General features: G+C 43.3%; 2 protein-coding genes and 1 pseudogene across 4 annotated transcripts in view; all 3 read right to left on the reverse strand.

Annotated features, from left to right (window-relative positions):
- LOC143639751 (uncharacterized) overlaps positions 1 to 3,168 on the reverse strand; it is a 16,417-nt gene extending 13,249 nt beyond the window's left edge. Inside the window, 1 exon segment of the mRNA XM_077107798.1 lies at positions 3,118 to 3,168. Within this exon segment, the coding sequence (XP_076963913.1) occupies positions 3,118 to 3,120 (3 nt within the window). The 5' untranslated portion in view covers positions 3,121 to 3,168.
- A 16,647-nt stretch (positions 3,169 to 19,815) lies between these two features.
- LOC143639724 (olfactory receptor 2W3-like) lies at positions 19,816 to 23,957 on the reverse strand (annotated as a pseudogene).
- Positions 23,958 to 36,529: 12,572 nt separating this feature from the next.
- LOC143639750 (uncharacterized) lies at positions 36,530 to 54,331 on the reverse strand. Of its 3 annotated transcripts, none has more exons than XM_077107797.1 (3): positions 54,262 to 54,331; positions 40,474 to 40,637; positions 36,530 to 39,126 (listed from the first exon to the last, which is right to left on the reverse strand). In XM_077107797.1, the coding sequence occupies exons 1-3, from the start codon at positions 54,262 to 54,264 to the stop codon at positions 36,675 to 36,677; spliced, it is 2,619 nt and encodes an 872-aa protein (XP_076963912.1). In that variant the 5' UTR covers positions 54,265 to 54,331; the 3' UTR covers positions 36,530 to 36,674. The 3 variants fall into 3 exon arrangements, with proteins under 3 accessions (XP_076963912.1, XP_076963911.1, XP_076963910.1); XM_077107796.1 differs by lacking the exons at positions 40,474 to 40,637; positions 54,262 to 54,331 and having other exon boundaries at positions 36,530 to 37,623; positions 37,702 to 38,208; positions 38,293 to 39,557; XM_077107795.1 differs by lacking the exons at positions 40,474 to 40,637; positions 54,262 to 54,331 and having other exon boundaries at positions 36,530 to 38,208; positions 38,293 to 39,557.
- Between the last annotated feature and the right edge of the window lie 17,758 nt (positions 54,332 to 72,089).

A 72,089-nucleotide genomic window follows, 5' to 3' on the forward strand; every position in this document is an offset into this window, starting at 1 on the left:
TGTTCCAGGAGATTCCTCAGCCCAGGGCCCCCAGCAGCTTCCCTGAGAGGCTGCACCCCACACCTCAGGCTGTCCCCTAGGAGGAACTGACCCAGGGCCTGAAGTTCTGTTCACCCTGCAGGGACCAGGGCAGCTGTGGGCACCTTGTGGCAGCTTCAGGAGAGGACAGTGGCTGAGGACATGGGACCCTGTGAGGCGTCCAAAGGGAACCTCTGCCAAGAAATCTGACATGGTGTCTACACCTAAGGAAGATAAAAGGAGAAGCACAAGATTTTTACAGCTGTGAACTCAACTTCTCTATGAGTTCTTTGATGTAGTTGCATCTACATCAAGGAACCTTCAGAGTACTTGACTTTGGCTAACCAGACCACCATGAGGGTGGAAAGGCAGGGTTCTGTATGGAAAGCAAAAATTATGTTGGGCTATCTTAAGCCCTTTAATAGCCAATTATCTTAATTTCTGTATCAGACCACAATTCTCAAAACTATTAAATTTCTCAGAATATATCCCTACCCTTACCAGACAGTCAGAAGATATTTCTATTTTCTTCCTTCCTTCCTTTCTTTCTGTAGTCCACCAATCTGATGATCCTACCAATGCAATTGGTTAATGTAGTGATACACAGTTTCTTTCATAAGCGTTCATGTTGGCCAGGCACAGTGCCACACAACTGTAATCGCAGTAGCTTTAGAGGATAAGGTAGGAGGATTGCTACATTCAAAGTCAGTCTCAGCAATTTAGTGAGGCCAGAAGGAAATTGATGAGATCATGTCTCAAAATACAATCTAAAAAGGACTGATTGTGGCTCAGTGATTAAGTGCCCCTGGGTTTAATCCTTGTCTTTCAGGGTGGGACACATACATCATTTAGGGTCACTTGAATCCATGTTCCTGAGTATGGTCAATAATATTTAAATCAAAATGAACTATTCTCCATAGCTGGGATTGCCAATGACTTTAATGTCAACAGCTTGAGAAACTGAAGCAGGAGGGTCAGGACTTACAGGCCAGGCTGGGCAACATAGCCAGACCCCATCTGAAAATCAAATTTGAACAGTTGAGGATGAAGAACAGAAGAATGAATCAAACACTATTATCCTATGTGCATATGTGACTACAGGACTGGTGTGAATCCACATCAAGTACAACCAGAAAAAGGAGCACTTACACTCTATTTATGTGTACTGTGTAAAATGCATTATAATGTCATGTATAACTAATAAAAACAAATTTAAGTAAATAAATGATTTATGTCAAATTGGGGCAGGGGGGCCTCGAACATAACCCAAGATTCAATATCCCTAGGTCGTATGTACAAATGCCTTTTTCCTTTTAAAGTAATTATTTTGACCAAACACAGGGAACTGTTAAGTGATTATTCTTTCCCCTCAAGTATAATAATCAGAAATAGAAAACAAATACTTTCAAAAGTGTACTTCTTACCAGGGACACAGGCCTTGTTAGAATGGCCTTAGGCCTGAGCCTAAGCAACTCCATTTTAAAAGACCTGCAGTTTCACCAGGCACATCCACAGATCCCTCCAGTAAGGCCTCAAACAAGTTCCTTCCCCTCACCCTGATAAAGAGAGTAAAGCCTCTGGCAGTCTGTCCTTGCCTGATAAGAGGGAAAGGCAAGAAGGTCAGGGTGGAGATGACCCCAGGGTAAATGATGTCACTGAGAAATAGGGTGGGGCTGGGGATGTGGCTCAAGTGGTGGCGAGCTCCCCTGGCATGTGAGCAGCCGGGTTGGATTCTCAGCACCACATACGAAGATGTTGTGTCCGCTGATAACTAAAAAATAAATATTAAAATTAAAAAAAAAAAAGAGAAATAGGGTGGTAGCTGATAAGGATTGAAAGTGTGATCAAAAGCACCCAAATTTCGTATACATGATAGAGCTGATGAGCAGGAATTCAGCCAACAGAAACAAGGATGCACTGGAGCTGGAGAGTCTGATGAGGACCTGACATCCCATCACTTGGCATCTTTCCTGAGCCTCTGCAAGATCCTCACCATTCTCAAACTCTACTGCCTCATCTGGACCTTGGTGAGAGCTGCACCTCCTCCTTAGGACCCCCTCCTCAACTGGTCCTCTGCTCCACACCAGGAAATGCTTGCCTTAGTTCCAGACCTGGTCACCGAAGTCTGAGTGAGTGTGCATCTGCTGGACTCACAGCCTAAGACATAAGATCTTTGAACTTAGCATGCAGAGGGAATGTCATTAGCTTATCATAATTAAATGTGTTGTCCAGTGCTTAGAATGAATCTAGAATTGTTTGCTGTGAATTAATTAACCTAGAATTGTTTGCAGTTAGGGTGATAAACAAGTCAAGATGGCACCTGGCTTTCAGCCAGAGGAAGTAGTGGTTGAGAAGTAAGGCCAGCAAGCATTAAGATAGAGATTCCTTAATGAGTGACTGCTGTGCCTAGATTATGTCAATTAAGTTAAGCTGTGTGTAATCATTAAGATGATGATTCCTTATTCGTTGACTGTTATACCTAGTTTATGTTAACTGAATACACAGCTTGTTCTTAATTATGTGTATATACCCCCAGTGTCCTCCAATAAACGACTCCCACTCCTGCTGTATCCACCTTCACAAGTTGATCTTCACCCCCTGGTTAGTTTGTTGCTTCCAGGCTGTGGCACAGTTTCCTGTGAATTGATTATGTCTATTGCAGTGCCTAGCATTAAGGATTGTTGTTTTCTTGATTAAGAACCTATAGAGTTAAACTGTATTGAGTAATTTGAGTGAATAGAGCATTGAAAGGGGCACAAGTGTGTGGACATTCTTTATTTCTCCCCTTGACTGCATAAGTCACAGTTTTGCCTCCTCCACACAGCCCTGTAAACCCAGGAACTTTGGAGGCTGAAGCAGAAGTGAAGCCAGATTTACAGATAGGTAGTTAGGTAAATTGGGTCTAATATTGTGTAAGATAAATAAAACAGAGGCCCTTATAGAGAATGGAGTCTCACCTCAAAAACCCAAAACCCAGCTCACCCCACGAGACAAAGAATAGGGCCACGACTCTGCCTCTGCCGCGCTCCCCAGCTCACCCAGGCACCTGGCCCCAAGGCAGGTGGTGACGTGTACCTTCAGCCCTGGTCGCAAATTCACCATTTTTGTCTTCTGTGGTGACCCGGCATCCTCTCGAGGAACCTCCAGGCACCCGAGACAAGGGTGGGGGGAAACAGGCAGAGCAGAGTCACCTTAGTCCCTGGAGCAGAGAACTCTGGGGTTTAAGGTTGAGGAGGGGAGTCGCTGATGAAGAAATGCTGGTAAGATTGCGGAAGCCCGCCCTTCCTCTCCCTCTGCGCACTGATTGGGCAGTTCTCCCAGCATCCTGGATGGATGGCCTCCAGGCCCGCCTCTGAATCGTGACTGAGAGGCAGCATCATCCAATCACTGACTGAAATTGGGTAGAGTGACAGATGCTTGGCCCAGGCCCTTTCCAGGCGGAGCTTTTCAGCTGTGCTGGGAACTAATCCAGGTGGGAAGCCTTGGCTTAGCCTCTGGTACAGAGGTGACACCTGGCGCTGAGCTAGGCTTCAGCCATAGAGTGCTTTCTGAGCTGGCGAGGCCCTGGGTTTAACCTCAACACAAAAACAAAGCACAGCTTCTCAGGGAGGCTGAGGCTGGAGGAGCCAAAGGTCAGGTCAGCGTCTGCAAACAATGAGACCATCTGTTTTTATTTTTATAAGTTGTAGATAATACAATTTTTATTTATTTCATTTTATGTGGTGCTAAGGATCGAACCCAGTGCCTCATGTTTGTGAGGCAGGCATTGTACCACTGAGGTACAACTCCAGCCCTGAGAGACCCTCTCTTAAAATAAAATGAAAAGGGTGGGGATGTAGCTCAGTGGTCCAGGTAAAGCCCCTCTGAATTTATATATATATATATATATATATATATATATATATATATATATATATATATATAATAATGGGACCTCAGGAAAATTAGAAAGACACGGTCTCCATATTTTTGAAACACTCTTTAAAGCTATCATATATATCCCACATATATATGATATCTACTAATGAAAACACTTTGAAAATTATATTAGTAATTCTCATTACCTCCTGGCCTCTGATCTTTGAGGAGGCAGCCTGAGCTATAAAAGGAAACATTTGGGGTTGGGGCTGTGGCTCAGTGTTCCATCCCCAGCAGAGAAAGGGGTGGGGTGGGGGGAGGCAGGCAACCCTCTAAAACAGCAATGGGCAGCAAAAATAAAATGGGTGCCTTGTGCTCAATGTAGATAGTCTCCATTCTACTATTATCAATTCTTATGTACAGACCTGACTCTGCTGATCCCACAAGTCTGCTCAGCTGTTTGCCCTAAATGCAAACAGAAAAGGTGTTGATTAAAAGCAGGAAAGGAACTTTGACCAGTGCACCTACGCCAGGGAGACAAGGAAACCCTGTCCTTACCCTGTGTTTAGGTGCTGACAAGGGCTGTGAGATTTTCTAGAAAGGGAAATCATTGTCATGAATGCATAGCGGAAATTGTATGTAGGAGTCAGTATTTATTGTAAAAGAATAATCTTGTATTATTACTGCAATAGGTGATATGCAAATAATATCATAATATGTAGAATTGTATTAGGTTAGGCTTCAGACATCTGTAGTCTCATAACATGTCTGTGAGCTCAAGCTCATTTGCCTCCTTGAAACATGTCATTCCATTGCACAGACTGACCTCATTATTTTCTCTCACTATAAAGTCCCCCTCTGTGAACTCTTTCTATGTCAAGGTTTCAGATGCACCAATATTTTCAAGAAAATCCACAAACCCATCTGCATCCTGCCTAGGAAGCAATGTGCCCCCAGAAACTGACCCAGGGCTCTCAGCTTCCTGGGTTTAACTATCAGAAAGAAATAAGAACCCTGCTCAGCTCTGCCAGAAAGCCTGCATATAAAACATAAAAATTTGCCACTTGGGGCCAATACACCCTGTCATATTAACCCCAATAATGGAAAGTATATACCATTTTATTCTCTTCTCTTAAGTTGGACTTTGTGAAGTCTTTCACATCCTGCACAGTGTCTCACATTCATTCTACCTAACAATATTGCCCATGGACCAGGAGGGGCTCTTGTGTCCTTAGCATCACAGAAAAATTAACAAAATGAAGGTATTCCGTCCATCTACAACTATACAAAATAAAAATTAAAAAGTACATAATAAATAGCAAGGGCTGAGGATGTGCTCAGTGGTCAAGTGCCTGTAGGTTTATTCCCCAGTTAAACACCTGCCCACCTCCAAAATGCTGCTCATACATTGAAATTCATTTTTGGAGGACAACATAAGCATGAACAAGTCCCTGGCTTCAATCCCAGCACTCAATACATCAGCAAATAAGTAAACAACAGTCTACAATACTAATTATCTCAGGCCAGAGAGTAGCTCAGTAGTAAAGAACTTGGTAGCCCTCAGTTCAATCCTCAGCAGTACACACACACACACACACACACACACACACACACATTAAAAAAATTACAAAGAAAAACTGAAAATATATGTAATGAGTGATAAAAAAGATTACAATACAAAAGATACACAATGAGAGGCAACAAAATCAATGGAAAGACAACACACTTTCTTACAAAGGAGACTGAACTTTTCCATGATTCACACTCTTTGAAAAAACAAAGAGCATTTCAGAAAATTATGTGAAAGTCAGGGCATGGATAATAGTACACTGTATCTAAGACCAGTGAAAATATTGTACAGAACAGAGAGAGCAGAGAGAGCATTTATGTTACTCCCAAGTTTCATAAGCTAAAAGGCCAGCTCCCAAATGGGTAGCCCTAAGAGGAGGTAATTAGGAGGGAACAGGAATCAGGTAACATGGTGGGAATGCTCATTTATTATTTGACTTTAAATTATTCAGTGATTAAATGATCACAGTTGGGTATTTCAGATATCGCCAAAGTTGTCCTTAAAATTTGCAATGAAGATGGGTATGATAGTGCACATCTGTAACCCCAGCTGTTCAGGGGTCAGAGGCCTGAGGCAATGTAGCAAGACCCTGACTAAAAAGGAAGAATCTAAAAGGGGCCAGGGATGTGGCTCAGTGGTTAAGCACCTATGGATTCCATTCCTGATACCAAAAAAGCTCACAGTTAACATGAACCTGTGAAGTCCAGACAACAACCACCACAAACTGTTATTCCCTGTCAAATTCATGACCGTGTAAAGGAGAGAAACTAGTTTTTATGAAGTTGCATTCATGAATTTATCCACAACTATTTTTGTAAAATGGATTCATTTTCAGCAGCAAAATGGAAGACAGAATTTCTCTGTATGTTAAGTGGCATTCTGGAATCTACCACAGGGCTTTCAACTGGAAATCACTGAAAACACAAGATTGACTCTCAAATTTTCTATACATATGCAGGGGTAGCAAAAGGTAAATTAGGTGGGTTTTATTTGTTTGTTTGTTTGTTTGGTACCAGAGATTGAACTCAAAGGAACTTTACCACATCCTGAGCCATTTTTATATTTTATTTGAGATGCAATCTCACCAGGTTGCATAAGGCCTGGCTAAGTCGCTAAGTCTATCTTCAAGTTTGCAATCCTACTGTCTCAGCCTCTGGAACAGCAAGGATCACAGGTGTGCACCACTGTACCTGGCTGTAAATTAGAATTTTTAACAATGGAAATATAACTAGACTTTAAAATCCACTTCTGTCTTGCCTATTTAATAATAGTCCATCCCATTTGGCTCTGAATAAATAAACCTGGTCCTCAGATAAGTGAGCACATCATTTCAAAGTGATGCACAGAAAGCTTTGGTGCTGAGGGAGCACATATGTGTCGGGCTCAAGGGGCAGGGAAGGGCCCTGACAGCTGGGACATGCCCCCTCCAGGTCTTGCTCACTGAAAGCCTCTGGGATCACCCTTTCAGGGACCTGGACCATGACTCCAGTCTATGAGGCTTTTCAGGTTTGCACAGCTGTGCACTGGGGTGGGTGGTCCTTATGCTCTGGGAGAGGTTGCGCTCCTTCACACTGTGAGAGACTGAAAGGGCAGGAGTCACTGCTGACCTGGCCCCGCAGCACCAGCATCCACAGGCTGACTGGCCACCTGTCTCCAAGGAATGGGAACAGGGCTTGGGGAAAACAAGGTCCCAAGGAAGTAGCTGTCAAGATGAGGCCTGTTCCAGGAGATTCCTCAGCCCAGGGCCCCCAGCAGCTTCCCTGAGAGGCTGCACCCCACACCTCAGGCTGTCCCCTAGGGGGAGCTGACCCAGGGCTTGAAGTTCTGTTCACCCTGCAGGGCACAGGGCAGCTGTGGGCACTTTGTAGCAGCTCCAGGAGAGGACAGTGGCTGAGGACATGGGACCCTGTGAGGCGTCCAAAAGGAACCTCTGCCCAAGAAATCTGACATGGTGTCTACACCTAAGGAAGATGCCGTTTAATAGTCAATCATCTTAATTTCTGTATCAGACCACAATTTTCAAAACTTCTCAGAATATATCACTACCCTTACCAGACATCTAGTCCCTACCATCTACCAAAGAAAGAATGTAATAACGACAGAAGAAATTTCATTTTATTTTTTCTGTAGTCCACCAGTCTAATGATTCTACTAATGCAATTGGTTCCACAACTTTCTTTTATAAAAGTTCATGTAGGCCAGGCACAGTGGCACACAACTATAATCCCAGCAGCTTGAGAGGCTAAGGTAGGAGGATTGCTAAATTCAAAGCCAGCCCCAGCAACTTAGTGAGGCCCTAAGGAACTTTGTGAGATCATTTCTGAAAATAAAATATACAAAGGGATGGGGATGTGGCTCAGTGATTAAGTGCCCCTGGGTTCAATATCTGTCCTCCAGGGTGGGACACATACACCATTTACAGTACTTGAATCCATGTTCCTGAGTATGGTCATTAACATTTGGGTTAAAATGCACTATTTTCCATAGCTGGGGTTGTCAAAGCCTTTAATCCCAACAGCTTGGGAAGCTGAGGCAGGAGGATCATGACTTTCAGGCCAGGCTGGGCAACACAGCCAGACCCTGTCTGAAAATCAAATTAAAGGGCTGGGGATGAAGGAGAGCAGAATGAATCAGACACTATTACCCTTTGTGCATATATGACTACAGGACTGGTGTGAATCGACATCAACTGCAATCCGAAAAAGGAGCAGTTATACTCTATTTATGTCTGCTGTGTCCAAAGGCATTCGACTACCATGTATAACTGAAAAAAAAAAAAAAAAACAAAAACAAATTTAAATAAATAATTTATGTCAAAAAGGGAAGGGGGTGGGTACATAGCCCAGGATTCAATATCCCTAGGTTCTATAAACAAATGCCTTATTCCCTTTAAAGCAATTATTTTGACCAAACACAGGAAAATGTTAAGTGATTACTGTTTCCACTCAAGTGTAATATTCACAAATAGAAAACAAAAGCTTTCAAAAGTGTTCTTCTTGCCAGGGACAGTGGCACAGGCCTGTCATCCCAGGGACTTGGGAAGCTGAAGCAGGAGGATCACAAGTTGGAGACGCAGCTTCAAAACAAGCGGGAGCCCATCTCAAAATTCAGTATAAGGGGAGGCTGGGGATGTGGCTGATAAAGCTCCCCGGGTTTGGCTCCCCAATTAAAAGAAAAGAACTATTCTCTCCAATATTTCACTAGATGAAAAGTGACAATTAGCGGACGGTGTCCATTTGGACCGAGTGGGAAGAACGAACGTCTGGCCGAGCTGTGAGGTGGAGGGAAGGGGGGTTTTAGAAGGCAGGAGGCGCCTGCAATTTGGAGGACCTACAGCAGCCTCCGGAGGAGCTCCCCTGGGAGGAGGAAGGTGCATTGTGGCCCTGCTTCCTCCACGTTGGGAAGAGTGGGTCGGGGCACCAGTAGGGAGCAAAGAGAACACCAGGGACCTGAGCCGCCCTTCCAAACCCAGGGAAACAGGGGACAGGGCCCAGGGCCACCCTCCAGCGGGGACTCTGCCACAGTCAGAAGCTCACCTCAAAATCCGAAAACCCAGCTCACCCCAGGAGACCAAGGGACAGGGCCACGCGTCAGTGGAGGACTCCTCCGCGCTCCCCAGCTCACCAGGACACCGGGCCCCAAGGCAGATGGTGACCGGAACCTTCAGTCCTGGTCGCAAACTCACCATTTTTGTCTTCTGTGGTGACCCCGCGTCCTCTTGAGGAACCTCCATGCACCCAAGATGGGGGTGGGGAAACAGGCTGCGCAAAGTCACCTGAGTCCCTGGAGCAGAGAACTTTCGGCTTGAAGGATCAGGAGCAGAGTCCCGAAAGAAAAAAAGCCCGCGAGATTGCCGAAGCCCGCCCTTCCTTTCCCTCTGCACACTGATTGGACAGTTCCTCTCGCATCCCGGATGGACGGCCTCCAGGCCCGCCTCTGCATCGTGACTGACAGCCAACGTCATCCAATCACTGTCTGAAATTGGGTAGAGTGACAGATGCTAGGCCCCAGCCTTTTCCAGGCGGAGCTTCCCCGCTGTGCTGGGAACTAATCCACGTGGGAAGCCTTGGCTTAGCCTCTGGTACAGAGATGACACCTGGCGCTGAGCTAGGCTTCAGCCATAGAAGGCTTTCCGAGCGCCCTGGGTTTAACCTCAACACAAATACAAAGCACAGCTTCTCAGGGAGGCTGAGACTGGAGGAGCCCAAGGTCAGTGAGACCCTCTCTTAAAATAAAAGGAAAAGAGTGGGGGTGTAGCTCAGAGGTCCAGGTCAAGCCCCACTGGGTTTATTTTATATGTATATATATATATCTCAGGCAAATTACAAAGACAATGTCTACAAATTTTGAAACACTCTTTGAAGCTATCATATATATCCCACATATATATGATATCCACTAATGAAAACAGTTTGAAAATTATTTTAGTAATTCTCATTACCTCCTGGCCTCTGATCTTTGAGGAGGCAGCCTGAGCTATAAAAGGAGACATTTGGGGTTGGGGCTGTGGCTCAGTGTTCCATCCCCAGCAGAGAAAGGGGTGGGGTGGGGGGAGGCAGGCAGCCCTCTAAAACAGCAATGTGCAGTGGAAATAAAATGGGCACCTTGTGCTCAATGTAGATAGTCTACATTGTACTATTATCAGTTCTTATGTACAGACCTGACTCTGCTGATCCCACAAGTCTGCTCAGCTTTTTGCCCTAAAAGCAAACAGAAAAGGTGTTGATTGAAAGCAGGAAACAAACTTTGACCAGTGCAGCTACACCAGGGAGACAAGGAAACCCTGTCCTTACCCTGTGTTCAGGTGCTGACAAGGGCTGTGAGATTTTCTAGAAAGAGAAATCATTGTCATGAATGTATAGGGGAAATTGTATGTAGGATTCAGTATTTATTGTAAAAGAATAATATTGTATTTTTCTTGCAATAGGTGATAAGCAAATAATATCATAATATGTAGAATTGTATTAGGTTTCAGGCATCTGTAGTCTCATAACATGTCTCTGAGCTCAAGCTCATTTGCCTCCTTGAAACATGTCATTCCATTGCACAGACTGACTTTATTATTTTCTCTCAGTATAAAGTCCCCCTCTTGTCTACTCTTTCCATGTCAAGGTTCAGATGCACCAACATTTTCAGGAAAAGCCACAAGTCCATCTGCATCCTGTCTAGGAAAAAATGTGTCCCCAGAAGCTGACCCAGCGCTCTCAGTTCCTGGGTTTCAACTGATCATTAAACCAGAAAGAAATAGTAACCCTGCTCAGCTCTGCCAGAAAGCCTGCATATAAAACATAAAAATTTGCCACTTGGGGCCAATACAGCCTGTCATATTAACCCGAATAATGGAAAGTATATACCATTTTGTTCTTTTCTCTTCAGTTGGACTTTGTAAAGTCTTTCACATGCTGCACAGTGTCTCACATTCATTCTACCTAACAATATTGCCCATAGACAAGGGGGGCTCTTGTGTAAAAAGTGTGGAAACATGGGCACATAGCTTTCCAAAGCTGTGAATTGAATACCAGGTGTTTTTATTGTCCCCCATGTAGAGATTGAATTGAGGGCGGGGGCACTTTAGCACTGAGCTACATCCCCAGCCCCCCTTTTCATTGTTGTTCAAAGAATGTGGGTGGGAGCATAACTGTGATGGATCTGAGAAAATAACCCCAGATGGTGACTCCAACCTGTTATCCAACCAGTGAGGAAATACAAAGTACAAGCATGGTGGTGCAGGACGGTAATCCCAGCCTCTCAGGAGGCTGAGACAGGAGGATTGCTTGCTCAAGCCAGCATCAGCAAAAATAGGGTGCTAAGCATCTCAGTGAGATCTTGAGTCTAAATAAAATACAAAACAGGGCTAGGGATGTGGTGAAGTGGCCAATTGCCCCTGGATGAATGGAAGGATGGGTGAATGGGTGGGAGGATGCATGGACTGATGGGAAGATGTATGTATGTCTGAATGGATGGCTGGATGAATGGGTAGATGGGTGGGCAAATAGACAAATCCATGATGCATGGGAGAGAAAATGGGCAGATGGGTGGAAGCAGGGATGGCTGGTACATAGACAGATGGATAGATATATACACAGATGCATGCTGATGGATTTGAGTAATGATAGTGATTTGCTAATCCTGAGAATAAAGGGCTCAGAACAGAGTACAGTTCTACAAGCCTGTATGACATCATGTACACAGTTTAGCAAAAATAAAAAAATTCACTGCACTCTCTAAAATCCTTAGGCCTTCAAAGTCCCCCACTCAGACCATCTCTTTTGCCCCCATTTTGGCCCTGTCTCCCCCACACCCTACTAAGACATAATTTTTTTCCAAGTCCCCAGTCATGCTGGGGATCAGGGTTTCTGTGAACTCAGGATATGCAAGTGTCTTTTGGACCCATAGCTTTCAAATCCTTTGGGTCCAAACCCAGCAGTGGCATTGCTGGGTCATATTGTGATTCAATCCTAAGCTTTTGAGAGGCCACCACATTGTTCTGCCAAGGGCCACCTGGAGCCCCAGGAGCTGGGAGAGGCAGGAAGGAGCTTCCGTGGAGCCTGTGGAGGGAGCTGGACACCATTGTTAGAGGTAGTTCCTGTCCACATCTGGCCCTTAGAATCCCTGAGTGGGACCTGGTGTGGAATCTGGGTCTCTGCAGAGGTAGTTAGTGAAAGGTCCTGAGATGGGTTCCTTCTAGGTCAGGGTGGCCTTATGCAATGCAGTGTCCACACAAGAGACAGAAGAGAGGACACAGACACAGAGATGGAGCCACATGGAGACAGAGGCAGAGACTGGAATCATGGGGCCACCTGGAGCCCCAGGAGCTGGGAGAGGTAGGCAGGAGCCTCCCTGGATCCTGTGGAGGGAGCTCATCCTTGTGACCAGTGGTCTCAGCTCTTTGCCCTCCAAGGCTGGGGGAGGGGTGGTAGCTTTTTGTTTCAGTCTCTTTGTTTTGGGTTATTAATTATAACAGCCCCAGGAAAACCCTCACAGACTCAGTATCATCTCAAGTTATTTGAGAGGGCTAAGACCTTAGCTTTATAGTTGGGAAATGATTATTTCTGGTGCTGAGTTCTGCAATTTTAAGCAATTTAATTACACTGGTCAATTTTCAATAAATTTTTCCAATAATTAAACACACAACACCACCCCATCAACAAAACTGCACTGTATTTCAGTATATTCTTCCCATAGCAACCAACATCCCCAATGCTCAGTTCATCAGCCAAGATTATCCTACATTAGTAGCCCAGTAGGATGTTTGGATTGTTTTATCTTCATTTAATTTTGGATTTTTGGTACTGCACATTGAACACAGTGTGCCTAAGCACTAAGCCACATCCCCTTTTTATATCTTATATACAGAGTCTTGCCCATTTGCTCAGGCCCTCACTACATTGCTGAGACTGGCCCCCAAATTGCAACCCTCCTGCCTCAGCCTCCCAAGCCATTGGGATTACAGGCATGCCACACCACAGCAGATAACACTATGTTTTTTGAGGAGACCTTCAGTCCTGGGAGCAGAGATCTCTAAGAACACAGGAAGAAAGCAAGTTGGGTGCTGGTAGGCAGATTATCAAATAGACTGAGCATGAACATGGGTTAGAAATGGTCTAGGGCCATGGGAGCTGGCTCCCTGGGAAGCAGAGTTTGAGGGAGGTGGTGTGGGTAGGGGCAGCTGGGTTGGTCCTGATTCTGCTGTGTCTCATTGCTCCAGATAGGGAATACCCATAGAATGCTAAATAGATTATATAACATGAAATCTCATTATTTAATAATAACAGTAGAATTATAATGTAATAACAGATTAGGTCTACATTATTATTTACAACCTAGGTTAATGCACCTGTGTCAATATTCATTTTGAAGTGGCACACACTGTAATTCTGTGACTTGGGAGGCTGAAGCAGGAGGATTGTAAGTTGGAGACCAGCTTCAGTAACTCAGAAAATCCCTAAGAAACTTAGAGTCTGTGTCAAAATAAAATATATATATAAAAAAGGATTAATGATGTAGCTCAGTGGTTAAGCACCTCAGGATTAATCTCCAGTATCAATAGTAATAATAATAATTAAAGTAATAATTTTGTTGGTACATCTGCAGAAATGAAAGCCTGACACTTAATAAGTTAAGAATATGGAGCCTCTGTGGGGACTTGGGTTACAAAGTCAATACAGTCAAGGGTGTTGCTGGGTCTGAAAAAGGTGACCCAGCCCAGAGGATGCTGAAGAACTCAGAGGTGTCAGGGTGGGCTGGTGACGGGGCACACAGCTGGCCCACTGTGCTGGCTTTGTCTTCCACACAGCATGGGTGGTGAGAAAGAAGCAGGGCTCCTAGTGATGGCCAGCTGCCATGTCTTTCCTTATCCCAAGATCCAGTGGGTTTGAAATGGGTTTGGCCATCAGGCAGAGGTGGAGTTAGCTTGGGTGGTGGCCTGAAGTCATCAATGAACAGTCAGGGTCTGTGGTCTGAAGGTTCCTGGCTGGGTGTTTTGTTACAGCAGCCCAGGAAGACTAATACCACCAGCCCTCTGACCACTGCAATGACCTGAGTGTGTCTGGAGCTGCCACATTGGAACTGAGGGTCCCTTAGCTCTGAGTGGTGAGCATGTGGTGATGTGGCAAGCCAGCCATGGGCTGGGTGTGAACTATGAGCCTGCTGGACTCTGCGCACCACCTCGTGGACCAGGGCTCCAAGTCAGGCATGAGGACACGGGTCTCACAAGGGTATCTGCAGAGGTCAAGGATCAAAGGCGGGTCAAGCTGGACCACTAGTCCCCAAAGCATGGCAGACCCCCCCCCCCTTGGCAGGCTCAGGCGCCCTCTGGCTGGAAGAGCAGGGTCAGGAAGTACGTGTTCCACAGAGTTGCTCCTGTGGAGGGACAAGGATCACAGAGAGATGACTGAGGACAACAGCAGGACTCAGCCAGGTGTCCTCAGGAGGTGAATAGCACCAGGGGCCGTGGTCCATGTGTGGGTGGGTATAAGCTGTTCTGTCCTCTCCCGAGCAGAGTGAAGGTGGCTTCCAATTAGATCCTGCACAGACACATTCACTACAATGAGACCTGACAGTGTGACATCTAGAGAGCAGCTACTGCCTGAGGATCTACACCTCAGACAGGAAAACCACTCATCAGGATGTAACCAAGCCATGCCTGATATCTGTCTGTTCAGCCTGCTCTTCCCTGGCACCCTCCAGCCAGAGGTGCAGCCCACCAGCTCCCAGCCCTGCCCGGCTTCTGGTCGACCTAGTCCCTTCAGCTCTCACCTTCCTCCATCACTATTCTCTTTTGGAGAAACACAGCTTATTTTAAAAAGATTCTTAGAGTCAAAATTCCTCTTTCATCTCACTCCGGGGACAATGGCAGCTTCTAAGAACACAAATAACAGTAAGTGTGGCGCAGAGGAGGGTGTTAGACCAGGACGCAAGAAAAGACCACTGGCTCCAATTAAAATCAAATTAAAGCAAGGTTATTATTTTGACTAGCCGGGCTGCCTCGCCCACCCAACACTGACCCCGAGACCTGTCTGCACAGCAAGGCCTCCTCCACCCATCTCCCTTCCCTCCTGTCATCCTCTCCACCATCCTGACACCCGCTGGTTCCATTCTGTACTCCAGAGGCAGTCTTCAGCAACCTGGCCCTTTTCTGGGTCTCTACTTGAGGAAGATGCCCCTGCATTGCAAGAACTGAGTAGCTTCTCTCCCTGAATCTCTCTTACTGCCAGTTTATTCCCCAGCCAGCCTACAGGCCCTCAATGGGGACAGTTTCCTTGCCAACACCTCGCGGGACCTCTCTTTTAAGTCTCTGCAGTCACTCTCTGCTTTCTGGGCTGTGCTCCTGTGCAGAGGATTCATCCAGTTTCCTGAGTTTACAGTCCTGTCCTTGATGCAGGGGGCCTGTTTTCAACACTTCGCCGTGAGTAGAGTGCCCCCTCCTGGCCGTTCTGCGTTATGACCGCTGGTTTTACAAGCCTCCTCTGTGGTGTTCAATCTTCAATCCCCAAGTGCTTGTGTTTCTGGTGCCCTGCTCTATGTCTGGGTCCGTGCGTTTGCTTCTGTACATTGCTTCCAAGGAAACCGGGCCTTTGTGTTTGTTTGGGCTCTGTCTCATCCAACAACGAGGCCCACGGAACAGGGTCGAGGACAGTGTGGCTAGAGAGTCACGAATCAAGACCTCCAGACATCAAGCAGGAACCAGGTCTGATTTTATTGCGCAGTTACCAGGTGTATACACTCGGGCAGCAGCTAAGCACATTACACGCAGCCACCAATACAATTTCTGAACAACTCTAGGAGACCAAAGTAGGCCCCCCAATATTCCCTCTGGCCTACTGATGATTCCAAGGTTGTTCTGTTGAGCAACTGCTGGCACAGGAGTGACTCTGAAGAGCCACAACCAATCAAGTAGCAGGCTGTGGAGCAAGTGCAGGGTCTGCAACAGGTGGCCTCATGCCCAGGGAGGGGCCTACAGGGTGAGCAGCCTGCCACTCACACCCCTACCTGGAGGGGAGTGGCCTGCCACTCAGGTGTCCTTCATGTATGCCACATATGCAGTTCTCCATGCACTTGTCCCCACGTCTCCCCCTCAGACTTGCCACAAGGACTTTTGCTAGCATCCCTTAGTTTTGTTGGGTGGCCTTCACATGCTTGCATAAGCGTCTCACAACACAAGAAAAAAATTATTACTGTCACACTCAGTAGGGCCAGGGTAATAGCGTTATAAGGGTTAGTAACTTGGCTCTCAGGGTTTTCCAATGTTCAGCCAATCCCTGGAAGAAAGAGGAGGCTGTTGAGACAGACACCTTAGTCCCCTTGATTTTGACCATGGCCTTAGTGACGCCATGCCGTCGTAACACAGTGAGCATCCCAAGCGCCCTTCATGAACCAAGAAAAAGTGGAGAACTGCAAGGTTCCATTGTCAGATACAGCGTATTGGGTGACGCAAATACTATGAAATTCAGGGTGACCATGAGCCTTAGCAACATAAAGAGAACACTTCGTGGCTCCTGGTGGAGGTCTGGTTCTTGGTGAATGAGGAAAATAGTGGTTCAGTTCAGTTTATTTAAGTCATTTTGAGAGGCGAAGGCTGCTGCCACACAGGGGACACATTGTTTCCAGTGTGCACAGTGTGGATCCCCTGAGTGAGCGCAGCAGTGGCAGTGGGTGTGGTGGCGATGGCGGCCACTAGGGCAACAATCCCAGCAATGATGAGGGCAATATCGCTCCTTGTCCGGTGCAGGATCTCACTCAGAAGATGCTTCCTCTGCGTGTCCCATGGACTCCTCCACTCCTTGGACTGGTTCACTGGAAGCCAGGCTGCAGTGGGCATCTGAGGATCAGTACACATTTAGCTTTCAGAGCAGGTGTAGACAGGTTGGGAGCCAGCAGGATGCATTGACTGCACAAGGGATCTCTGCATGAGTGACATTTACACCATCAGAGGCAGTGGTTATGAGCATGGGAAGGGTGGCGAGACACAAGCTTGTGCACAGTGGGTATGGGTATACTTAGGGATGAAGGCATATGTTGGATTTAGGGCTCTTTATCGACCCATTCATGCAGCCTGCTGATGCCTATTTGAAGGGTCTAGTGGCCAGCAATATTGGTGTGATGCGAGATTGATTTCCTGCATAGTGGTTGATGACAGATTGTCCCAGGTAGCAGTTACTCCATAGCCCACATGGTATTTGGGCACATAGGTTACATTCCAGGGAGCTGTGCCCACCCAGGCACTTAGATATTGATCTTCCCAAGAGAAATTTCTCTTACCAAGGAGATAAGGTGTGGCTGCCACACATGGATTCCAGGGGTGCTGTCATCATCAGAGGGGGCTTTCTAAAGAGTGTTGTTGGGCATGTTGGCAGCCAGGGTTTCTGGCACTTGCCATGGGGTGGGGTGTCTATGGCTATTGGTAGCGTTAACTACCAAGTGTCAGTGAGAGACAGCCAGCATAGGACTTGTTATATTGATCTACAAATGCTTCCTTAGCAAGAGCAAAACAGAGAGGACGGTCCTGGTTGTAGGTCTCATTATCAACGATGGAGAAACCACTCGGCCGAGCAGGTGTGGAGTGCTGGTGTTCCCCTGCACGGTGGTGGTGTTACAGCTATGTCAGGATCAATCAGGTCAGAGTTATTAGAAAAGAGCTTAGATGGGGCTCCTTCCCAATTGACCACCGCTAAGTTGGTGGCCAAGGGACCAAAGCCCAATTTACCTGGCAGGTAGTTTCACTGCAGGCACCAGGTGGGGTGAGGATTCTGTCAAAACATACAAACCCTGGACCCAGTTTTAGGAGGGACGCTAGACCATTCCATGCATTTGGGATGGGATCCATCTTGGAGATTATAGATTAATGGGAGGGCACAGTTAAGGGGACCTATGTTTGTGGGTGGCTGTTTCCATGGAAAACTTTGAAATTGAAAGAAAATTTGAAAAAATAAGATATTGTTCAATGCATTGAGAGGAGATTGGGTAGAGTCTCCTCCCTCCCCCTGCCCAGTTTTTGTAGAATGGCCTTTAATTCCTTGGGTGTTCTGACTACGATGCATTAAACCTGAGGATTATAGGGGATCCCAGTAACATGGTTTGTATGCCACGTAGAGCAAAATTCCTTGAAGGCTCTGCTTGCCTAGGCTGGAGCAGTGCCAGTTTTGATAAAGGACCTGCCATGATCCCAAAGCACTTAAGTAGCTGGGGATGGCCATTCTACAGCCTGAATAGGTATCAGTGACCACATACATATATTTTAATTTCCTGAAGGTACATAATGAGTGACATCTACTTGCCATAAGGCATTAGATTTTAACCTTGGGGATTTACTCCAGCAGGTTGTTAAGCGACAACAGGAAGGAAAGGGGCATATTTCTGTGGTCTTGACTAGCTGCTTGCAAGCCTCCTTGGTCAGTTCAGGAAATAATTTGCAGAGGCTCTGGGCATTCTCGCCAGAACTGTCCTGTCCCTCCACACCCCCAGCAAGTGGAACTGCCTCTTCCTTTACAGCTACCTTACTCCTGCTTTCATGCAGTGGCCAAGGCTGAGGCCAGCAGAGTGGCTTGAGCCCCTTGTGTCCCTGCATCCTGGGTGGCCAAATCCAGTCATCCACTGGACTGCATTGTGGTGGCGCCTGCTGCTCTCTGTCCCTTGTTTAGTCCCTCCCTGATCACCTCCCTGGCTGCGGCTTCCCTTGCTCCTTCATGAGAAACTTTTCCTTTCTTGGATTATTCACTCTTTCTGTAAACTGTGACTGATTTGAGCACATGCTCTGCAGATGGCCCCTGGGGCCCACCCCCTGTACTGCTTTCTTTTCCTCCTTCAGGGCACCCAATTCCTGTGGGTGCCAAGAGGCAGGGCACTGTGGTGGTGCTATGTTGGTGGCAGGCTGAGGTCCTCTCCATCAACTTTCATCTCTTATCTTCCACAGACCTTCCAAAGGCTCTCTGGCCTCTTGGAGTGGGTTTCTGGAGACCATGGCTCGGGCCTGTCTGGTGGCCTGGTCATTTCCAAGCCATCAGGGCCCCATGCTGAGCAGTGCTAATTGCATTCTTAACTATCCATTGCTACAAGTTTTATGGTTAGGAGGAATCATCCTTATGTTTCAGAATCTGCTCGGGCAAAAGGGTCACAAAAGTCAGGCCCTTCATACTCTCTTGGGTTCCTCTCATCCATACTAATCCCTACCTGCATTTCCACGCAGACAGCAGGTGCTTTGCTGGGGAATAACAGACCCTGTCCACTTCCTCCAGGCAGGGCTGCAGAGACATTGCTTTTGGGCAAATGAAGCACGTGGGGTCTGCCCACGGGGCCACATTTATAGTTGCTCCTTAACCTTGAGCTCCCACCACATTCATTTATCTGTCCCCTAACAAAGGGCAGAAAAAGGCAACATGCTTCCTTGCGAGCCTATGGGAGGGAGATACCCAGCCATGCTGAACTCAGCTTTGACGCCACCCAGGAAGACACAGTGGTTCACACCAAGAGCCCTGAGAGAGCTGGGAGGTTCCAGCTAAAATGCCGAGAGCACCACCGTGAACTCAGCAAACTACAGAAGCAGGACCCGGGGGGCTGCTGCCAGTGTGGCCCTGGTAGCAGCCTGCGGGGTCAGGTCTGCACATCCAGATGTGGAGGACAGGCCTTGTGCTGTTATAATACCCACAGCGCTGGCCTTAATCAGGCGCCCAGAGGCCAGCCCTGCAAGGGTGCTGAGAGCTGCAGGCAGACACCTCATCTGCCCCACAGCTCAGAGGACAGCAGTGGCCCTTATGGAGCTGACCCTGAGGCTGTGTGCTGGTCACTCCCTGGGCCCTCCCTCATTGTCCCCTTTTCTGTTCCCCAGCATCAGCCTTCTCACCTCCCTGTTTCTGAGGGTGGAGATGAGGGGTTCAGGAGGGGGTGACGGGGTTGTAGAAGAGCATGAGGACCTTGCCCTGGTCCCGGGAGGAGCGGCTCCTGGCTGCATGTACTTGAAGATGATGTTCCCGTAGAACAGGAAGCCCAGGGGGGAGGTGGGCCGCAGGTGATGAAGACTGTGTCTTCCTGAGGACGACTGCATTCTGAGCACAGCACTGATGATGTGACCACAGGAGACCAAGAGGAAGAACACGGGAAACAGCATGATGCCCACATCCAGGACAAGGACAGTGCCCTCAATAGCCACCATGCTGACACAGGCCACACGGATCAGGATAGGTATCTCACACAGGAAGTGATCCTTCTTCTTGTGCGCACAGCAGTGTAACCATAGGGTCACTGACACATGACCAAGGAAATGACTGCACCACAGCCTGGAAATCACGATCACGGTGTAGGGCAGGGGCTTCCAGATAGCCACTAACGTGTCATAGGCTGTGACACTCAGCAGCAGTCCCTCCACTCCACCCAGGCCAAGGAACAGGAAGAGCTGGACTGTGCCCCTGCAGAGCTGATGGTCTTTTTGTGGACACATATGTTGTGCAGCAGCTGGGGATGGAGCTCAGGTGAAGCTGAGATCCAGGAAGGATGAAAAGGGGTAAGGAGTACATGGGCATGTGGAGGTGTGCCCAGCTGCGACATCAGGATGATGGAGTGTGGCCCAGCAGGGTCAGCATATGTGCTACCAGGAGGACCACAAAGAGGACCTTCTTCACATTGGGGAAATTGGAGAATCCAAGGAGGATAAAGAGGTCCTGTGTGCTGCCATTGGTCCCATCGATCTCTAGGGCACCTGAGGAGAGGTGTCAACAGCAGAAGCGGCAAGGGCTGCTGGAGTGTGGGCTCCTAGCCAGGCTTAAAGCAGCACCGTGAGGACTTGTTTACTGACTCACATAACCTCTATCTGTGCTGTGCAGGCTCTGCTGGGGTTATTATTATTATTCCCAAGTTATAGAAAGGAAACAGAGACACTTGTGTGAAGTGAATGTCCCACATGGAGGGGCAGAGCTGGTCTGCACCCAGCAAATGTGGCTGCATCTTCACCCTTATCCACCCCCGATTCATTGTTACTGCAGAACAGGAGGACACACACCTGCCAAGCTCCATCCTTTGCTTCTTCCAGCTACACAAGTTCCTGAGCTCCTGTCAAAACCTCAGAGGCACAAAGAACACCCAAAATAACCACCTGATAGGATTTAGGAAACACCATGTGCAGCTGATCCTTGAACATCATGGGTTTGAAGTACAAGGGCAACTCATACAGAAATCTGGTTCAGTATATAAAACAACTTAGAGATTTGCAAGCATTTGATATACTAAAAGACAAAACATGTAACTAAATATTCAGTCTTTTAAAAATATTTATTTTTTTAGGTTTTTAGGTGGACACATGTCTTTATTTCATAGTTGTGTGGTGCTGAGAATCAAACCCAGTGGCTCCTGCATGCTAGGTGAGCACTCCACCTTGGAGCCCCAGCCCCACCCTACATATTCCATCTTTATCAAAAATTTAGAATATCACGAATGCATAAATCTATGTTGTCATTATGATACTTTATCATTTACTACTATAAAATACACACAAATCTCATGTAAAAAGTGAAAATATATCAACATTTCCAGAAACAGAGACATTACAAGGTGCCACATGCAAAGGAGAGAAATAAAAACCAAAGCAAAACTGCAGCAGCAGCATCCCCACAGGAGAGGAACTCAGGGAGCCTGGCACTGTGCCATGCCCTCAGCCACCCCTGTGGCGGGAAACGTGTCCTTCTCCTCACTTGAGCAATGGGGACAGGATCCTAAGCCCCTGGCCCCTGTGTGGAGGTGACTGCTCAGGCTTCTGACTCCCAATAGGAAACCCAGGCTCCTGGGACCCCCAACAGTCCTGACCCCGGGACCCTCTCCTCACAGTGGAGAGGAAGTGACCCAGAGACACCCCAGACAAAAGGCACCCTGTGCATCAAACTTCCCCTGGAGGATGCGGGGATGTGCTCAGAGGAGCATCCTGGGTCCTCAACCCTAGGGAGCCCCTCACCCTCTTCACCCAGCATCCAGATTGCTCCCTTGTCAGATGAAATATGCAAAACACCTCCCATGAGATCAAGCTAAAAAGAACACAGAAATGAGACAATTTCTGTGACAACACATTCACCATTATTTTTGCCAAACACGTCACAATTTCCAACTCATGATGTAACCCAAGGTCGTGGAGCTGTGCTCCATTAGGTCATGGCTCAGACTCTGAGTCTGAGGGGGACAGCTTCAAGTAACACCCAGTTAAACCCTGTGACGTGCCCACCCAGAGCTTGGATAGGGGGGAAGAAGCAATTTTTGCTTCTGTAGACCATGGGACAGTGGGACCCGGTGAGCACTGCTGGACCCGGACACTGACTGCCTCACGTTCCTCCCACAGCTTTACCAAGAGAAGCGACTGCATTTGTGCTGACTGCTCAGGAGACAGTCCCCTGGGGTGCTCTGACCACACACCACACGCTGGGCAGCTGGCCCTGGAGTCCACCCTGAACTGTGAATTCTGCTGTCAGGAGTCATATTAAGTCCTGTGGAGGGGAGTATGGATCAGCTCCTGCACCCCAGAACACATTGGGCCTCACCCCCATTCAGATAATGAGGTGTGGCTCCAGGAGTAGGCATCACCCATTGGGGGCGAGTTACACCCACCTGTTCCTTTGGAATTCTACTCTTTGCCCTTTTGGGATAGAATGTTCCATGGAACCTCCCCTGGTGTGTCCCCTTCCCTTGCTCTGCCCTTGATCCTCACAGAGCACATGAGATGGGCGTGGCCTTCCAGGATGTCAACCTACTGGCAGCAGACATCAGGAAGACTCCACCCCCTGAATCTTGACCCTATCCTCACTTGAATGGCTTCTCCCCAATAAAATGGGGCTGCAGGCCTGCTCTCTCTCTTTCTTGCCTGCCTTCCTCCTTTGGGGGAGCTGGGTGAGGGAGCTGGAGAGCCTGCTGAGGACCTGACATCCCATCACTTGTCATCTTTCCTGATTCTCTGCATGATCCTCACCACTCTCAAAATCTACCACCTCATCTGGACCTTGGTGAGAGCCCCAACTGCTCCCTATGACCCCCTCCTCAACTGGTCATCCGCTCCACGCTCCATGCTAGGGAAAGCCTACCTTGGTTCCAGACCTGATCACCGAGGTCTGAGTGAGTGTGCATCTGCTGGACTCACAGCCTAGGACTTAAGACCTTTGAACTTAGCATGCAGAGGGAATGTCTGTCACTAGCCTGTCCTGATAAAGTGTGTTTTGCAGTGCTTAGAATGCATCTGGAATTGTTTGCTGTGGATTGATTATGTCTATTGCAGTGCCCAGCATTAAGGATTGTTTTCTTGATTAAGAACCTATAGAGTGAAACTGCATGGAGTAACTTGAGTGAATAAAGCACTGGAAGGGACAGAAGCCCGTGGACATTCTTTATTTCTCCCCTCGACTGCATACATCATAATTTTGCCCCCTCACAACATAAAGATTTCTTGGAATCTGTATTCTAGGAGTCAATGTTTGGGGGGTAAGAGGAAAAAGTAAACTTTTTTTATGGGGCGACTTGATACAGGGGATTTTCTGCTGGTAGAGAGGCAAATTGTGTTCTGCTGTTATTTCAAATGAGCTCAAACAATTTGTACTGAGACTCTTCCCTGCACTCTTGTCCCATTGGGATCGGAACAGCTTTAATTAACTCAGCTGCAGGACACAGGTCCAGCCCCTGCTCCCTAAAAGGTCTTAACTAGCCCCACCCAGCTGCGCTTTTGTCCCTTAAGCAACCTGGCCAGGGGGCCAAAGGCAGACTGCCTTAGGGTTAGACAGTAATGCTGACCTCTGTCTTTAAATCACTGTTTTAAAGTGCCCACGCTCTGGAAAGGGAAAATGCAAAAGATGGGAGAACAGGAGGGGTGAGGGGAAGACACAGGGAAATGGCCCATTAAGGAGGAGAGAGCTGACACCTGACCTTGGGACCCAGGCAGCTGCAGCAGCCACAGCCAGTTCTGGGCTGTTCCATCACCATGGTAACCAGGGGAGCCTGGGGGACGGAGCCTGGCTTCCTCATCAGGTCTTTCCCACTTTCCAGGGCTTCCCATTGATCCTTCCCTGTCACCCAGGCAGGGTTTCTGGTCCCGCCTCTTAGCCACTAACCTGTCCTTCCTGCTTCACTGTTGTCTGCCACTGGAGCTGCAAGGAGCCTGCATTTGTTAAGAATGTGCACCTGAAATACTTTCAGGCAAAATCTGACTCCACAGGCTTCTCTGTTGCTGCCCTAAGCCTGACTCGCTCTGACGCTAAATAACTTTGTGTGTGTGTGTGTGTGTGTGTGTGTGTGTGTGTGTGTGTCAACAGCTTCCTTTACAACCCTTCCTTTTGCTCTTCAGGGTAATATAACTAAGTAATGTTCCGTTGAGGAGAGGTCACAAACATAGGCTTCTTATAATTTTGGAGACTATGGGAATGCGTTTTGCACCCCCCACACACAAAAGCCAGCATCTGAGATCTTTTCTCACAACGTTTCTGTGATGACCAAGAAATCCTTCTCATTCCTGACTACATAATTACAATAAACAAATGTAGACACAGGTATTTTTTTTAACCACATCACGTGACGTCCCAAATAGAATGAGTGCACTACTAGTCCAAAGTAAAATAAATGGATCCAAACACAGGATTTAATGAGGCTTATCTTAAAATTCCACGGTTGTATGATACTAAGTTAAACTTTTATTATGAATGTATATCTTTCCAGTTATTTGGATCATCCATAGTCCTTAATTCATGAAATAATTAACATATATGTCTTATTTTTTAATTAATAGATTTTTATTTTCTTCTAATCATTTTTCTTCAACAGAAAACACATAAGTTATATTTCTTATATATGCTCTTATGCTCTGCATTTTATGGTACAGATATTTAAGATAAATGTGTTTGATTATAAAATATCTATTTCAAGAGATATAACCATCAAGTAATCTCTAATTCTCAAATTTTGTATAAATTTTTATAAGATGATAAATAGATATGATTCTGTCAACAGAAATGTCCAACAGCTTTAACTATATTTTCATTGAGAAACTTCTTATTAAGGTACAATAATTTGTTTAGATTCTAAGATTTATAAAAATTGTTCCAAAGTATACACAAAGAAGAATTTTTTGAGAAGGAAAAGAAGATATTTCTACAGAGAGGAAACACACACTTTTGCTAGTATGATTATCCAGTTCTAAGTAAAAGAAATAAAAGGATGTCTACTAGGAGGTCCTAAGAAGAAAGAAATCATCTTTGGGTAAATGAAAAGGTCTTTATATTCCAAATTTTCATGATGAAAGGGTTTTTCTAAATAAGGACATGTTTATATAATTATCTAGACAGATGACATGGAAAGTTAAAACATTTGAAAAACAGATTTCTGTATAACTTTACTGATTATATATATTTGGATTAATCAATTGTAGGATTTTTTAGGCTACTTCCCTGATTTTATTATGCTGATGTAAGCTAAGGTTTTTCTCTACATTCTGACATGACAGAGCTCATTAAATATTGAACTTATACCTAAAGTTTGTGCTGTTTGACCAAGAACCAATTTATAATGAATCAAATTTATACAACCTTGATCAAACAATAAATGTTTTAAAATGCTGACTTATATTCCAATTTTGACACTTCTAATTGGAGAGTAAATTTGACTGATTCAAAGATATCAGTAATTGCAATGATTGGTGCTGATTCTTGCATATCATTTCTGTTTATTGGATGTTTGTAGGATTTGAGAAAACATTATATTCAAAATGTTCTCCACATTAAAGCCATATGTGAGTTTGAGCAATAAAACTTACATTGTTAGAAATTCATTTGTATTATATACATTCTGTAACTGGACCTATAGTCCATGAAACACTGTAAGACTTATGTACTATTCCCCACACTGGGAAGTAATTTTAATCATAATTTTAAAAGGACAATTAAGAGACACCTATTTAAAGAATAATATTCTAAAATATAAAGATATTCTGTGTAAAGAATAATAGTAAAGAGGAGGGCTGGGGATGTGGCTCAAGCAGTAGCGCGCTCACCTGGCATGCGTGTGGCCTGGGTTTGATACTCAGCACCACATACAAACAAAGATGTTGTGTCCGCCAATTAATAAAAAATAAATATTAAACTTCTCTCTCTCTCTCTCTATCCCTTCCTCCCTCCCTCTTTCACTCTCTCTTAAAAAAAAAAGACAAATTAAAAAAAAAAAAAAAGAGGAGACACAGGTGTAGCAAGGCCCACAGGGACCTTGGAGACCTTCTTACCAGGTCATTATTGTTGTCCCTTGATTGAAGCTGTGACATCCCAGTTTTGTTGGATTGGCAGCCTCAAACCTATGTGTGTCTGATGTTGAACTGTGGAGCCACCATGGGGTAAACAGGGAACCCCGAGTCAAGTCACCTCTCTGCTCGAATAAGGGGTGACTCATGTTGGGGTCCTGGTGTGGGCCTGTCTCTGGTTCACAGGGAAGCAGGATGCTAAAATATTATTTAAATTCCATACATCCATAAGACAATTTTGTACAGACCTGAGCAGTTTATTTATATTGTAGATGGTTTTTAGTCTCCACACTCTTGGTACAAAATAATATTTTCAGTTCCTACACAATACTTAATGGACTTGCAGCTAAGTCCTGGGGAAAGGGGCAGACCTTTTATCTGTATCACACAGAAGAGACCTCTGGGTCCATCTGCTCAGGGTCTCAACAACTTCTTGTTCCTCAGGTTATAGAAGATGGAGTTGAGTATTGGGTGAGGGTGGTGTGGAAGACAGACAGAACCTTGTTCCCTGATGTCCCAAGGGCATAAAGCAGAGAGCAAGAAGTATTTGACCACAGAAAAGAGGGATTCCAATGAATGCAAACATAAGGAGATGTCATGCAGATCAGTGAGGGACAGCCAACACACCAGGAAATAGAGAGCTGTGTGGAGGAGGACATCCAGGAGGGTGAGAAGAATCATGGACAGGTTGTCAATTAGAGCCATTAGGAAGATGAGAGCAATGCAAATGTAGAGAAAAGACTAAATCCATTTTTGTATCTTTATTATTTGGGGCTGGGGATTGAGCCCGGGGTGCACAACCACTGAGCAACATCCCCAGACTTTTGATTTTTTATTTTGACACAGATCTTGCTAAGTTCCATAGGGCCTCACTAAGTTGAGGCTGTCTAGGTTTGTGATCCCTCTTCCTCAGCCTGCTTTGCCACTGGAATTATGCCTGTGTGACACTGTGCCCAACAAGACGGGTTTCATACCCCTCTTCCTTAGTTGTTTTTTCCTTTCCTTTTTTTTTTTTTTTTTTTTTTTTTTGAATGGGGGGTGTCCTGTGAATTGAACTCAGGGGCCCTCAACCACTGAGCCACCTCCACAGCTATAGTTTGTACTTTATTAGAGACCGGGTCTCACTGAGTTGTTTACTGTCTCACTATGTCTGAGGCTGGCTTTCAGCTCACAGTCCTCCTGCCTCAGCCTCCTGAGCCATTGGAATGAAGACATGAGCCATTGCACCTGGATTTGTTTTGTTTTAAAACTATTTTATTTCTTTCAGTTACATATACATGACTATAGAATGCATTTATGCACTTTGATATATCATACATAAATGGGATATCATCTCTCATTTTCCTGAGTGTGCATGTTGCAGAATCAAATTGGTTAGGCAGTCACCTATGTATGACAGTACCCTGAACACAGAGAGAAATCTAGCCTGGGTGTTCTGGCTTACTCCACCCAAGGATTAATAATGGAGAGAAAAGCTGAGTTGGATTTAAAATTCAGTGCTGTAAAAGAAGTTTAAAAAAAAAATGGGACAAACTGCAAACACGAGGATGCACCTGCAGAGCTGCATCTTCCGATGTGGACAGTAGTGGGTTCACAAACACAGCAGCGGCAAACTCACCACCTGAGCTAGAGGAGTGCTCAGTGCTAGAGCGCCTGCCTAGCATGCACAAGGCAGGATTGGGTCCCTGGCACCAGGAAAAGAAAAGCAATAAACTCCATCAATAATAGGGCAAAGTATATTTTGAGAAGGTGCCTCTCCAAACAATATGTACAAAGTACAAGATTTTATAATTCTCTTTAACTTCCTATGTACAACACAACACATGAGACTTAGAAAAGAATGCATGACACAGTGGTGGTCCCAGAGTCATCAGCAGGCCAAGAGGCATCAAGGAAAAGGAATAGATCAGCTGCAGGGCAAATAAGGACACATGCCTATGGTCCCAGCTGCTGGGAGGTTGAGGCAGGGTGACCCCAAGTTCAAGGCCAGCCTCACTCTCTTAAAAAATAACAATTAAGAGGGTTAGGGTGAAGCTCAGTGGTGGAGCCCTCCTGGGTAATGTCTGAAATAACAAAGGGAGAAAAGGAGGAAGGAAGAGATATTTCACTAATCTGTACACAAGGCTGGAGTGGAGAGGCCTCAACTCACACACACAATGTTTCTGAAACTTCTGAATGACACAAGACTAAATTGAGAAGTCAGGAAATAGCAATTGATTTTTGAGAAGGAATAGTGGGCAGCAACATTGTGAGAAAGATCAAAGAAATCAATAGTTGCATGACACAGTGAGGATGAAAGCACCGCACTAGGGAGGGTATGTAGAGAAAAGGGTGACTAGATCCTGTACGTGTGTGTGCAAGTGGGTGTGAGTGTGCATGTGTGGGTGGCACAACTCACCCCTCCCAGGTGTTTTTTCATGGGACTTGCTGCTCTGGAAAACCCTCACCTGAGCACCAGGGCATTTCTGATAGCCTCTGTGACCCTGCTAAAGTGCTTTTCTGGTGCCTGGTGCATGAAAGGGAATAGTAACTGAAGTTCATCATATCATGAGCTCTTCATAGAAATGAATAATTGGCTTCCTTAAATATTGAACTAGTTCTTCCACCCCTGTTTTCAGCATAAATTATCTAATATACATTTTTCCAAGTCAACTCCAGTTTAGTTCAACTGAACTAATAATAATTTGGAAGGTGTGAGTTAATGTTCTTATGATGATCAGCATCATTTTAGAATCTTAGAGCTTGAAGGACGTTAGCATACAGAAAGACATGAAGAAGCAACTCTTGCATCTGATATAGTGACACCTGAAAACTGGACACAAACAAGGCACATTTTGATTTACATCAGAGATTCAGGAAACACCCAGGAGCTGAGCATGATAGCATATGTCTGTGATCCCAGTGGCCATAACAGGAGGATCACAAGCTTCAACCCAGCCTCAGCAAGAAATGGAGGCCCTTAAGAAAATCTTAGCAAGATTCTGTATGAAACAAACAAACAAAAACCAAACAAAAAATTAAAAAGGACTAGGGATGGGGCTCAGTGCTTAAAGACTCCAGATATAATGATGGTAATGTTCCTTTTGTCTTCTCCATTCCCTGACCCTGGTCATTATTTCTCTAAAACCTCTCTCAATTTTTATTTTATCACAACATATGTAAAAGTCATACAATATTTGACGACACAGAAAGCATCAGAATTCCATATAGAAAAAGTTTTCATATTATGAGACCTGAGTTTTAAATCTGATAAAGCCTTTACTGCAAAAAATGGACAATATAACAAAAAATGTACTTAATGGAAGGGGAGAGATAAAAACTCTAAAAAAGAATTAAAATGCTGTGGCTAAAAGTTAATGCAACTAACATTTTTGCACACACAAAAATTCACAGTATATATAAGATTATGTCATAATATGTGAGATTTGACTACAGATGCAAAGAACTTAAAATACAAAAAAGTTGAATCTAACAATAACAGAGATTTAACCTTGCTTTCACATTTTCACACTGATGCAATCCTTACATCCACTCTAGGGTGCATTTTTATCACCTGTGAATAGCCAAAATGTAGGCACATACACTTTTCACACTCCCACAGTTTTCTCAAATGAGCGTGGTTGCTGAAGGCAGTGAAGACTACATCAAGCTGAGGCAGCAGGATAACAAGTTCAAAGCCAGCCTCAGCAAATTAGGATCTAAGCGACCAAGTGAGACCATGTCTCAAAATTGTAAAGAAAAAAAAAATTAAAAAAAGACTGGGATGTGTCTCAGTGGTTCAGCACCTCTGAGTTGAAAAAAATAATAATAAATAATACAAAATATTCCCGCAAATCTGAACAAGTCTAACTAGATCTGAAACTAGGAATGTCTTTTCACATTTCTACATACAAGGCTTTTCTCCAGTTTGAGTTCTTCCCTGCTGTTTAAAGAGGCCTTGAGAGTTGAAAGGGTACCATATCATGTCAAGAGCAGAAGGGGGGAAATTCAAGATGGTGGGCCAGAGACAGGCAGCATCCTGTGTTGTTCTGTGGCCTAGGTCTCACCTCATCGGAATACAGGATTTCAGAGAGCGTGAAAATCCACTATAGAGTGGATTTTCACAGAAATCACCACGCTGTAAGCCCAGTGCAGAATTCAGAGCCTCTGCGTTCAAATAACACTCTGGACTCCAGACCCAAATCCCACAGCTCTAGCCACAAGCAGCTCTTGAGCGGCTCAGCAGAAACACCTCTCAGCCCCACTGCAGAACTCTAGGCTGCACCCCATTCCCACACAGGCCACTCAGCTTCTACCTACCAACAGCACAAGGACATCATCCAGCTCCCCCCACATCACTGGACACCCCAGCTCTGGAAGCAGAGTGCCTCCATCTAGGATCACCTATCTCCCCATATTTGGTGAGCATGGCTGGCAGATTGGAACTCCCTCTGAGCCACATATCATCCTGCCAGATCCCCAGGTCATTGTCCACCACCAGAGACTGCAAACCTTTTTACAAAACTACCTATTATATTTTAAATAATAATTGAATCCAACATTTCTGCACATTGAGACTAAACTGTAAATGTCTTCATAACAACAAATTGTTCATATGTGATGTATTGTTGATATTGGGATCTGTTAACATCATCTTTCCCCACAAAGGAGGGATCTTGCAAACCTACAAGAGCACTACAAATCTATTGGGTAAAAACAATAGCACCTCAGAACCACAGAGCTGGAAAGGAAGACACACAAGGAACATAAAAAGACAAGGGAAGAAAGTGCCCAAACAAATCAAGACAACACCTCATTAGAATCATTGACAGCTACAGCAGAAAAATGGACGCAGAAAGATTTCAGGATATACATGGTTGAAATGTCCTGTGAACTCCAAGAAGATATAACAGAGCAGAGACAAGCAGTAAAAGATCACTGATAATGAGCTACATAAACAAATCCAAGAAGTAAAAGATCACCTCAACAGGGAGACAGAGGTTCTAAAACAAACAAACAAACAAACAGAAATTCTTGAAATGAAAGAAATAATAAACTAAACTCAAAGCTCAAATGAAAGCATCATGAACAGAGAAGACTACTAGGAAGATAGGACATCAGACAATGAAGATAAAATGTATAATCTTGAAAGGAACATAGACCATAGAGTGAAAATGGTGAGGAACCAGGAGCAGAACACTCAAGATATATGGGATAGCATGAAAAGCCATATTTGGGAGTTATTGGGATAGAGGGAAGCATAGAGGACCAAACCAAAGGAATCAAGGATCTATTCAATGAAATAATATCAGAAAACTTTCAAAACACGAAGAATGAATTGAAAATCCAAATTGAAGAGGCTACAGGATGCCAAATGTACAAAATCAAAACAGATCCATACCAGGGCACATAATAATAAAAATGCTCACCATACAGGAGAGGGAGAGAATTTTACAAGCCATGAGAGAAAGGAATCAGACTATATATAGGGTAAAATGAGTTGGGATACTGGCAGATTTCTTCATCACAGACCCCAAAAGCTAGAAGATCCTAAAACAACATCTATCAAGCTGAAAGAAAATGGGTGCCAACCAAGAATCTTGAATCCAGCAAAAGTAAGCTTTAGATTTCAAGATCAAATAAAATCCTTCCATGATAAACAAAAGTAAAAAAGAATCTATAGCTAGAAAACCACCACTACAAAACATCCTTGGAAAAATACTCCATGAAGAGGAGAAGAAAAATAACAATGAAAATCAAAAGAGGAAGGTAGTACCCCAAAGGAAAAACTAATCAAAGAAGAAAATCAAGTCAAGTTAAATAACAAAAATAAAAAATATGGCTGGAAATACAAACCATGTCATAATAATAACCCTCAAAGCTAATGGATTAAACTCACCAATCATAAGACATAAGCTAGCAGACTGGATTAAAAAAAAAGAAGAAGAAGAAGGCCCAACAACATGCTGCCTCCAGGAGGCTTATCTGATAGAAAAAGACATACACTGACTGAGGGTCAAAGGTTGGAAAAAAACCATACCACTCACATGGACTGCACAAGTAAGCAGGGTTTTCCATACTCATATCAAATACAGGAGACTTCAAGCCAAAGGGAATGAAAAGGGATAAAGATGGACATTACATACTGCTCAAGGGAACCATACACCAAGAAGATGTAACAATCATAAATATATATGCCCCAAACAATATTGCAGCTATGTTCAAAAAAACTCTTCTCAAGTTCCAGAGTCAAACTGACCACAACACAATAATCTTGGGTGACTTTAACACACCTCTCTCACCACTGCACAGATCTTCCAAACAAAAGTTGAATAAAAAAACTATAAAACTCAATAACATAATCAATAATTTAGACTTCACTGACCATATAGAATATTTCAACCTGCATCAAACAGAAACACTTTCTTCTCAGTAGCACATGGATCCTTCTATAAAATAGACCATATACTATGCCACAAAGCAACTCTTAGCAAATATAAAAAAGAAGAGACACTATCATACATTTAATCAGAACATAATTAAATGGAATTCGGAATCAAAAACAAAATAAAAAGTAAAAATTTCTCCATCACCTGGCGACTAAACAATAGGCTACAGAATGAACAATGCATTGCAGAAGGAATCAAGGAGGGGATTAAAATTTCTTAGGCATAAATAAGAACATATAAAAAAACCGATGGAAATCTGAGACACTATGAAAGCAGTACTAAGGGGAAAATTCATTGCATGGCGTTCATTCTTTCAGAAAAAAAAAAAGTTAACAAATAACCTCACACTAAAGTTAACAAATGACCTCACACTACCTCTCAAAGCCCTATAAAAAGAGGAACAAACCAGCAGCAAAAGCAGTAGAAGGCAAAAAATAATTAAAATTAGAGCTGAAATCAATAAAATTGAAACAAATGAAACAGTTGACAATATGGACAAAAAAGTTGATTCTTTAAAAAAATAAATAAAACTGACAGACCCTTACCCATGCTAACAAAGAGAAAGAGAGAGAGAGAGAACTCAAATTACCGATATACGTGATGAAAATGATAATATTACAACAGATCTGACAGAAATACAGAGGATAATAGAAGACATTAAAATTAACAAGCAATTTCTTCAGTCATACGATCTGCTCATATTGAATCAGGAAGACATACACAATTGAAATTGATCAATATCAGGTGAGAAAATAGAAAACACAGCTTACCAAGATTGTGCAATATGATTAAGTGGGATTCATCCTAGAGATGCAAGGTTGGTTCCACTTACACAAATCAATAAATGTAATTTATCACATCAATAGACACAAAGATAAGAAACATATGATCATCTCAATAAATGCAGAAAAAGCATTTGACAAAATACAGCACCCCTTTATGTTCAAGACACTAGAACAACTAAGGATAACAGTAACATATCTCAATATTGTAAAGGCTTTCAATGCTAAGCCTCAGGACAACATCATTCTAAACAGAGAAAAATTGAAGGCATTTTCTCTAAAAACTAAAACGAGACAGGGCTGCCCTCTTTCACCACTTCTATTCAACATAGTTCTTGAAATGCTGGCCAGAGCACTTAAACAAATGAAAAGAATCAAAGGGATATGTATTGGAAAAGAAGAACTTAAATTGGCACTATTTGCTGATGATATGATTCTGTATCTAGAAGAACCAAAACACTCCGCCAGAAAACTTCTAGAACTAGTAAATCAATTAAGCAAAGTAGCAGGATATAAAATCAACACCCATAAATCAAAGGCATTTCTGTACATCAGTGACAAAGCCTCTGAGAAGGCAATGAGAAAGACTACCCAATTCACAATATGCTCAAAAAAAAGAAAGAAAAAATACTTGGGAATCAAATTAATGAAAGAAGTAAAAGATCTATACATGAAAACTACAGAACCATAAAGACAGAAATCAAAGAAGACCTCAGAAGATGAAAACATCTAACTTGCTTATGGATAGCAGAATTAATATGAACAAAATGACCATGCTACCAAAAGCATTATACAGATATAATGCAATTCCCATCAAAATCCCCAAGGCATTCCTCATACAAATAGAAAAACCAATCATGAAATTCATCTGGAAAAATAAGACATGCAGAATAGCTAAAACAATCCTTAGACTGAAGTAGGTGGCATCTCTGTACCAGATTTAAACTATACTACAGAGAAATAGTAACAAAAACAGCATGGTGTTGGCACCAAAACAGACTGGGAGACCAATGGAACAGAATAGAGGAAACAGACACTAACCCAGAAAATTACAATTATCTTATATTAGACAAAGGTGCCAAAAACATACACTGGAGAAAAAAGCATCTTCAACAAATTGTGCTAGGAAAACTGGAAATCCATAAGCAACAACATAGAATGAAATCCCTAGGTCTCAACATGCACAAAGTGCAAATCAAAATGGACCAAGGACCTAGGTATTAAACCAGAGACTCTGCATCTAATAGAAGTAGTCTGTAATATTCATCATGTGAAATTAGGCCCCAACTTCCTATAGCCCAAGAATTAAAACCAAGAATCAATAAATGGGATGGAATCAACCTAAAAAGTTTCTTCTCAGCAAAAGAAACAATCTGTGAGGTGAACAGAAAGCCTACACCCTGGGAACGAGTTTTTACCCCACACACATCAGACAGAGCACTAATCTCTATTACATATAAAGAACTCAAAAAGCTAAGCACCAAAAAAACAAATAACTCAATCAACAAATGGGCCAAGGACCTGAACAGACACTTCTCAGAAGAGAATATACAATCAGTCAACATGTATATAAAAAAATGCTTATCCTTTCTAGCAATTAGAGAAATGCTAATCAAAACTTCTCTAAACTATCACCTCACTCCAGTCAGAATGACAGCTATTATGAAGACAAACAACAATAAGTGTTGGTGAGGATGCGGGGGAAAAGGTACCCTATTACCTTGCTGGTGGGACTTCCAAATTGGTGCAGCCAATTTGGAAAGCAGCGTGGAGATTCCTTGGAAATCTGGGAATAAAACCACCATTTGACCCAGCAATCATTCTCCTCAGACTTCCCCAAAAAACTTTAAAAACACCATACTACAGGGACACAGCCACATCAATGTTTATAGCAGCACAATTCACAAGAGCTAAACTGTGAAGTCAACCTAGAGTGAATGGATTAAAAAAAAGTGGCATATATACAAAATGGAACTTTAATCAGCAATAATAAAGAAAATAAAATCATGGCATCTGCAGGTAAATAGATGGCATTGGAGAAGATAATGTAAGTGAAGTTAGCCAATCTCCCCCCCAAAAATGCCGAATGTTTACTCTGATATAAGGAGGCTAACTCATAGGGGGTACATAGGGGGGAGCATGGAAAGATTAGATGAATTCTAGATAAAGCAGAGGACTGAAAGGGAAAAGGAGGGGACAGAGGATTAGCAAGGATGATGGAATGTGAAGGACATCATTATACAAAGTACATGTATAAAGACATAAATTTGGTGTCAAATTTCTTTATATACAGATATGAGTAATTGTGGTATATATGTGTAATAAGAATTGTAATGATATGGGGTAAAAATGGGAGCTCATATCCCACTTGAATCAAAGTGTGAAATATGATATATCAAGAACTATGTAATGTTTTGAAAAACCTACAATAAAAATTAATTAATTAAAAAAAAAGAATTGTAATGCATTCTGCTGCAATTTCTTTATCCCAAATAAATAAATAAATACATAAATAGCAGACAGGTTTTCCCAGATGTAAATACTTTTTAAAAAAAATTTTAAAAATATTTATTTATTTATTTATTTTTAAGTTTTCGGCAGACACAACATCTTTGTATGTGGTGCTGAGGATCGAACCCGGGCCGCACACATGCCAGGCGAGCACACTACCGCTTGAGCCACATCCCCAGCCCAGATGTAAATCCTTTTATGTCTTTGAATAAAACTGTCAAAATTAAGTACTGCCCAACATTGCTTATGCACAGGATTTTCTACAGTATTTTTTTTTTTTTTTTAATACAACTGAATAAAACTAAAACATCTGAACCCTTTGTATTTCTTACTTTCATAGGGTTTATTCATTTCGGCATGAATCTTTCCAGTACTCAGAATAAACTGCAAAACTTAAAAGATTTCCCACATTTTTTACATTCATAGGGCTTCTCTCCATGAGAATTTTCATAAAAGAAAAATAGGTCTAGAACATGAAGCTGAGTATAGCAAATCATTCCCATTCAGAGTGTTTGTTTTCCGGTGAGGAAAATGGCTTTGAAGACAACAAGGAAAATGGAATGATTTGCCATATTTTTCACATCTAAACAGTTACTCAGCCAGATGTGGTGATGTATGCCTTTAATCCCAGAGACTTGGGAGGCTTAGGCTGAAGGATCACAAGTTTGAGGCCAGCCTCAGCATTTTAGAACAACCCTAAGGAACTCAGCAAGTCTCTGTCTCAAAATTAAAAATATAAAAAAGAATGAGGATGTGTCTCAGGGGTCCCTTCATGTCTGTGAAAGAAAAAGCAAGAAAAAGACTTTTCCACATTGTTGGTATTCATTAGGCTTCTCTCCAGTATGCGTTTTTTCATGTCTGTGAAGATGATAGGATTGAGCAAAGGCTTTGCCACACTGCTTACATTCATAGGGCTTCTCTCCAGTATGCGTTTTTTCATGTCTGTGAAGATGATGGAACTGAACAAAGGCTTTGCCACACTGCTTACATTTATAGGGCTTCTCCCCAGTATGAGTTTTTTCATGTGAGTGAAGGTGAGTGGACCGAGTGAAGGCTCTGCCACACTGCTTACATTCATAGGGCTTCTCTCCAGTATGCATCCGTTCATGTCTGTGAAGGTTAGAAGAATAAGTGAAGACTTTTCCACATTGTTTGCATGCCTTAGGATTCTGTCCAGTATGGATTTGTTCATGTCTCTGAAGGTAAGACAAAGTAGGGCAGGCTTTCCCACATTGTTGACATTCATAGGGTTTCTTTTTCACATGAGTTTTTTTAAGTGAGTGAAGGTTAGATGAATGAACAAATGCTTTGCCACACTGCTTACATTCAAAAGGCTTCTCTCCAGTATGATTTCTTCCATCACTCTGAAGGTGACTGGATGTAGCAAAGGCTTTTCCACATTGTTGACATTCATAGGGCTTCTCTCCCCTATGAGTTTGTTCATGTCTGTAAAGTTGGGAAGATTCAGCAAAGGCTTTGCCACACTCTTTACATTCATAGGGCTTTCCTCCATTATGAGTTTGTTCATGTTTGTGAAGCTGAGAAGATCTAGCAAAGGCTTTTCCACACTGCTTACACTCATAGGGCTTCACTCCAGAATGTGTTTGTTCATGTATGTGAAGGTGAGAGGCAATACTGTAGACTTTTCCACATTGTTGACATTGATAGGGCTTTTCTCCACTATGAGTCCATTCATGTCTGCGGAGGGAAAAAGAAGTACTGAAGACTTTTCCACATTGTTGGCATTCATTGGGATTCTCTCCAGTATGGATTTGTTCATGTATCTGAAGGTAAGACAAAGTAGTGCAGGATTTCCCACATTGTTGACATTCAAAGGGTTTCTCTCTAGTATGTGTTCTTTCATGTCTGTGAAGTTTAGAGGAGTTAGTAAAGCGTTTGCCACACTGCTTACATCCATAGGGCTTCTCCCCACTATGAGTCCGCTCATGTATCTGAAGGTAGGAAGAAGTACGGAAGGCTTTCCCACATTGTTGACATTCATAGGGCTTCTCCCCAGTATGAGTTTTTTCATGTCTGTGAAGTATATAGGAGTGAGTGAAGGCTTTGCCACACTGCTTACATTCATAGGGCTTCTCTCCAGTATGCGTTCGTTCATGTCTGCGAAGTTTAAAGGACTTAGTGAAGGCTTTGCCACACTGCTTACATTCATAGGGCTTCTCTCCAGTATGCATTTGTTCATGTCTGTGAAGTTTAGAGGACTTAGTGAAGGCTTTGCCACACTGCTTACATTCATAGAACTTCTCTCCAGTATGCGCTCGTTCATGTCTGTGAAGGTTAGAAGAAGTAGTGAAGAATTTTCCACATTGTTGACATCCATAGGGTTTCTTCTTCATATGAGTTTTTTTATGTGAGTAAAGGGTCGAAAATTGAGCAAAAGCTTTGCCACACTGCTTACATTCATAGGGCTTCTCCCCACTATGAGTCCGCTTATGTATCAGAAGGTAGGAAGAAGTACGGAAGGCTTTCCCACATTGTAGACATTCATAGGGCTTCTCCCCAGTATGAGTTTTTTCATGTGAGTGAAGGCGATTGGACCGAGTGAAGGCTTTGCCGCACTGCTTACATTCATAGGGCTTCTCTCCAGTATGAGTCCGCTCATGTATCAGAAGGTAGGAAGAAGTACTGAAGGCTTTCCCACATTGTTGACATTCATAGGGCTTCTCCCCAGTATGAGTTTTTTCATGTAAGTGAAGGTGATTGGACCGAGTGAAGGCTTTGCCGCACTGCTTACATTCATAAGGCTTCTCCCCAGTATGAGTTTTTTCATGTGAGTGAAGGTTATTGGACCGAGTGAAGGCTTTGCCGCACTGCTTACATTCATAGGGCTTCTCTCCAGTATGCCTACGTTCATGTCTCTGAAGGTAAGATAAAGTAGGGCAGGCTTTCCCACATTGTTGACATTCATAGGGTTTCTTTTTCGTATGAGTTTTTTTATGTGAGTGAAGGGCAGACAATTGAGCAAAAGCTTTGCCACACTGCTTACATTCAAAAGGCTTCTCTCCAGTATGCGTTCGTTCATGACTGTGAAGGGAAGAAGAAGTAGTGAAGACTTTTCCACATTGTGCGCATTCATTGGCCTTCTCTCCAGCATGGATTTGTTCATGTTTCCGAAGGTAAGATGAAGTAGTGTAGGCTTTTCCACATTGTTGACATTGATAGGGCTTCTCTCCAGTATGTTTTCTCTGATGTATTCGAAATAAACTTCGGTAAGCAAAGTCTTTCCCACATACGTTACATTTAAAAAGTACTTTTCCAGTGTGTGTGATCATGTGACTGTGAAGACTTCTGGGTGAAACCATGGTTTTACCACTTTCTTTACCTTCATGGGATTTCTCTCCAGAATGAGTTCTTTCATGTTTTCTAAATAAAGTGGAGGAATGAAAGGCTTTCCCACATACCTCACATTGAAAAGCTTTAACTCCCCTATGTGTTCTTGTATGTCTTTGAATATCTGTGGGAGAAGATGAGGCTTCATCACATTGTTGACATTCATCAGGTTGCCACCCACTATGAGAATCTTCATGCCTTTGAATGTCATTGGAACAACTGATGACTTTCCCACATACTGTACTTTCACAGGGTCCATCTCCAGCTTGTGTTAACATTTGTGTGTGAACACTTTTGAGAGAAACCAGAGATTTCCTGAATTCTTTCAATTCACATGGCTTCTCTTCACACTCTTCATGCTTGAGGCATTTGGGTCCACACTGAGATGTGATCTGCCTATGAAGGAATGAAGGGCATATGAAGTCTTTGGCACACATACTGCAGTCACATGAATTTACACTATTAAAAATTTTCTTTGCTTAAAAATTGGTATCTGATGACCAGCACATTATTAATACTTGATTATTTCATGATGTTGTATTTATTTAAGGTCCTAGGTTAATGTTACTTCCAACATGAGGTAAAGCTTAGGATTTTCAAAGTTCAAATTACCAGAAAAATAAAGAGATTGAGAGGAAACAATGCTTTGAAACACAGCTTGCCTACAGTCATTATCCAAATAGTTATACTCACATATGCATTTTGATAATACTTTTTTGCATTTCAAGCACTTTGAGTAGACTGAATATCTATATATCTATATCTATCTATATAATTTACTTCAGTGGACAATAGACTTTATTGATTTAAATGTGGTGCTGAGAAGAAAAGCCAGTGCCTCAAGCATGCAAGGCAAGCTCTCTGCCACTGAGCCACAACCCCAGTCCCAGTGAAGTATATATTTCTGGTAAAAAATCTTAGAAGAATAAATACATTTAAAGTTGTGCAAATTTCTTGCATTGGTTTTGAAAATTATATGACATCCCCAGATTCCCTCAAGGATCCCTCTTGTGAGTACATTTACCTTAGATTAGTCCCAAAATTTTTGATCTGTTTTTCAATGTTCTTCTCATCACATTTGTTTCCTAAAATGCCAAACAAAAACATTATAAATTTCTAGGAGCTAGAAATGCTTTTCTAAATTCATGGTGCATTTTATGCTACATTAATTCACCAACTGATTGTCTTTTCATGTTCTACATAAATAAAAAAAAAATAAACACAAATTCTCTAATTAAGTAAATACACAAATTATTACCTATAGATTCCAGGTTTCTGAGGACTTCCAGCATCACATCTCTGTAAAGGTTCTTCTGGGAAGCATCCAGCAAATCCCACTCCTCCTGTATGAAGTTCACAGCCACATCCTCAAAGGTCACTGAGATCTAAAATATCCCACAAATGTGTAGTGGAGGACAGCAGAGATTTGACAGCATGAGAAATCTATACTCAATATGCATGATGTTCACATGATTCCCTGGCCTCTTGATTAATTCCACGATTTAGTCATTGAAATCTTCAGTGCATTTAATTCCTCATAGCCACTCCAACACTAGACTTGGGCCCCACACAAGGTAAATAGTAGAGTGTTGTACACCCTTCCTTTGTTGAGTTCACAGGAAGTAAGAGGGGCTCCCAGGTCACCCTTATCTTATTTGTTGATTGCATCTCTATCACCTTCCTACCTACATCCGGTGCAGTAGAGAGCTAATATTAGCACTCTCCTTATTACTTAACATTAGAAAAGAAAGCTGACTGAGTAGGAAACTGCTGGGATCACAGAACTCAGCATTTGAGAGATCTTGCCAACCACCATGACTCACTGGGCCTACACAGTTAATATAGACAACATGGTATTTACTGATCTCCTGTTTCCTTCTGAAAGTCAATTGTTCCATTCTTAAAGAAGTGCCTAGAATCAGCCCCAACCCACACCCTCAGAGTATGGAGTCACTAAAGATTTTCCCTCATAGACAACAGTTAGACAATCTTCCACACAGGTTGTCACAATGTGTTCACTTGGGACTAACCTCAACTTGGGTGATTATACTGAGGACAACTAGAAGTTTGCAGGTGCTTTACTCCAAAAAAAAATTTACTCAATTAGTAATTAAGCACAACGATTAATAAATGCAACAATATAATAATTTTTGGTCGTTAATGTCAAAGCAGAATGGGGTGTGTCAAAAGATGGCATGTATCTCAGAAAGAACATGATGACCCCAAGATGTCACCTTGTACAAACAACAGCCTTACAAAATTATATCAGTTTGAAAAATAGTTTTCTTAACAGACAGCAGAAAATCCTTTCCCAAACCTCATGGCAACCATGAATGTCTAATGATTCTCAAACTCTTCTGAACAGCAGATGTCTCACTCAGATCATTTACAGTCATGAGACACACACCACTGATCTGCTCAAGGACACTTTGATCAAGATAGGCCACATGTACAATGGTGGTCTGTCATGAAAGGGATTCCTCATTCCTCTAGCACAGCTGGTGCAAGGAATCCTCAGGCACAAGCACTTCCAGGATGTGTTAAAGCAGCAGGTTTGCAGCCCAGAATCCTGAACTATCCCATGCTGACTGCTTGTGAAACAGGCCACTCCATGTGGATCTCTAAGCAGGCTATGATTTCTGCACAGTGTGGAACAGCCCAAAGGACCACCTACCTGAACACGACCCTGCCACTCAGAAAGAACCATGCTCAAGCACTTAAGACACATGACATTTGAAGCAGGAGAGTATCAACAGAGGGTAGTAGGAGCCCAAGAGAAAGCCTTTAGTGGGCTGTTGTTCATGGCATGGAAAATTATGAGTGACAGTAGGTGTCTTGGAGACAGATCACAATGATGGTCTAGGGAAACTGAAATCTAAGTTGCAAAGGGTACTTCATCCCACTATTCTGCAGAAAAAATATCATTTATTATACATTTAACTGTGAAAGTCTAAAACATTTCAAAAATTTAAAAAATATATAATTAACCCACCCCCCCTCAAAAAAAAAAAAAAGGCAAGACATGTCAAACAGGCTTCCATGAGACACTTAAGACCTGACAGCAACTTTCTACTGTTATTTCCAGACAACAGAAGTTGAGTTAAAACTTCCTAATTCTTTCTATTTATATTTACTTTTTTAGGTGAAGTTGAACTAAATAGCTGTATCCTATATATTTATGTAGTACTGAGGACTGAACCCAGGATTTTGCACATGCTAGTCAAGTTCTCGACCACTGAGTCAGAACCCCAGCCCCCCTTCTAATTCTTTATATGGCATTTTTTACCATATTATCAAAATAAAATAGATAAATAAAAGTATTCAATAGAAAAGAAAACTATGAAAGACTCTCATGATCATGAATGCAAAATTCCTCATCAAACAATACTTTACTGAATTCAAAAATAAATAAAAAGAATTATAAAACACAGCCAAGAGGAAATCATTACAGCTCTGTAAGACTGATGCCAAATTTAAAACTCAGTTAACATTTTCCAGGGAACAGCATACTACTGTAAGAAGTCAAGCCCAGTGGCACAGATCCACTCACATCAGCCTCTGCAGGGCCAAGAAATGCAACACACATGCAAGGCTGATTCAGAATTAAAAAAACCAATTAACATTATCCATCACAACAAAAAGCTAAATAATAAATATTGACTATATCAATAGTTAAAAAAATCAAGAATAATGAAAAAAAATTCAAGCTCAAAAAAAACACAATGTCTTCATGGAGAGACAGCATGATCCTCTATGCTACTGGAATCCACTGAAGAATCATGAAAAACAATGATGTGATATCAGTGTTGTCATGTTAATAAACAGGACAATGATTATACTATTGACAGCAGGAAGCTGGGCATGGAGGCCATGCCTGTGGTCCTTGCCAATCAGGGGGCCGAGGCAGGATGATATCAGGTTTGAGTCCAGCCTGGGCAATTTAGCAAGACTCTGTTTCTAAACAAAAAATTTAAAGTTTTGGGAATGTAGCTCAATGGTAGAGCAGTCCTGAGTCCAACACCCAGCACCAAATGAAAACAAAAACAAACACACACCACTTATACAGAACCATATATAAATCTAACAAAAATCTGTATGACAAAAACTGCTAACTTCTAATAAAAATATTAGAGACATGGAAAATATTTGGAGACACTTTTATGTTCACACATGGGAGGCCTCAGTTACCATCAATTCTTACCAATTTTAATTATGGATTCAATATAATCCCAATAAAATTATTTTAAGCTATGTTTTCAGTAACAAAAGATCCAGAACAACCAAAACAGTAATAAACACTCAGTTCACAGGATGAACACTACCTGAGGTTAACAACGACTAAAAATCTACAATCATCAAGACACAGTGGTATTTGGCACAGTATAAAATATTCCACTGATCTTTGACAAAGGAGCAAAAGACAATCAATGGAAAATATACTCTCTTGGACAATGCTGCCAAAGCACTGGACATGAATTAACATGTAGAGAAAGAAAACATTCTCATTTCACAAATGTCACAGAGCTCCCATTGGAGCCTCAGTCTCAAAGTAGCACACACAGCTGGGGCTGCAGCTCTACCAAAGCACCTGCCTGGCACATAGGAGGCCCAGGGTTCACTTGTTGGCATCAAAAAATTGCCTATACATTGTAGTACCTAATGCAAAACTCCAAACTTCACTAAAATAACAAAGAAGTACTTACACAGAAATCTGGGCTGGCATGACAGCTTCATATGCAACATCAAACACACGAACTGTGAGTGAAAAACTTGTAAATAGAACTTAATCAACATGAAGTTTTTGTTTTTCAGAAGATGCACTTGAGAGAATGAGAAGACATGCTGGAGAAGTGGACAAAATGCTGTCAAAACACATAATGACACTGGGTTGGTATTCAACATACATGAAGAATACTCAGTAAAAAAAGTAAGCAACAAACTTGGAAGTGGGAAAAAGATTTGGGAAGACACTCATTCAATAAAGAGGCACAGTTAAAACATGTGTGAGAAGATGTTCACCTGCATATAATTAGGAAACTTCAAAATGAACAATGAGGTGCCACCAGATACTCAACTGGAGGGGTGAAATGCCAAACACCAAAAGCTCCAAAAGACAGTGAAAACATGAAGCAGCAAGAACCCTTCCCTTGCTCATGTGAATGGAGAGAACACTCTCTCTGGAAGACAGTCATGCTCTTACAAAATAAACATGGTGCACTCTACAATTAATTCACCACACTCCCAGGTGTCTATGCAAATGAGGTGAAAATTATGGGCACAGAAAACTTCTCAGCAGTGACTACAGCAGCCATATCCAGAACTGCCCAAAGCTAGAAGCAAGGAAGATGCACCTTTCAATGCTGAATGGACGAGCAGCAGTTTAACCACATCAAAGAACATCACCCAGAAAGTGAGCTCTGCAGCCTGCAAAGATACAGCACCCTTAAAGGCAGACTGGTAAGTGAGAGAAGCCAGTCTGAAAGGTCAAGTGCAGTAAGATTCCAAGTCAAGAACATTCTGGAAAAGACAGCATTGTAGATGCACTGAAACTCTTCTGTATGACATTATTATGTAGAGTATGGGACACACAAAATACACCACACAGAGGAGGAACCCTAAGGTCAAGGATGGATTTCAGCTGATGATAAAGTGTTGCTTCATCCACTCTCTGAATCAAATGTAGGATACTGATTCAGTAACTAACAAGCATCCAACATCAATGCAAAATATTGAGATCAGTGTAGAGAAGGGTGTTTGATACTATATGTAGTGGCTCATTTGAATTGTCAACTGCATTGGATTAAGAGATACCTTATGATTAAGAGGCCTCTGGGTGTGTCCCTGAGGGTGTGTCTTCAAATGACTGGCATGTGGAACAGAGAACCAAACTAGAGAACCTCCTTAGGTAGAGGCAGCACCATCCAATAGAGTGGTGTCTTAGGTGGAACAAAAGTTGGAAGAAGAAGGAAGCAGCAGCAGAGAAAGCCCCTTTCTTCCCCAATGGCTGCTGGAATGGCCTGAGGACATCAGACTCTGCCTTATTCACTCTCCCAAAGTGGACTCTGCCTGTGATTCTCCAGGGAGTTTCCAGAACCTTTGGTCTGGACTAGGACAGCACCACTGATCCCTCTTGTTCTGAGGCTTCAGCCTCTTGGACTCTGCAGCTACTACTTCTCAAGCTCTCCACCCTGCAGACGGACACTGTGGACTATCCTGCTTTGGGTCAAGTAGGCCAATCTAATAAGTCCCCTTTTATAATCATACTTCCTCTTGATGCTGTTCCTCTAGAGAACACTGACTAACAAACCATGTAAGCCTAAAATTGCTCTGAAAAACCAAATTGATTTAATAAGGATGTGAATGAATAAGGAAGTGAATGAGAGCCATAAACCTTAACAAATATAAACATAAGAAACAATATTACATAATGAATACCTTTCCCAAATAATAATGCAAAAAATAAAGCAAAGAAGAAAAGTCATAGTTACAAATTTCAAAACTATGGAAAGAAGCAACGAAACTGATTTTCAATACTATTTCCATCTGGAAAGAAACTGGATGATAAAACTTTTTTTTAATATATATTAATTCTTTAGTTCTAGGTGGGCACAATTTTTTTATTTAATATTTATGTGGTGCTGAGGATCGAACTCAAGGCCTCACGCATACTAGGTGAGCGCTTTTTCTCTGAGCCACAATCCCAACCCCTGGATGATAAATCTTTATAAGTTATTCCAACTGCTGGTGTGGTGGTGTGCACCTGTAATTTCAGCCACTAGGGAAGTCAAGGCATGGAACTGGCAAGTTGGAGGCTCTCTCAGCAATTTAGCAAGACATCCAGAATGATCCTTAGCACCACAGATAAATTAACAAAAATAAGGTATTTTGCCTCTCTACACTATACAAAATAAAAATAAAAATAAATAGGTACATAATAAATAGGAAGGGCTGAGGACGTGCTCAGTGGTCAAGTGCCTCTAGGTTTATTACCCAGTAAAACACCTGCCCACCTCCAAAATGCTAGTTACACATTAAAATTTTTTTTTTTTTTTTTTTTTTTAGGACAACATAAGCATGAGCAAGTCCATGGCTTCAATCCCAGCACTCAATACATCAGCAAATAAGTAAACCCCAGTCTACAATACTAATTTTCTTGGGGTGGAGAGTAGCTCAGTAGTAAGAACTTGATAGCCCTCAGTTCAATCCTCAACAGTCCATGTACACTCACACACACACACAAAAAAAAAAAAAAAAACCCTGAAAATATATGTAATGCGTGATAAAAGATTATAATACAAAAGATACACAATGAGAGGCAACAAAAATCAATGAAAAGACAACACACTTTCTTACAAAGGAGACTGAACTTTCCCATGGTCTACACTCTTTGAAAAAACAAAGAGCATTTCAGTAAATTATGTGAAATTCACGGCATGGATTATTGTGTTTTTGGGGGTGAACTTAGAAAACCTATATCTAAAATGAAAATAGTACACTGTATCTAAGACCAGTGAAAATTTTGTACAGGACAGAGAGACTAGAGAGAGCATTTATGTTACTCCCAAGTTTCATAAGCTAAAAGGCCAGCTCCCAAATGGGTGGCCCTAGGAGGAGGTAATTAGGAGGGAACAGCAATCAGGTGACATGGTGGGAGTGCTTGTGAGAGGATCAGCACCCTTACTTAGACATATATAGCTCTCCTTTTCAGAAAACAGGTGTCATTTATTATTTCACTGATAAAGTATTCAGTGATTTTTAAATGATCACAGTTGGGTATTTTAAGTATTGCCAAAATTGTCCTTAAAACTTCCAATGAAGATGGGTGTGATGGTGCACATCTGTAACCCCCGTGGTCCAGGGGTCAGAGGCCCAAGGTGATGTAGCAAGACCCTGACTCAAAAGGAAGAATCTAAAAGGGGCCAGGGTTGTGGCTCAGTGGCTAAGCCCCTCTGGGTTCCATTTCTGATACCAAAGAACACACAGCTAACATGAACCTGCCAAGTCCAGACAACAACAGTGACAACAAACTGTCATTCCTGTCAAATTCATCAGTTTGTCAACAATTGTTAACTAATTTACATGAAATCAAATTCATAAATTTATCTAACACAATTTTTGTAGAATTGGATTCATTTCCTGCAGCAATAATGGTAGACAGAGTTTCTCTGTATTTTAAGTGGCATTCTGGAATCTAGGACATGGATTTCAATTGGAAATCATTGAAAAGACAAGATCAAATCTCACCAATTTTCTATGCATACTCAGGGGTACCAAAAGATAAATTAGATGTGTTTATTTTGTTGTTGTTGTTGTTGTTTGTTTGATTGTTTTTCTGTTCTGTTCTTTTTCTTTGGTTTGGGATCAGAGACTAAACCCAGAGGAACTTTACTGATAAGTCACATCCCCAGACATAAGGCCTGGCTAAGTCGCTAACGCTGTCCTCAAGTTTGCAATCCTACTGCCTCAGCTTCTGGAACATCAAGGATCACAGGTGTGCACCACTGTACCTGGATGTAATTGTTTTCTCAATGGAAATGTAACTAGACTTTTTAAAATCCACTTCTTTCTTTTCTATTTAATATTAGTCCATCCCATTTGGCTCTGAATAAATAAACCTGGGCCTCAGATAAGTGAGCACATCATTTCAAAGTGATACACAGAAAGCTTTGGTGCTGAGGGAGCACACATGTGTCAGGCTCAAGGGGCAGGGAAGGTCCCTGACATCTGGGACATGACCTCTCCTGGTCTTGCTTTCTGAAAGCCTCTAGGATCACCCTCCCAGGGACCTAGACCATGACTCCAGTCTACGAGGCTTTTCAGGTTTGCACAGCTCTGCACTGGGGTGGGTGGTCCTTATGCTCTGGGAGAGGTTTCGCTCCTTCACACTGTGAGAGTAAAAGGGCAGGAATCACCTGAGCCTCAGCACCAGCATCCACAGGCTGACTGGCCACCTTTCTCCAAGGAATGGGAACAGAGCATGGAAAAAACAAGGTCCCAAGGAAGTAGCTGTCTAGATGAGGCCAGTTCCAGGAGATTCCTCAGCCCAGAGCCCCCAGCAGCTTCCCTGAGAGGCTGCACCCCACACCTCAGGCTGTCCCCTAGGAAGGACTGACCCAGGGCCTGAAGTTCTGTTCACCCTACAGGGACCAGGGCAGTTGTGGGCACATTGTGGCAGCTCCAGAAGAGGACAGTGGCTGAGGACATAGGACCCGGTGAGGCGTCCAAAGGGAACCTCTGCCCAAGAAATCTGACATGGTGTCTACACCTAAGGAAGATAAAAGGAGAAGCACAAGATTTTTACAGCTGTGAACTCAAATTCTCTATACAGTTGCATCTACATCAAAGAACCTTCAGAGTACTTGATTTTAGCTAACTAGACCACCATGAGGGTGGAAAGGCAGGGTTCTGAATGGAGAGCAAAAATTATCTTAGGCTATCTTAAGCCCTTTAGTAGCCAATTATCTTAATTTCTGTATCAGACCACAATTCTCAAAACTATTAAGTTTCTCAGAATATATCCCTACTCTTACCAGACATCTAGTCCCCACCATCTACCAAAGTAAGAATGTAATAACAACAGTCAGAAGAAAAAGCATTCGACAAAGTACAGCATCCCTTTATGTTCAAAACATTAGAAAAACTAGGGATAACAGGAACTTTCCTCGACATTGTAAAAGCTATCTATGCTAAGCCTCAGGCTAGCATCATTCTGAATGGAGAAAAATTGAAGGCATTCCCTCTAAAATCTGGAACAAGACAGGGATGCCCTCTATCTCCACTTCTATTCAATATAGTTCTCGAAATACTGGCCAGAGCAATTAGACAGACGAAAGAAATTAAAGGCATAGAAATAGGAAAAGAAGAACTTAAATTATCACTGTTTGTGGATGACATGATTCTATACCTAGAAGACCCAAAAGGGTCTACAAAAAAACTACTAGAACTAATAAATGAATTCAGCAAAGTGGCAGGATATAAAATCAACACGCATAAATCAAAGGCATTTCTGTATATCAGCGACAAAACTTCTGAAACGGAAATGAGGAAAAACACTCCATTCACAATATCCTCAAAAAAATAAAATACTTGGGAATCAACCTAACAAAAGAGGTGAAAGATTTATACAATGAAAACTACAGAACCCTAAAAAGAGAAGAAGAAGAAGATCTTAGAAGATGGAAAAATATACCCTGTTTATGGATAGGCAGAACTAACATTATCAAAATGGCGATATTACCAAAAGCTCTCTATAGGTTTAATGCAATGCCAATCAAAATCCCAAAGGCATTTCTTGTAGAAATAGATAAAGCAATCATGAAATTCATATGGAAAAATAAAAGACCCAGAATAGCAAAAGCAATTCTAAGCAGGAAATGTGAATCAGGTGGTATAGCGATACCAGATTTCAAACTATATTACAGAGCAATAGTAACAAAAACAGCATGGTACTGGTACCAAAACAGGCGGGTGGACCAATGGTACAGAATAGAGGACACAGAGACTAATCCACAAAGCTACAACTATCTTATATTTGATAAAGGAGCTAAAAGCATGCAATGGAGGAAGGATAGCATCTTCAACAAATGGTGTTGGAAAAACTGGAAATCCATATGCAACAAAATGAAACTGAATCCCCTCCTCTCGCCATGCACAAAAGTTAACTCAAAGTGGATCAAGGAGCTAGATATCAAATCAGAGACTCTGCATCTGATAGAAGAAAAAGTTGGCTCCAATCTACATATTGTGGGGTCGGGCCCCAAATTCCTTAATAGGACACCCTAGCACAAGAGTTAATAACAAGAATCAACAAATGGGATTTACTTAAACTGAAAAGTTTTTTCTCAGCAAGAGAAACAATAAGAGAGGTAAATAGGGAGCCTACATCATGGGAACAAATCTTTACTCCTCACACTTCAGATAGAGCCCTAATATCCAGAATATACAAAGAACTCAAAAAATTAGACAATAAGATAACAAATAACCCAATCAACAAATGGGCCAAGGACCTGAACAGACACTTCTCAGAGGAGGACATAAAATTAATCAACAAGTACATGAAAAAATGCTCACCATCTCTAGCAGTCAGAGAAATGCAAATCAAAACCACCCTAAGATACGATCTCACTCCAGTAAGATTGGCAGCCATTAGGAAGTCAAACAACAACAAGTGCTGGCGAGGATGCGGGGAAAAGGGTACTCTTGTACATTGCTGGTGGGACTGCAAATTGGTGCGGCCAATTTGGAAAGCAGTATGGAGATTCCTGGGAAAGCTGGGAATGGAACCACCATTTGACCCATCCATTGCCCTTCTCGGACTATTCCCTGAAGACCTTAAAAGAGCTTACTACAGAGATACTGCCACATCGATGTTCATAGTAGCACAATTCACAATTGCTAGACTGTGGAACCAATCCAGATGCCCTCCAAAAGATGAATGGATAAAAAAAATGTGGCATTTATACACCATGGAGTATTATGCAGCACTAAAAAATGACAAAATCATTGAATTTGCAGGGAAATGGATGGCATTAGAGCAGATTATGCTAAGTGAAGCTAGCCAATCCCTAAAAAACAAATGCTCTCCTTCTTTGACATAAGGAGAGCAACTAAGAACAGAGCAGGGAGAAAGAGCAGGAAGAAAAGACTAACATTAAACAGAGACATGAGGTGGGAGGGAAAGGGAGAGAAAAGGGAAATTGCATGGAAATGGAGGGAGACCCTCAATGTTATACAAAATTACATACAAGAGGTTGTGAGGGGAAGGGGAAAATAAACAAGGAGGGAAATGAATTACAGTAGATGGGATAGAGAAGAAGATGGGAGGGGAGGGGAGGGGGGATAGTAGAGGATAGGAAAGGTAGAAGAATACAACAGTTACTAATAGGGCATTATGTAAAAATGTGGATGTGTAACCGATGTGAATCTGCAATCTGTATTTGGGGTAAAAATGGGAGTTCATAATCCACTTGAATCTAATGTATCAAATATGATATGTCAAGAGATTTGTAATATTTTGAACAACCAATAAAAAAAAAGAATTTTTTTTTCTTCCTTCCTTTCTTTCTGTAGCCCACCAATCTAATGATCCTACCAATGCAATTGGTTAATGTAATGATACACAGTTTCTTTTATAAAAGTTCATGTAGGCCAGGCACAGTGCCACACAACTGTAATCCAAGTAGCTTTAGAGGATAAGGTAGGAGGATTGCTAAATTCAAAGTCAGCCTCAGCAAGTTAGTGAGACCATAAGGAACTTGATGAGATCATGTCTCAAAATACAATCTAAAAAGAACTGATTGTGGCTCAATGATTAAGTGCCCCTGAGATTAATCCTTGTCTTTCAGGGTGGAACACATACATCATTTAGGGACACTTGAATCCATGTTCCTGAGTATGGTCATTAATATTTAAATCAAAATGAACTATTTTCCATAGCTGGGATGCCAATGACTTTAATATCAACAGCTTGAGAAACTGAAGCAGGAGGGTCAGGACTTACAGGCCAGGCTGGGCAACATAGTCAGACCCCATCTGAAAATCAAATTTAAAGAGTTGGGGATGAAGAACAGAAGAATGAATCAAACACTATTATCCTATGTGCATATGTGACTACAGGACTGGTGTGAATCCACATCAAGTACAACCAGAATAAGGAGCAGTTACACTCTATTTATGTGTAATGTGTGAAAATGCATTATAATGCCATGTATAACTAATAAAAACAAATTTAAAGAAATAAATGATTTATGTCAAATTGAGGCAGGGGGGCTTGGATCATAACCCAAGATTCAAAATCCCTAGGTTCTATGAACAAATGACTTTTTCCTTTTAAAGTAATTATTTTGACCAAACACAGGGAACAGTTAAGTGATTATTCTTTCCCCTCAAGTATAATAATCAGAAATAGAAAACAAATGCTTTCAAAAGTGTTCTTCTTACCAGGGACAGTGGCACAGGCCTTGTTAGAATGGCCTTAGGCCTGAGCCTAAGCAACTCCATTTTAAAAGACCTGCAGTTTCACCAGGCACATCCACAGATCCCTCCAGTAAGGCCTCAAACCAGTTCCTTCCCTTCACCCTGATAAAGAGAGTGAAGCCTCTGCCAGGCTCTCCTTGCCTGATAAGAGGGAAAGGGAGATCACGGTGGAGATGATCCCAGGGTAAATGATGTCATTGAGAATAGGGTGGTAGGTGATAAGGTTTGAAAGCGTGATCAAAAGCCCCCAAATTTAGTATAAATGATAGAGCTGATGAAAAGGAATTCAGCCATCAAAAACAAGGATGCACTCGAGCTGGAGAGCCTGATGAGGACCTGACATCCCATCACTTGTCATCTTTCCTGAGTCTCTGCATGATCCTCTCTGCTCTCAAACTCTACTGCCTCCTCTGGAACTTGGTGAGAGCTGCAACTCCTCCCTAGAACCCCCTCCTCAATGGGTCCTCTGCTGCACACCAGGAAAAGCCTGCCTTGGTTACAGACCTGGTCACTGAGGTCTGAGTGAGTGTGCATCTGCTGGACTCAAAGCCAAGACATTAGACCTTTGAACTTAGCATGCAGAGGGAATGTCTGTCATTAGTCTGTCATGATTAAGTGTGTTGTCCAGTGCTTAGAATGAATCTAGAATTGTTGGCTGTGAATTAATTAACCTAGAATTGTTTGCTGTGTTGATTATGTCTATGGCAATGCCTAGCATTAAGGATTGTTGTTTTCTTGATTAAGAACCTATACAGTTAAACTGTATTGAGTAATTTGCGTGAATAGAGCATTGAAAGGGGCACAAGTGTGTGGACATTCTTCATTTCTCCCCTGGACTGAATTAGTCACAGTTTTGCCCCCTCCACACAGCCCTGTAATCTCAGAAACGTTGGAGGCTAAAGCAGAAGTGAAGCCAGATTTACAGATAGGTAGTTAGGCAAATTGGGTCTAATATTGGGTAAGATGAATACAACAGAGGCCCTTATAGAGAATGGACTCCTGGCAACCAGAGCAGCAACTGAAATGTTAATGTCCCCAAGGCAGGAATCCATTCTAAGGAACTGTTAATCATAATCCAAAAGCCACCCAGTGCCCTTCCTGCCCAGATTACTCCTCCAGCCCACCAATCTCTCACCTTTTGGACCTTCCCACCTGCATTCTATCACTGCAACATAATGAGAAACAAAGTGTGGGAAAGTGGAAAGAAGAGGCTAGCTATAGAAGAGGGAAGACCTCCCCCTTACAGGGATTCCACCTCTTGGGTCCCCTTCTTCCTGTGGGGAGAAGTCTTTTCTGCTGTCCTTTAATAAACCTTCTACTTTCCACTCTCCACTTGCCTCAGCGTGCTTCTCTGGTGTTATACTTCAGCATTCGGGGAAGCAAGGACTCATCACTGGTAAACAGCGGTAACAGAAGGATCACAGGTTGGAGACCAGCTTCCACACCAAGTGGGTGCAGATCTCAAAATTCAGTAAAAGTGGAGGCTGGGGATGTGGCTCATAAAGCTGCCCGAGTTTGGATCCCCAATTAAAAGAAAAGAACTATTCTCTCCAATATTTCACTAGATGAAAAGCGACAATTAGCGGACGGTGTCCATTTGGACCGAGTGGGAAGAACGAACGTCTGGCCGAGCTGTGAGGTGGGGGGAAGGTGGGTTTTAGAAGGCAGGAGGCGCCTGCAATTTGGAGGACCTACAGCAGCCTCCGGAGGAGCTCCCCTGGGAGGAGGAGGGTGCATTGTGGCCCTGCTTCCTCCACGTTGGGAAGAGTGGGTCGGGCCACCAGTAGGGAGCAAAGGGGACACCAGGGACCTGAGCCTCCCTTCCAAACCCAGGGAACCAGGGGACAGGGTCCAGGGCCACCTGCCACCGTGGACTCTGCCACGCTCAGCAGCTCCCCTCAAAAACCCCAAACCCAGCTCACCCCACGAGGCCAAGGGACAGGGCCACGACTCCGCCGCGCTCCCCAGCTCCCCCAGGCACCAGGCCCCAAGGCAGGTGGTGACGCGTACCTTCAGCCCTGATCGTAAACTCACCATTTTTGTCTTCTGTGGTGACCCGGCGTCCTCTCGAGGAACCTCCAGGCACCCGAGATGGGGGCGGGGGGGGGGGGGACACAGGTAGCGCAGAGTCACCTGAGTCCCTGGAGCAAAGAACTCTTCAAGGATGAGAAAAGCCTAGTCGCTGAGGAAGAAAAGCCCGCGAGATTGCGGAAGCCCGCCCTTCCTCTCCCTGTGCGCACTGATTGGCCAGTTCCCCTAGAATCCCGGATAAATGGCCTCCAGTCCCGCCTCTGTATCATGACTGACAGTAACATCATCCAATCACTGGCTGAAATTGGGTAGAGTGACAGATGCTAGGCCTCAGCCCTTTTCAGGCGGAGCTTCCCGGCTGTGCTGGGAACTAATCCAGGTGGGAAGCCTTGGCTTAGCCTCTGGTACAGAGGTGACGCCTGGCTCTGAGCTAGGCTTCAGCCATAAAGGCTTTCCGAGCATCGCGAGGCCCTGGGTTTAACCCCAACACAAATACAAAGCACAGCTTCTCAGGGAGGCTGAGGCTGGAGGAGCCCAAGGTCAGGTCATAATCTGCAAACAGTGAGACCATCTGTTTTTATTTTATTTTTTTTTTAAGTTTTAGATAATACAATCTTTCTTTCTTTCTTTTTATGTGGTGCTAAGGATTGAACCCAGTGCCTCATGTGTGTGAGGCAGGCATTCTACCACTGAGGTAGAACCCCAGCCCCGAGAGACCCTCTCTTAAAATAAAACGAAAAGGGTGGGGATGTAGCTCAGTGGTCCAGGTCAAGCCTCACTGGATTTATTTTATTTATATATATATATATATATATATATATATATATATATATATATATATATATATATACACATACACACACACACACCTCAGGCAAATTAGAAAGACACGGTCTCCATATTTTTGAAACACTCTTTAAAGCTATCATATATATCACACATACATATGATATCTACTAATGAAAACAATTTGAAATTTTTTTTAGTAATTCTCATTACCTCCTGGCCTCTAATCTTTGAGGAGGTAGCCTGAGCTATAAAAGGAAACATTTAAGGTTAGGGCTGTGGCTCAGTGTTCCATCCCCAGCAGAGAAAGGGGTGGGGTGGGGGGAGGCAACCAACCATCTCAAACAGCAATGTGCAATGAAAATAAAATGGGCGCCTTGTGCTCAATGTAGATAGCCTACATTCTACAATTATCAATTCTTATGTACAGATCCCACAAGTCTGCTCAGCTGTTTGCCCTAAAAGCAAAAAGAAAAGGTGTTGATTGAAAGCAGGAAAGGAACTTTGACCAGTGCAGCTACACCAGGGAGATAAGGAAACCCTGTCTTACCCTGTGTTTAGGTGCTGACAAGGGCTTTGAGATTTTCTATGAGGGAAATCATTGTCATGAATGTATAGCGGAAATTGTATGCAGAAGTTAGTATTTATTGTAAAAGAATAATATTGTATTATTATTGCAGTAGTTGATATGCAAATAATATTATAATATGTAAAATTGTATTAGGTTAGGTTTCAGGCATCTGTAGTCTCATAACATGTCTGTGAGCTCAAGCTCATTTGCCTCCTTGAAACATGTCATTATATTGCACAGACTGACCTCATTATTTTCTCTCAGTATAAAGTCCCCCTCTTGTCTACTCTTTCCATGCCAAAGTTCAGATGCACCAACATTTTCTGGAAAAGCCACAAGCCCATCTGCATTCTGCCTAGGAAGCAATGTACCCCCAGAAGCTGACCCAGCACTCTCAGCTTCCTGGGTTTCAAATGATAGTCAAACCAGAAAGAAATAATAACCCTGCTCAGCTCTGCAAGAAAGCCTGCATATAAAACATAAAAATGTGCCACTTGGGGCCAATACAGCCTGTCATATTAACTCCTATAATGGAAAGTAAATACAATTTTATATTCTTCTCTTAAGTTGGACTTTGTGAACTCTTTCACATCCTGCACAGTGTCTCACATTCATTCTACCTAACAATATTGCCCATGGACAAGGGGGGCTCTTGTGTAAAAAGTGTGGAAACATGGGCACATAGCTGTCCAGAGCTGAGAACTGAATCCCAGGTGCTTTTATTGTCCCCCATGTAGAGATTGAATTGAGGGTGGGGGCACTTTAGCACTGAGCTACATCCCCAGTCCCCCTTTTCATTGTGGTTCAAAGAAGGTGGGTGGGAACATAACTGTGATGGATCTGAGAAAATAACCCCAGATGGTGTCTCCAACCTGTTATCAGACCAATAAGGAAATAAGAAGTACAAGCATGGTGGTGCAGGACAGTAATCCCAGCCTCTCAGGAGGCCAAGACAGGAGGATTGCTTGCTCAAGCCAGCATCAGCAAAAATAGGGTGCTAAGCATCTCAGTGAGATTCTGACTCTAAATAAAATACAAAACAGGGCTAGGGATGTGGTGAAGTGGCCAATTGCCCCTGGATGAATGGAAGGATGGGTGAATGGGTGGGAGGATGCATGGACTGATGGGAAGATGTATGTATGTCTGAATGGGTGGCTGGATGAATGGGTAGATGGGTGGGTAAATAGACAAATCCATGATGCATGGGAGAGAAAATGGGCAGATGGGTGGAAGCAGGGATGGCTGGTACATATACAGATGGATAGATATATACACAGATGCATGCTCATGGATTTGAGTAATGATAGTGATTTGCTAATCCTGAGAATAAAGGGCTCAGAACTTAATACAGTTCTAAAAGCCTGTATGACATCATGTACACAGTTTAGCAAAAATAAAAAAAATTCACCGCACTCTCTAAGATCCTTTGGCCTTCAAAGTCCCCCACTCAGATCATCTCTTTTGCCCCCATTTTGGCCCTGTCTCCCCCACACCCCACTAAGACATAATTTTTTCCCTAGTCCCCAGTCATACTGGGGATCAGGGTTTCTGTGAACTCAGGATATGCAAGTGTCTTTTGCACCCATAGCTTTCAAATCCTTTGGGTCCAAACCCAGCAGTGGCATTGCTGGGTCATATTGTGATTCAATCCTAAGCTTTTGAGAGGCCACCACATTGTTCTGCCAAGGGCCACCTGGAGCCCTAGGAGCTGGGAGAGGCAGGAAGGAGCTTCCGTGGAGCCTGTGGAGGGAGCTGAACACCATTGTAAGAGGTGGGTCCTGTCCACATCTGCCCCTTAGAACCCCTGAGTGGGATCTTGTGTGGAAACAGGGTCTCTGCAGAGGTAGTTAGTGAAAGGTCCTGAGATGGGTTCCTTCTGGGTCAGGGGGCCCTTATGCAATGGCAGTGTCCTCACAAGAGACAGAAGAGAGGACACAGACACAGAGATGGAGTCACATGGAGACAGAGGCAGAGAATGGAATTATGGGGCCACCAGGAGTCCCAGTAGCTAGGAGAGGTAAGCAGGAGCCTCCCTGGATCCTGTGGAGGAAGCTCATCCTTGTGACAAGTGGTCTCAGCCCTTGGCCCTTTAAGGCTGGGGGAGGGGTGGTAGTTTTTTTTATTTCAATCTCTTTGTTTTGGGTTATTAATTATAACAGCCCCAGGAAAGCCCTCACAGACTCAGTATCATCTCAAGTTTTTTGAGAGGCTAAGACCTTAGCTTTACAGTTGGAAAATGATAATTTCTGGAGCTGAGTTCTGCAGCACTAAGAAATTTAATTGCACTGGTCAATTTTCAATAAATTTTTCCAATAATTAAACACACAACACCACCCCATCAACAAAACTGCACTGTATTTCAGTATATTCTTCCAATAGCAACCAACATCCCAGATGCTCAGTTCATCAGCCAAGGTTATCCTAGATTAGTAGCCCAGTAGGATGTTTGGATTGTTTTATCTTCATTTTATTTTTGGTTTTTGTACTGCACATTGAATGCAGTGTGCCTAAGCCCTAAGCCACACCCCTTTTTATATCTTATATACAGAGTCTTGCCCATTTGCTCAGGCCCTCACAACATTGCTGAGACTGGCCCCCAAATTGAAACCCTCCTGCCTCAGCCTCTCAAGCCACTGGGTTTACAGGCATTCCACACCACAGCAGATAACACTATGTTTTTTGAGGAGACCTTCAGTCCTGGGAGCAGAGATCTCTAAGAACACAGGAAGCAAGCAAGTTGGGTGCTGCTAGGCAGATTATCAAATAGACTGAGCACGATCATGGGTTAGAAATGGTCTAGGGCCATGGGAGCTGGCTCCCTGGGGAGCAGAGTTTGCGGGAGGTTGTGTGGGTAGGGGCAGCTGGGTAGGTCCTGATTCTGCTGTGTCTCATTGCTCCAGATAGAGAGTACCCATAGAATGTAAAATAGAGTATATAACATGGAATCTCATTATTTAATAAAAACAGTAGAATTATAATGTAATAACAGATAAGCTCTACATTATAATTGACAACCTATGTTAATGCGCCTGTGTCAATATTCATTTTGAAGTGGCACACACTGTAATTCTGTGACTTGGGAGGCTGAAGCAGGAGGATTGTAAGTTGGAGAACAGCCTCGGCAACTCAGAAAGTCCCTAAGCAACTTAGAGTCTGTGTCAAAATAAAATATATATATATAAAAAGGATTAGTGATGTAGCTCAGTGGTTAAGCACTTCAGGTTGAATCTCCAGTACCAATAGTAATAATAATAATTAAAGTAATAATTTTGTTGATACATCTGCAGAATTGAAAGCTTGACACTTAGTAAGTTCAGAACTTGGAGCCTCAGTAGGGACTTGGGCTACAAAGTCAACAGAGTCAAGGGTGTGGCTGGGTCTGAAGAAGGTGACCCAGCCCAGAGGATGCTGAAGAACTCAGAGGTGTCAGGGTGGGCTGGTCACTGGGGACACAGCTGGCCCAATGTGCTGGCTTTCTCTTCCACACAGCATGGGTGGTGAGAAAGAAGCAGGGCTCCGAGCGATGGCCAGCTGCCATGTCTTTCCTTATCCCAAGATCCACTGGGCTGGAAATGGGTTTGGCCATCAGGCAGAGGTGGAGTTAGCTTGGGTGGTGGCCTGAGGTCATCAATGAGCAGTCAGGGTCTGTGGTCTGAAGGCCCCAGGCTGGGTGTTTTGTTACAGCAGCCCAGGAAGACTAATACAGTGACCAGCAGCCCTCTCACGAGTGCAATGACCTGAGTGTGTCTGGAGCTGCCACATTGGAACTGAGGGTCCCTTAGCTCTGAGTGATGAGCATGTGGAGATGTGGCAAGCCAGCCATGGGCTGGGTGTGAACTATTAGCCTGCTGGACTCTGCCCACCACCTCGTGGAACCAGGGCTCCGAGTCAGGCATGAGGACACGGGTCTCCCAAGGGTCTCTGCAGAGGTCAAGGATCAAATTCAGGTCAAGCTGGACCACTTGTTCCCAAAGCATGGCAGACCCCTCCCCCTTGGCAGGCTCAGGCGCCCTCTGGCTGGAAGAGCAGGGTCAGGAAGTGCGTGTTCCACCGGGTTGTTCCTGTGGAGGGACAAGGATCACAGAGAGATGACTGAGGACAACAGCAGGATTCAGCCAGGGGACCTCAGGAGGTGAACAGCACCAGGGGCAGTGGCCCATGGTTGGGTGGGCATAAGCTGTTCTGTCCTCTCCCGAGCAGAGAGAAGGTGGCCTCCAATAAGATCCCCCCCAGACACATTCACTACAATGAGACGTGAGAGTGTGACATCCAGAGAGCAGCTACTGCCTGAGGATCTACACCTAAGACAGGAAAAGCCACCCATCAGGATGGACCCCAGCTGTGACTGATGTCTGTCTGTTCAGCCTGCTCTGCCCTTGCGCCCTCCAACCACAGGCACAGCCCACCAGCTCCCAGCCCTGCCCGGCTTCTGGTCAACCTAGTCCCTTCAGCTTTCCCCTTCCTCCGTCACTATTCTTTTTTTGGAGAAACACAGCTTATTTTAAAAAGATTCTGAGAGATCAAAATTCCTCTTTCATCTCACTCCAGGGACAATGGCAGCTTCTAGGAACACAAACAACAGTGAGTGTGGCGCAGGGGAGGGTGTTAGACCAGGACGCAAGAAAAGACCACTGGCTCCAATTACAATCAAATTAAACAAGGCTATTATTTTGACCAGCCGGGCTGCCTCTCCCACCCAACACTGACCCCAAGATCTGTCTGCGCAGCAAGGCCCCCTCCTCCCCCACCCAGCTCCCTTCCCTCCTGTCATCATCTCCACCATCCTGACACCCGCTGGTTCCATTCTGTACTCCAGAGGCTCTGCAGTCTTCAAAACCTGGCCCTTTTCTGGGTCTCTACTTGAGGAAGATGCCCCTGCACTACAAGGAACTGAGTAGCTTCTCTCCCTGAATCTCTCTTACTGCCAGTTTACTCCCCAGCCAGCCTACAGGCCCTTAATGGGGACAGTTTCCTTGCCAACAGCCCCTGGGACCTCTCTTTCACGTCTCTGCAGTCACTCACTGCTCTCTGTGCTGTGCTCCTGTGCAGAAGCTTCATCCAGTTTCCTGAGTTTAGAATCCGCTCTTTGATGCAGGGGGCCTGTTTTCAACAATTCGCCGTGAGCAGAGTGCCCCCTACTGGCTGTCCTGCGTGATGACCGCTGTTTTACAATCCTCCTCCATAGTGTTCAATCATGAATCCCCAAGGGCTTTTGTGTCTGGTGCACTGCTTCATGTCTGGGTCCGTGCGTTTGCTTATGTACATTGCTTCCGGGGAAACCGGGCCTTTGTGTTTGTGTTGGCTCTGTGTCATCCAGCCACGAGGCCCACGGAACAGGGTCGAGGACAGTGTGGCTAGAGAGTCACGAATCAAGATTTCCAGACACCAATCAGCAAGCAGGTCTGATTTTATTGTGCAGTTACCATGTGTATACACTCGGGCAGCAGCTTAGCACATTACATGCAGCCACCAATACCATTTCTGAACAACTCTAGGAGACCAAAGTAGGCCCCCCAATATTTCCTTTGGCCTACTGATGATTCCAAGGTTGCTCTGTTGAGCTACTGTGGGCACAGGAGTGACTCTGAAGAGCCACAACCAATCAAGTAGCAGGCCGTGGAGCAAGTGCAGGGTCTGCAACAGGTGGCCTCACGCCCAGGGTGGGGCCTACAGGGTGAGCAGCCTGCCACTCACACCCCTAGCTGGAGGGGAGTGGCCTGCCACTCAGGTGCCCTTCATGTATGCCACATATGCAGTTCTCCATGCACTTCTCCCCACGTCGCCCCCTCAGACTTGCCACAAGGACTTTTGCTAGCATCCCTTAGTTTTGTTGGGTGGCCTTCACATGCTTGCATAAGCATCTCAAAACACAAGAAAAAAATTATTACTGTCACACTCAGTAGGGCCAGGGTAATAGTGTTATAAGGGTTAGTAACTTGGCTCTCAGGGTTTTCCAATGTTCAGCCAATCCCTGGAAGAAAGAGGAGGCTGTTGAGACAGACACCTTAGTCCCCTTGATTTGGACCCTGGCCTCAGTGACGTCATGCAGTTGTAACACAGTGAGCATCCCAAGCGCCCTTCAGGAACCGAGAAAAAGTGGAGAACTGTAAGGTTCCATTGTCAGATACAGCGTATTGGGTGACGCAAATACTATGAAATTCAGGGTGACTGTGAGCCTTAGCAACATAAACAGAACACTTTGTGGCTCCTGGTGGAGGTCTGGTTCTTGCTGAATGAGGAAAATAGTGGTTCAGTTTCAGTTTATTTAAGTCATTTTGAGAGGCGAAGGCTGCTGCCACACAGGGGACACGTTGTTTCCAGTGTGCACAGTGTGGATCCTCTGAGTGAGCGCAGCAGTGGCAGTGGCTATGGCGGTGATGGCGGCCACTAGGGCAACAATCCCAGCAATGATGAGGACAATATCATGCCTTGTCCGGTGCAGGATCTCACTCAGAAGATGCTTCCTCTGCGTGTCCCATGGACTCCTCCACTCCTTGGACTGGTTCACTGAAAGCCAGGCTGTGGGGAGCATCTGAGGATCAATACACATTTAGCTTTCAGAGCAGGTGTAGACAGGTTGGGAGCCAGCAGGATGCATTGTCTGCACAAGGGATCTCTGCATGAGTGATATTTACACCATCAGAGGCAGTGGTTATGAGCATGGCAAGGGTGGCGAGACACAAGCTTGTGCACAGTGGGTATGGGTATACTTAGGGATGAAGGCATATGTTGGGTTTAGGGCCCTTTATCGACCCATTCATGCAGCCTGCTGATGCCTATTTGAAGGGTCTAGTGGCCAGCAATATTGGTGTGATGCGAGATTGATTTCCTGCATAGTGGTTGATGACAGATTGTCCCAGGTAGCAGTTACTCCATAGCCCACATGGTATTTGGGCACATAGGTTACATTCCAGGGAGCTGTGCCCACCCAGGCGCTTAGGTATTGATCTTCCCAAGAGAAATTTCTCTTACCAAGGTGATTAGGTGTGGCTGCCACACATGGATTCCATGGGGCGCTATCATTTTCAGAGAGGGGCTTTCTAAAGAGTGTTGTTGGGCATGTTGGCAGCCAGGGTTTCTGGCACTTGCCATGGGGGGGGTGTCTATGGCTATTGGTTCTGTTAACTACCAAGTGTCAGTGAGAGACAGCCAGCATAGGACTTGTTATATTGATCTACAAATGTTTCATTAGCAAGAGCAAAACAGAGAGGATGGTCCTGTGCTGCAGTCTGGTTGAGCACAAAATCACGAGCCACTCACAGGTTTGTAGATTCAAACAGCAATTCTTCATTCCCAATCTCACACCGGCCCTCTACAAACACGTTCTGGGGAAATCCACGTTCTCTGCCCAAATCCACACCTCCACTGGGCTTCTGTCTCCCAAAAATACTGTCTGAATCCAGTGAGAACTCAAGAGGAACTCAGGCAGCAGGATACGCCCTATTCCCAGCAGGAATAACCTTCCTAAATGGGGAACGCCCTAAACTCGGATTGTCCTAAACCGGGAACGCCCTAAACCCGGATCCGCCCTGGTCGTAGAGCAAGGTGACCTTACATGCAATGTCACTGCAAAATGTCCTATTTCCACGAGTCCTTCCACTAAGCAACATGGGGTACGCTGGCAAGGAAATTGTCATACCTACTTTGCTAATGGCTCCTAGCATCTCCCCACTTCTGATTAATTAAACAACAAGTAATGTGGCTTAAGGACCCTGCCTGGTAGGTTGTCCAATTCAACATATGGTTCTTACCTGTCATTGGAAAACTGACCTTTAGGTGTCAGCCTCCTGTCTTAGGTTGATACCACTGCAACTGGATCATACCCGTCACCGACTACCGGTCCAGCATACAGCCATACTTGTGGATAGGTCTATGCACCAGTGGGGGGGTGAGGTTCTTTGCCTCACCTCTGTTGGCCCCCAAATTTGGCCTTGGTGCCAGTGGGGGAGTGAGGTTAATGTGGCTTAAGGACCGTGCCTGGTAGGTTGTCCAATTCAACATATGGTTCCTACCCGTCATCAGAAAACTGACCTTTAGGCGTCAGCCTCCTGTCTTAGGTTGACACCACTGCAATTGGATCATACCCGTCACTGACTACCGGTCCAGTATATAGCCATTGGCCCCCAAATTTTAGACCATCACTAGCAGAAGGGAGGAGGATACAGAAATGCCACGACACCAAGCCAATTGACGGCTCCTTTGGAAAAATTACATCACTGGTGACACCATCAGCAAAGATATGCCAGCACTACCACAATTAACATGGGGTGCGCTGGCAAGGAAATAAATATTGCATCACTGGTGACACCATCAGCAAAGATATGCCAGCATTACCACAATTCGCCGCACCAAATGATAGTGACATAGTCCAGGCAAGTTCTGCAAGCAGTTCAAAGCGGAGGAATCTATCAATATGTCCATCTCCTCCCAAAGTCCGTTTCCTCCCAAAGTAAGTTGACTCCTTGATTGAGCATTACTTGTTGAGTTATATTCATTGATGCATCAGTTTATACAGTTTACTGTGATAGCTATCACAGAAGCTGTAGTTTGGTTTTATCTTTGTCTTCACTGGCACTGGGATGAAGATAGGAATTCTGGCAATGATGCTAAAGAGACATTATCCTGAAAAGAATTATTAAATATAATGAAAAGCAAAGGTGAAAGTAAACAAACATATCTGTTAACTTCCTTTAAAAACAATGCTTAACAGATATTTACCTGATTTAAATTAGTAAACGAACAGATCTGTTAACCACCTTTAAAAACAATCCTTAACAGCTGTTTACCTAATTTAAATTAAGCCATTTAAATCACGTGAATAAAAAAAAATAATAATTTGGATCCATTTTTCATGAGCGCTCCTCATATATGAAATATGGACATATGCACACACAGACATACAACACAAAACACAAGAGTACAACACATAAGACAATAATAAAGACCTTGTAGCTTTACCTAGGTGAAATCTCCATTGCAATGTTTAAAAACACCACAGTCAAAAAATAAAACTGATCAGAAAAACATTAACCTAGGTTTGTATGAGCTCAAAAATAAAAATAGAACCTTATGATGTGGAAAAATGCAATAATAAAATAGATATTGAAAAAAGCATCCTGGTTAATCACTGTCGCAGATGAAAGAATAGCCAAGCTGGAGCTCTGGATATCAGCTGTTATGGATTTGAGTCAAATAGTCTTCTTTTCGATCTGTAGAAATTGTTTTAGTTAATCTCTCTGGAATCCAAATCGGCTGCTGTTCTCCCTGTGGAAACACACAAACAGAGCCCCGACTCCAGACAATCACTGGGTCAGGACCTTTCCATTGTCCTGTTAAAATATCTTTCCAAAGTACTTTAGGCTTATGTACATTTTTTGGATACATATGCCTTTCCGCAGCACTAAGCCCTGATGAATCCAAATTTAAAAAGTTTAGAGTAAATAGCGTTATTTTAAGTTTATCTTTGGGGGATATATACCCCCTTCCAATTCCCTCTTTTTGCTTTAATAAGTACGTTTTAATAGTTTGATGAGCTCTTTCAACTATGCCTTGTCCCTGTGGATTGTATGGGATTCCTGTTATATGAATAATACCAAATGGGGCTGGGGATGTGGCTCAAGTGGTAGCGCGCTCGCCTGGCATGCGTGCGGCCCGGGTTCGATTCTCAGCACCACGTACAAACAATGATGTTGTGTCCGCCGATAACTAAAAAATAAATATCAAAAAATTATCTCTCTCTCTCTCTCTCTCTCTCTCTCTCTCTCTCTGTCCCTCCCTCCCTCCTCTCTCACTCTCTCTTTAAAAAAAAAAATAATACCAAATGATGAGCAAAATTCTTTAAAAGAGGTAGAGGTATAGCCAGGACCATTATCGGTTTTTAACTGTTTAGGAAAGCCCACAGTGGCAAAATTTTGTAAGGAATGAGCTATAACATCTTTATTTTTTTTCTCTGGCATGAAGGAAGCCCATCAAAAATTCGGAAGAAGTATCAACTGTAACATGTAAATGTTTTAATTTTCCAAATTCTGGCAAGTGTGTGACGTCCATCTGCCAAATATGGTTAGGTATCAGTCCTCTAGGATTGACTCCAAGATTAACTTGTGGTAAAAAGGTCACACAATTTTGACATTGTTTTATTATATGTCTGGCTTGTTCCTTAGTTATTTTAAAACGCTTTTGTAAAGTATTAGCATTAACATGGAATCTTTTATGAAAATTCATAGCTTCTTCTAGTGTAGAGAAAATATGTATGTCATGTGTAGTTTTATCTGCTAAATCATTGCCCAAACTAAGGGCTCCAGGCAATCCTGTATGTGCCCTAATATGTCCTATAAAGAATGGATCTTTTCCATCCCAGATTAGACTTTGTATAGTGGAAAACAAAGAGAAAACAGTAGAAGAAGGGGAAATCCTACCAGCATCTTCAAGAGATACTATAGCATTAACTACATACTGACTATCAGAAAATAAGTTAAATATAGAATCTTTAAACATCAAAAAGGCTTGTAAAATTGCATTAATCTCTACCTTTTGAGCTGATTGTTTGGGTACTAAAAATGTAAAAGTTTGATCAGGGGTAACTACAGCTGTTCTACCATTATTTGACCCATCAGTGAATATATTTGGAGCATTCATGATAGGGTTTTTTTTTTGTCATTTTTGGAAAAACTACAGGATGCTTAGACCAAAAATACAACAAAGGATTAGATGGTAAGTGATTATCAAATGTAACATTAGATTTACACATGATTATTGCCCAAGTATTTAACTCATTAGCTAACTCCTCAATTTGATCCATAGTATATGGAGTAATAATTTTATTGGGAGAAATTCCAAATACTCCCTTCGCTGCTTTTATTCCTTTGAGTATTAATTGTCCTACAGCCTCAGGATACCTAGTAAGAATAGTGTTAGGAGAATAAGATAAATGTATCCACAATAATGGACCTTCTTGCCAAAACACTCCTGTAGGAGTACTTGAAGATGATGTTCCCGTAAACTGGGAGCCCAGGGTGAGGTGGGCCGCTGGTGGTGAAGACTGTGTCTTCCTGAGGACGACTGCATTCTGAACACAGCTTTGATGATGTGGCCATAGGAGATTAAGAGAAAGACCACAGGAAACAGCATGATGCCCACATCCAGGACAAGGACAGTGCCCTCAATAGCCACCATGCTGACACAGGCCACACGGATCAGGATAGGCATCTCACACAGGAAGTGATCCTTCTTCTTGTGTAACCACAGGATCACTGACACATGACCAAGGAATTGACTGCACCACAGCCTGGAAATCATGATCACGGTGTAGGGCAGGGGCTTCCAGATAGCCACTAACCTGTCATAGGCCATGACACTCGGCAGCAGTCCCTCCACTCCACCCAGGCCCAGGAACAGAAAGAGCTGTACTGTGCCCCTGCAGAGCTGATGGTCTTGTTGTGGACACATAGGTTGTGCAGCAGCTGGGGATGGAGCTCGGGTGAAGCTGAGGTCCAGGAAGGATGAAGGGGGTAAGCAGTACACGGGCGTGTGGAGGTGTGCCCAGCTGCGACACCAGGATGATGGAGTGTGGCCCAGCAGGGTCAGCAGGTGTGCTACCAGGAGGACCACAAAGAGGACCCTCTTCATTTGGGGAAATTGGAGAATCCCAGGAGGATAAAGAGGCCCTGGGAGCTGCCATTGGTCCCATCGATCTCTATGGCCCCTGAGGAGAGGTGTCAACAGCAGAAGCGGCAAGGGCTGCTGGAGTGTGGGCTCCTAGCCAGGCTTAAAGCAGCACCGTGAGGACTTGTTTACTGACTCACATAACCTCTATCTGTGCTGTGCAGGCTCTGCTGGGGTTATTATTATTATTCCCTAGTTATAGAAAGGAAACGGAGACACTTGTGTGAAGTGAATGTCCCACGTGGGGGGGCAGAGCTGGTCTGCACCCAGGAAATGTGGCTGCCATCTTCACCCTTATCCACCCTCGATTCATTGTTACTGCAGAACAGAAGGACACACACCAGAACACATTGGGCCTCACCCCCATTCAGAAAATGAGGTGTGGCTCCAGGAGTAGGCGTCACCCAGTGGGGTCGAGTTACACCCACCTGTTCCTTTGGAATTCTACTCTTTGCCCTTTTGGGATAGAATGTTCCATGGAACCTCCCCTGGTGTGTCCCCTTCCCTTGCTCTGCCCTTGATCCTCACACAGCACATGAGATGGGCGTGGCCTTCCAGGATGTCAACCTACTGGCAGCAGACATCAGGAAGACTCCACCCCCTGAATCTTGACCCTATCCTCACTTGAGTGGCTTCTCCCCAATAAAATGGGGCTCCAGGCCTGCTCTCTCTCTTTCTTGTCTGCCTTGTCTCCTTTGGGGAAGCTGGGTGAGGGAGCCATCACAGAACCAAAGAAAAAGCCATTTCTCTGTCTCTGTGTGATAATGTCATGCAGCCCAGTTCACCTGGAGTGACCCTGACTGGTTTAGTCCTATGTCGGGACAAGTGGTGTCCTGTACTTGAACTTCAGTGTAAATTTTAGAAATTTAGTGAGTTTGGAATTTCTCTCCAGAAGTTAAGTGCTCTTAGGATTTCAGAGTGTTGTGGATTGAATTGTAGAAAGTAAGTGAATTAGAAGAAGTTGTGATGTTAGACTCATAAGATCTGGGAAGTTTTCGTCTGTAGAAAGATAAACATAAACTATTTTTGCCATTCTAGAAACCATAAGTAAATACAAAGAGTTATGAAGGTGATTCATGGGATATGTTGCTAAGGTCGGTGCTCTCCTATGGGAAAATTGTTTTTCTGAAAAGTTTTGATTGTTTTTGTGTATTTTTTAAAATTTTAAAGTATTAGGTAAAGTGTTAGGATGGCCCTAGGCCTGAGCCTAAGCAACTCCACTTTAAAAACTTCAGTTTAACCTGCAGTTTCACCAGACACATCCACAGATCCCTCCAGTAAGGCCTCAAACAAGTTCCTTCCCCTCACCCTGGTACAGAGAGTGAAGCCTCTGGCAGGCTGTCCTTGCCTGATAAGAGGGAAAGGGAGAAGATCAGGGTGGAGACCACCAGGCCACAAGTTTCTGACCTCGGGGTAAATGACATCCCTGAGAAATCCAGTGGTGGCTGGTAGGGATTCAAAAGCCCCCAAATTTAGTATAAATGATAGAGCTAATGAACAGGGATTCAGCCAGCTGAAACAGGATGCAGTAGAGCTGGAGAGCCTGCTGAGGACCTGACATCCCACCACTTGTCATCTTTCCTGATTCTCTGCATGATCCTCACCACTCTCAAACTCTACCGCCTCATCTGGACCTTGGTGAGAGCCCCAACTCCTCCCTATGACCCCCTCCTCAACCGGTCATCTGCTCCACGCTCCACGCTAGGGAAAGCCTACCTTGGTTCCAGACCTGATCACCGAGGTCTGAGTGAGTGTGCATCTTCTGGACTCAAAGCCTAGGACTTAAGACCTTTGAACTTAGCATGCAGGGGGAATGTCTGTCACTAGCCTGTCCTGATTAAGTGTTTTGCAGTGCTTAGAATGCATCTAGAATTGTTAGCTGCCACAGCCCGGATGGCTGGGCAAAATACCGGGGGGGGGGGGGGGGGGGGGGGGGTGTGTGACGAATAACTTGTGTATGTTGATGCAGCAGGAATGAGAGCCGTTTATTGTAGAATAAGAGCAGTATTTATACATTTTACACAGCTTATCTAATTAGCATAAAATAGATACAGCAGTCAACCAATTAGAAATCTCCACACTTAATGGCTTGCTTTTGTTACTTTACAAACCACTCCCTCTGGCATTTGGCCAGGCGCCATCCATACTTGTTTACAGACTCTAACAGTTAGCTGTGGATTGATTATGTCTATTGCAGTGCCCAGCATTAAGGATTGTTTTCTTGATTAAGAACCTATAGAGTGAAACTGTATGGTGTAACTTGAGTGAATAAAGCACTGGAAGGGGCAGAAGCCCGTAGACATTCTTTATTTCTCCTCTCGACTGCATACATCACAATATTGCCCCGTTGCATCATAAAGATTTCTTGGAATCTATATTCTAGGAGTCAATGTTTGGAGGTTAAGAGGAAAAAGGAAACATTTTTCTTTTTTTTTTTAATTTTATTTTTTTATTGGTTATTCAAAACATTACAAAGATTGCAGAATCACATCGAGGAAACATTTTTCATGGGGCGACTTGATACAGGGGATTTTCTGCTGGTAGAGAGGCAAATTGTGTTTTTCTGCTATTTTCTCAAATGTGCTCAAACAATTTGTACTGAGACTCTTCCCTGCACTCTTGTCCCATTGGGGTCGGAACAGCTTTAATTAACTCAGCTGCAGGGCACAGGACCAGCCCCTGCTCCCTAAAAGGTCTTAACTAGCACCACCCAGCTGTCCTTTTGACCCTTAAGCAACCTGGTCTGGGGGCCAAAGGCAGACTGCATTAGGGTTGGACAGTAATGCTGACCTCTGCCTTTAAATCACTGTTTTAAAGTGCCCACGCTCTGGAAAGGGAAAATGTAAAAAAGATGGGAGAACACGAGGGGGGAGGGGAAGACACAGGGAAACAGCCCATTAAGGAGTAGAGAGCTGACACCTAACCTTGGGACCCAGGCAGCTGCTGCAGCCACAGCCAGTTCCCAGCTGTTCCATCACCATGGTAACCATGGGAGCCTGGGGGGGCGGAGCCTGGCTTCCTCATCAGGCCTTTCCCATTTTCCAGGGCTTCCCATTCGTCCTTCCTCTGTCACCCAGGCAGGGCTTCTGGTCCCGCCTCCCAGCCACTAACCTGTGCTTCCTGCTTCACTGTTGTCTGCCACTGGAGCTGCAAGGAGCCTGCATTTTTAAGAATGTGCACCTGAAATACTTTCAGGCAAAATCTGACTCCACAGGCTTCTCTGTTGCTATCCTAAGCCTGACTCGCTCTGAAGCTAAATAACTTTGAGTGTGTGTGTGTGTGTGTGTGTGTGTGTGTGTGTGTGTAAAACAACTTCCTTTAGAATGCTTCCTTTTGCTCTTCAGGGTAATATAACTAAGTAATGTTCCGTTGAGGAGAGGTCACAAACATAGGCTTCTTATAATTTTGGAGTCTATGGGAATGCGTTTTGCACCCCGCACACACAAAAGCCAGCATCTGAGATCTTTTCTCGCAATGTTTCTGTGATGACCAAGAAATCCTTCTTCTCGTTCCTGACTACATAATTACAATAAACAAATGTATACACAGGGATTTCTTTTAGCCACATCACGTGACGTCCCAAATAGAATGAGTGCACTACTAGTCCAAAGTAAAATAAATGGATCCAAACACAGGATTTAATGAGGCTTATCTTAAAATTCCACGGTTGTAAGATACTAAGTTAAACTTTTATTATGAATGTATATCTTTCCAGTTATTTGGATCATCCATAGTCCTTAATTCATGAAATAATTAACATATATGTCTTATTTTTTAATTAATAGATTTTTATTTTCTTCTAATCATTTTTTCTTCAACAGAAAACACATAAGTTATATTTCTTATATATGCTCTTATGCTCTGCATTTTATGGTACAGATATTTAAGATAAATGTGTTTGATTTTAAAATATCTATTTCAAGAGATACAACCATCAAGTAATCTCTAATTCTCAAATTTTGTACAAATTTTTATAAGATGATAAATAGATACGATTCTGTCAACACAAATGTCCAACAGCTTTAACTGTATTTTCATTGAGAAACTTCTTATTAAGGTACAATAATTTGCTTAGATTCTAAGATTTATAAAAAATGTTCCAAAGTATACACAAAGAAGGATTTTTTGAGAAGGAAAAGAAGATGTTTCTACAGAGAGGAAACACACATGTTTGCTAGTATGATTATCCAGTTCTAAGTAAAAGAAATAAAAGGATGTCTACTAGGAGGTCCTAAGAAGAAAGAAATCATCTTTGGGTAAATAAAAAGGTCTTTATATTCTAAATTTTCATGATGAAAGGGTTTTTCTAAATAAGGATATGTTTATATCATTATGTAGACAGATGACATGGAAAGTTAAAACATTTGAAAAACAGATTTCTGTATAACTGGACTGATTATATATATTTGGACTAATCAATTGTAGGATTTTTTAGGCTACTTCCCTGATTTTATTATGCTGATGTAAGCTAAGGTTTTTCTCCACATTCTGACATGACAGAGCTCATTAAAATATTAAACTTATACCTAAAGTTTGTGCTGTTTGACCAAGAACCAGTTTATAATGAATCAAATTTATACAACCTTAATCAAACAGTGTTTTAAAATGCTGACTTATATTCCAATTTTGACACTTCTAATTGGAGAGTAAATTTGACTGATTCAAAGATATCAGTAATTGCAATGATTGGTGCTGATTCTTGCATATCATTTCTGTTTATTGGATGTTTGTGGGATTTGAGAAAACATTATATTCAAAATGTTCTCCACATTATAGCCATATGTGAGTTTTGAGCAATAAAACTTACAAACAT

This window comes from Callospermophilus lateralis, chromosome Y, assembly GCF_048772815.1.
Source record: "Callospermophilus lateralis isolate mCalLat2 chromosome Y, mCalLat2.hap1, whole genome shotgun sequence".
In the NCBI taxonomy this organism is placed as follows: domain Eukaryota; kingdom Metazoa; phylum Chordata; class Mammalia; order Rodentia; family Sciuridae; genus Callospermophilus; species Callospermophilus lateralis.

Bases quoted from the DNA above. Each gene is read 5' to 3' on its own strand.
- LOC143639750 (XM_077107795.1), bottom strand. From the start codon at position 39,530: ATGTTAACACAAGCTGGAGATGGACCCTGTGAAAGTACAGTATGTGGG. The intron at 38,209-38,292 runs ATTTTCGACCCT...ATTCTTCACTAC, and splicing joins TGTGGCAAAGCTTTTGCTCA to TTCTTCTAACCTTCACAGAC.